The sequence below is a fragment of the Lagenorhynchus albirostris genome, chromosome 3 (genome assembly GCF_949774975.1).
Source record: "Lagenorhynchus albirostris chromosome 3, mLagAlb1.1, whole genome shotgun sequence".
NCBI lineage: Eukaryota > Metazoa > Chordata > Mammalia > Artiodactyla > Delphinidae > Lagenorhynchus > Lagenorhynchus albirostris.
The window spans coordinates 10618362-10690450 of NC_083097.1; the positions used below are offsets into that span (position 1 = coordinate 10618362).

At 34.2% G+C, this 72089-nt stretch overlaps 1 pseudogene; it reads left to right on the top strand.

The window, feature by feature from the left end:
• Positions 1 to 42029: 42029 nt before the first annotated feature.
• LOC132517938 (small ribosomal subunit protein eS26-like) lies at positions 42030 to 46252 on the top strand (annotated as a pseudogene).
• The last annotated feature ends 25837 nt before the right edge of the window (positions 46253 to 72089 follow it).

Consider the following 72089-nt stretch of genomic DNA (forward strand, 5'->3'; position numbering starts at 1 on the left):
GTGGGTTTTACCTTTTGCAAAACAGTTGCCATTGCAAATGAAACTGACATACCAGTTCTGTTTGTGATGAGATTTATTTCTTCATACTTAGCAATTATGAATAACCTTTGAAGGAAAAGGTAAACAGTTGTAGCTTGGCAAGTCATGTGTATCATTTCAGAAATTTCCTCTAAGTTCAAAGAACAAGTAAATATCACTTACACCTACAGATTTAAAATTCTTTGCCAAAAAATAAGTGATAAAAAGTTTTCTCTCATTTTCTTATCACAGATTGTTTTATAAGGTGCGTCTTTAGGAGAATGGGGTAATTTATGACCTCAAATTGTCTGAACTTTTTAGGTCCTTGAGAATTCTCTGCTTCAACCATCACTTTCATTTCCTGCTACTGTAGTTGTTCAAAGTTTTTAAATTGATCATATCACTGAATAAAAGCAAACCATCCTTTTTGGTGTGACTGAAGTCCATAGTGATACTTTAGATCACTGGGAAATTGAAAAATGCAATTCAGAAAGAGAATACAATGTCAAAAAGACTGTTCTAGCCTCTCTGGGGTATTAGACAGACGGACATTGATGGGAAACATATTCCATTGTTATTTTAAATATGCTCATTATTTTTATGATTCAGAATAGGTACATATAACAAAAGATTATTTTTTCAAGCTCAACAGAAAGAAGAAAATACACATTTAAGAGATAAGGTCAAGAAAAAATATCTGATATGTCAGAAACACAAATATTTTTAGAAAATTAACAGAGTACTAAAATAAAGACCTGTAACAGAAGTGTATCCAACAAATATAAAATAGAGAGAGAAATCCATTTCACAGACTTCAATTTTGTTCTTTATCAGGCTTATCCTCAGGCTTACTCTGGTACAATACAGTGTATCTTTCTCAGGAGCTCCTGTACTGCCCATAGTTAAGAATACAAAGAGGTAAATCAGAAGCTGTAAAAATGTACTGTATTGGTACAAAGGAAGAGATCTCATTTTTTTCAGCTCCAAACAGAGAGAACATAAGGTGCTTAAAATCTGATGGAAGACAGATATTTAGGTGACCAGCATTGTCAATTTCAAATCATTAGACCTGAAGTCAGTTTACTTATAAACTTTGTGCTTGTCACTACTGTTAGAATACCACACACAATGTAGCTTGTGGTCTGTCAGCCAGTACACTGTGATTTAGGAAATTCAAAGAGAGAAAAATGATCTATTAACAAAAGTATATTGCCGTATATGCAGGGAAATTTGCATAAGTACAATGCATCTACCATGCTTTTCTATATTTGCCTAAGCAACTGATTCTTGACTTCTCTGTTGCTCTGGGTATTTTCCCTCAAACATCTTAAATATTATATCACCAGAGAGTGACAGTTAAAATGGAACCTTTGTAAGTAACTTATTAAAATGGCAAAGACCATTTACAGTAGGTTGATCTGAGCATTTTAACCTACTTTAATAAAATATCATTTTGAATATATTGTTAAAGAATATGCTAATAGCATATACTGGCAAAATGCGATTTTGCACACCTTCATAATGTTTGCTATGTACATGCATGTGTGTGTGTGTGTGTGTGTCTGTGAAAGAGAGAGAGAGATGTGTACTAATATCTCCATGTGTTAATGGTTTAGAGCATAATATATTATATTCAGGGAATTGTAACAGACTAGTAAATCACTAAAGAAGTATTTGATACTACTTAAAACAATATTTTTAAAATAACAATTTCTTTAATCAGTGAATTGCTTCCATAAATCTTATCTATCTTTATGTATTTGTGCATATATTATATACATGTAAATAAGATAATACTGAACATGAGAAAATTGAAGGTGTATCAGACCAGGCTTATTCACCACTTACTTCCATGTATACGCACTCACTAATGTCATACTAATGTTAGGATAAAGAGCATGGGTTATGCAGCCAGACAACTGAGTTGAAATATGAGCTTTGCCACATACTAGCAATGTGGGGAGAATTATCAGATCTCTATGTGCCACAGTTTTCTCATCTGCAAAATGAGGTTAATAACAGTGTCTATTTCATTGGGTATTTCGGAGAATTAAATGAAAACTGCTTAGAAGATTGGTTCTGCTACCTGTAACAATGACCACACTAATAATAATTCATATAATATTGTATTCATTTTAGAGATTATCATTATTATTATTGATTTCAAGAGTTACACTGATTGAGTTTTAGTCATATTAAAAAGACATTGAAAAATTGAAAGATACTAGGAGGTGAATAAGCAGTGTGATTAAGAATGTGAAATCATGTTACGATATAAAATATACTAAAAGTAATTTTAAAAAGAACGTGAAATCATGTCACAGCAAAAGTTGAAGGCACTAAGGACATTAGCTTTGAGAATATAAGTCTGGACCAGGATTTTTCAAGTTCAGTACTATTAACATTTTGGATTAGATAATTCCTTGTTTGGGAAGAGGTAGCAATGGCTGTTCTGTGCACTATATGATGTTCAAGAGTGTCCCCGCCCTCTATCTTCTAAATGCCACTATCAACACTTTCCCTCTACCAATTGTGATAAATAAAATGCTGTAGACTTTGGTAAATTGCTCGTACTTCAGAATCAGTGGTATAGCCAAAATTTTAAATAGCTTTTTGATAAAAATATCTTTTTTTTTCCTTGCCAAGATTTCCTGTGTTCTAGAAGTAGATTTTCTTTCTTCTGAAAACTGTTCCTTGTCTTCCCTGTTGAATCTCCATATTCTACTCCAACTGGGAATTCCTGACTTGAAATGTTTAATATACCATGTCTTCTTCACATAAGATTGGTATACAGGACTGAACACCTGACACAAGATTAACTAATAATAATTCTTTTTTTAATATAAATTTATTTATTTATTTTTGTCTGTGTTGCTGTACACAGGCTTTCTCTAGTTGCAGTGAGCGGGAGCTATTCTTTGTAGTAGTGCATAGACTTCTCATCGCGGTGGCTTCTCTTGTTGTGGAGAATGGGCTCTAGGTGGGTGGGCTTCAGTAGTTGTGGCTCGTGGGCTCAGTAGTTGTGGCTTGTGGGCTCTAGAGTGCAGCCTCAGTAGCTGTGGCTCATGGGCTTAGTTGCTCCGCGGCATGTGGGATCTTCCCGGACCAGGGCTTGAACCCATGTCCCCTACATTGGTAGGCGGATTCTTAACCACTGTGCCACCAGGGAAGTTCCAAACTAATAATAATTCTTTATCTTTCTGGGTTCAGTTGACTTTTCCAAAGGTTAGCACTTAACCCTAGTTGGACTGAGAAGAAATCCATAGTCAAAGTTTTAAAACTGGACATAAAAAAATGGAAAAATATTCAAATTTTCTTAAGTGGTAAGAACACTATGATGTCCCTTGCCATAAACTTATATTCTAATTAACCTCTTATTTTCTCGATCTCCTGGTAAATAAGAATGGCTATTATTGTGTCATAAAATGCCTTTCTAAGATGTCAATGCAGTTATATGTTAAATAACTTAAGACACTATAATCTTATTTTATGAACAGGGTATTTAATTCTGAATCATCACTGTAAAAAGGGAAATTTAACTGGTTTTATAACTGAAAAGACAAGTTAATGTGATTTATAGAAATGGGGGCATCTGGACATGCCAACCCAATGCCAGCCAGAAATGTTCACCGACATCCTGAGTGTGGATACTGAGTTGTAGAGCCAACAAGATTAATAACAAATACAGGTACTGTTAGTATGTAGTGGTCCTGAAGGAAAAGTTCATCCAGCTAATTATAATATCATTGTTGAAATGAATGCTGCATTTCTTTGAAATGAGACTTCTGATGCCTGATGACTGTCAAAGTAAAAAAAAAAAATTGCACTGGATAAAGTTAAAGGAAGACTTTATTCAAGACCACTGCAATAGGAGAGAATGACTAAACTCAACTCTGCTGAAACAAAAGGCAGAAGGGTTTCTAAGCACTGGGGTAAGCTAGCAGAAACATACTGGAGGATCTTGGAGGGAAGGATGAAGAATGGGATGTGCTCAGGAGTGGAGTTGGTCCTGAGTTTGTAAATGGTTTTCTCTGCTATGATGTCACCTGTGTTGGTTAACTGGTGCCCATTAAAGTAAAGCTGTGACCCTCTCACACAGACTGGAAGATGGGAATGCTAGCTTCCTGGATGATTACATTTCAAAAGATGGCAACCAGGTCCTTGAGAAAAACATAAGTGGTTTATAAAACTGGCAAGAAGTTTTTAAGGAGATTTAAGTCTCCTTAAAGGGCAGGGAAAGAATTTGCAATTATAAGTCTTCTAATTTAAATAGTCTAAAAAAAGAGAAATCAGGAGCCAACAGTCAGGAAGAAATCTGTCCACGTTTAGTGATGCCAAAGGGAGCATCAAGGTCCTCCTGGTCATGATTTTGGGAAAGACAATAATCCTCTGTTCCACTTTGTTATGTCCTTTTCTAAATGTTTAAATGGTTATTTTCATCTTGAAATAGCATAATCTCATTTGATGTTCCGGGTATACAGTAGAAATCAATGATTATATTGGAAATTAATTTTTAAAAATAAAGATTGATCTATTTTGTGGATTATGGCTCTATTCTTGATTATCATCTCCAGATAGAACATAAAAAGTCTATACTAAAGATATGATTCTAGTGCTGGACAAGTCTTACATTTTCAAGAGTAGTTAACATTAGAGTTTATAATAAATGGATTACTAAAACATATATTTATATAATTAATCTTGAAAGCATTTTATTAAAAAGAGTTACATGGGTTAGTTGATTAATTTAATTGTTGTAGTAGTTCCTTTGGTATATTTTAAAAGCTTATAATGACCATAGTAACTGGCCCTGTCACATAGACATGCTTTCCTATAACCTTGTAAAACAAGAAAATGTTGAATGAAAACATTAAATCAACTTCAATTATTTGTTAAGATATTCTAAAAATAGTTTAAAATATATATGTTTAATTTCATGTTATTTGATTCTCATTTAACATTTTTCCTAGATAGATTTATATTTTCTTTCATACACTGCTCCTCATGCTAATTCCAGTGAAATTCAAAAACATGTTACTGACTTAAGTTTTTAGATATTTAGTTCAACAGCTTGATTCAAGACACAATGAGTTATATTTATTATGCATATTTGATATACCTGAATAATCCTTTATTACAGCGTAGGTAATATTAGCCACTAAAACACTACTCAAAAATTACCCTGGAGGGGCTTCCCTGGTGGCACAGTGGTTGAGAGTCCACCTGCCAATGCAGGGGACACGGGTTCGTGCCCCGGTCCGGGAAGATCCCACATGCCGCAGAGCAGCTGGGCCCGTGAGCCATGGCCACTGGGCCTGTGCGTCCAAAGCCTGTGCTCCGCAACGGGAGAGGCCGCAACAGTGAGAGGCCTGCGTCTGCAAAAAAAAAAAAAATAATAATAATAATAAAAAAATTACCCTGGAAATATTCATAAGGTAGTAAGCATTAGGTGTTTTACAACATTTTTACTGAAGCAAATATTCTATATTTTTCTTTATACATCAGTGGAAAAGAAATTATTTTAGATAATGTGTCCTAGGATACAACAGAATCACTAATATCTTGATTTGATGATGACCCTGAAATCCCAGGTTTAATAGTATTATGACTATCAAATGAACAGAAGATACCTTTATCTGAGAACAAGCCTCATAATATCATCAGGCACATTTGATAAATGGGCTGTATTTGCTGCAAACTGGCTTTTCAGATCTAGATGAAAGTGTTTCTACTTCATGTTTAATTACTTATGCAACCTCCAAAATGCAACAAAATGAATAAAGGAAATTTTCTTGGGGGAAACATCTCCAAAAGTTTTTTTAAAATAATATTATATATTCTTCTTCATGTGTAGATCAGTTTGATACTAAACATGCAGCAGGTACTCAATAGTTGCTGTATGAATCATATGAAATTAATTATGATTTCCCTTTATTTCTTCCTTTGCATACTTGCATGAGCTTTTCCAAATGGTCTAAAAATCATAGTAAGCAACTAATAAATCTATGACTGAAAATGATAAGCTTCAGCATGAAGAGAAATTTTTGATGTGAGATTTCCAGATTTTTCAATTTTCAGGGAGGATACTGAAACAAAATATACTGATCGTTCAGTTTAGTAAACTTTGCTCTTAGTAAACTATGTTTAAATTAGACTAAGACGGGAGGGAATATTTGATGGGGGATTAATTATTGGTCATCACTTCTAATTCCTGTTAAATAATATCAGACCTGATAGTGTGTGTGTGTCCCCTAGTTTTTGTTTTTCAATTAAAACAAAAGAAAGACCAAATTCCCACATACAGTAGCATAAAAAGAAATAATCCAATGAGATCTGTTCTTGAACAAGGCAATTCCATCATCTATATTATAGTTCAAACTTTATAGAAATGCACTTAGGGAAACAGGAATAATTTTGGAAACTAACATGATAACAAATATGGCACCCTGGTAATATGACCTCCACCAGGACGTCCAGTCAGCTCAACTTCCAAAACATATTTAATTCCATCCACCTCTTTCTATACCACTGAGAGAGAAACTGTTTTCTGTGGGGTTAAGGAAGGTCAGCCAGTTGTTTTATTTTGAGGTGTTCAGGGTGAGATGCCAACTGGATACAGAGGTGGAGATGTCAAATAGGGATTCTGACATATGTGTTTGGACTTCAGAAGAGAGATCAGAGGTGGAGATTGAGAACCGAGGTCCTTAAAGAGTACATGTATCAAAGTCCTGGCACTAGATGAAGGCACAGAGCTAACACATGGATACAGAGAAAGAAGATCAGGCTCAAGCCCTGGGAACTCCTCACATTTAGAACTGTGAAAAAAATAGAAGAGCCCACCAGAAGACTCAAAAAGGTGTCTAATGAAGGAAGAAGTAATCCAGACCTATGTGTTTCCTTAGAAGCTGAAGGAAAAAGGAGTTTCAGGAAGGAGAATTAGATTAATGGATTAAATTAGCTTTTGAATATTCAGGTAACAGAAAGATGTGGCCACTGGATTTGGCAAGAGAGAGGTCATTGTCTACCTTGAAAGAGCATATTCAGTGGATTACAGGAGACAGAAACATAACTAATGTGTACAGATGGTATAATGAGAGGGGAGAAAGTGGAAACAATGCATAAAGTGTACCTTCTTGATATAATAACATGGATGTGATTTTGACTCTGTCATGGGCTTTCCAAATATAATATAGCTTTACTCTGCTGTATGTATTGAATATGGTGAGATATTTTTATCATTAGATAATTCTGAATCACCTTTATGATAATAGACCACACTTCAAGGTGATCGTTAGTTAGAAGTAAGTTGTCAACTTTAAATACTTTTCTTCATTCATGAAATATACCATGTCTATGTATCCTTTTAATCAGTTAATTAAACCTCATTTATGAAGTGTGTATACAGACCTCAGGAGTAAATATTTCGAGAAATACCAAGCTAAGTAGAAAATGAAAACACGCATCAAGAAGCTAATTCTGGTAAATGTGGAGCAACTAAAACTGATACTTATACCACTATAATAAGATTAAATATAAATAACACAACAGAAATAACAATCTTTTTGAAATTAAATGTTATCTAAGGAGGTAGATTACATACCTGATGTAAATCAGGAAAGGTAATGTACGTACAGTTGAGTTCCAAAATATTTCTAAGATATAAAGAAAATTAGAGCCAAAAGAAAAACAAAACAAAACAGCAGTAAGAATCATTGATTATACCTGAGGAGATGAGTCTCATTTGTGAATATAAAGTGCATCACAGGAAATAGTTAGAAAAATTGTTCTCGAGATTAATTTGAGTGGACTGGGTAGAGTGTTAAGCTTTACTATTTTATGTCCCCCTCTTACTCTTTCTATGTTATGTTGAGAACAAATCTTTTTATTAACTTTTAAAATAATTACTTCTATAAAATTTTGTATTTTACCAGAAACAGTTCTCATTTTATCATATTCTGAGGATTCATCTTGGTTTTGTTGCAATATTATTTTTTGGAATCATACTTTCAAAAAGTGTCTTGCATGGGAAACATTCTCGTTCATAATATGCCCTCCTATGTAAATATTAATTTGACTTCAAATTAAATGGTAAGTTCAAAATTATCTTATTTTAGAAATTTGAAGATATTCCTCTATTGTTTTTTCTAAAAATAAGCTTTATTTAATGGGGGCTTTAGGTTTACAAAAGAATTGCAAAGATAGTGCAGAGTGTTTGACATACTTCACACTGAATAATATAGCCTTATGTATGTATAGTACATTTATTACAATTAATATGCCACTACTGGTACATTATTATTAATGAAACCACATTTTATTCAGATTTCCTCAGTTGCTTTTTAATGTCTATTTTCTGTTTCCAGGCACCCATTAGAATACCACATCACAACTGAGTCATCATGTTTCTTGATGCTCCTCTTGGTTTTGACAATTTCTCAAACTTTTCTTGTTTTGATGGGTATGGGTTAGAAATTTTGTAGAATGTCCCTCAACTGAGATACGTCTGATAATTTTCTCATAATTATATTAGTTTTATGTGTTCTGGGGGAGGAATAGCAAAGAGGTAAAGGGCCATTGTCATCAAACTATATCAAGGGTACATATTATCAACATGATTTATGGTTGTTGATGTTGACCTTGATTATCTGGCTGAAAAAGTGTTTGCCAGGTTTTTTCATTGTGAAGTTATTATTTTCCCTCTCTCCTTGCTGTGTTTTTTAGAAGAAAGTCCCTATGTGACTTTAAGGAGTAAGGTGTTATGCTCTACCATCTTGAAAGGGGAGTATTTACGTAAATTATTTGGATTTTCTTCAGCTTTATTGAGGTGTAACTGACAAATAAAACTATAAGATAGTTGTAGTGTACAGTGTGGATTTCCCCACTGAGTAATTTAAACATCTATCACCTCACATATTTACCTCTTTGGAGGGGTGGGAGATGAGAATATTTAAGTTCTACTTTCTAGCACATTTCAATTACGTAACACATTATTATCAGCTATAGTCACTATGTTATACATTAGATCCACAGACCTTATTATAACTGAAACTTTGTACTTTATTACTTTATTATACTCCACATTGTTCTCCTCCCCCACAGCCCATGCCAACCACCATTCTATTCTCTGTTTCTATGAGTTAAACTTTTGTTTAAAGTTTCACGTATACGTGATAACACGCAGTAATTGTCTTTCTCTTTCTAACTTATTTCACTTAGTTTAGTGCCCTCCAGTTTCATCCACATCGTCACAAACGACAGGATTTCTTCTTTTTTTCGGACCAAATAATACTTACTGTATATATAAGCCACTTTTTCTTTATTCATTCATACATTGACAGAAACTTATGTTGTCTCCATACCTTGGCTATTGTGAATAATGTTTCTGTGAACATAGAAGTACTGCTTTCTTTTTGAGATAGTGATTTTATTTCCTTTGGAAAAATACCCAGAAGTGGGATTGCAAGATCATATAGTTCTATTTTTAATTCCTTGAGGAAGCTTCATACTACTTACCAGAGTGGTAGTACAAGTTTACATTCCCATCAGTAGTGTACAAAGGTTCCCTTTTCTCTACATCCCAGCCAGCATTTGTTTTCTTTTGTGTTTTTGATAATAGATAGGTGTGAAGTGATATCTCATTGTAGTTATAATTTGTGTTTCCCTGTTGATTAGTAATGTTGAGCATTTTCCTTCCTTCCCTTCCTTCCTTTCTTTCTCTCTCTCTCTCTCTCTCTCTCTCTCTCTCTCTCTCTCCAATTCTTTAAAGGTTTTTATATACACCAATAACTATGTTAGCTGTATCAAGTGTGTAAGTATCCACCTGCTCAGTTAGATAAAATGAAGTATGAGAAATACTCAGACACATATCATAATAAAACTTCAAACAATAACACTGGCTACTAGTTTATAGAGCATACACTTCAATGAACTGAGAGGGGAATTGTGTAAAAAAAGTTCCTAGACTTCACCTATCCACTAATATGGGGGTGGGGGTGGAGTGGGGGTGGGGAAGTATTCCCAAATCCATATGGTTCATTCCCTGTAGAGAAAATTGATCTAAATATGGATCTCCCTTCTAGATCTTTTATCCACTCCATCTAAGTTTAAGTCTAATTTTTTTTATCTGATTGGAAAACTAAAAAGGAAAGAAAAACTAGACAGGCATAGTTGTTTTGCCCTTCTTCCTCTTAGGAGAAAACACCACATTTGGCAGGAGCAAACAATTCAGCTATCATGTCAACAGGCAGCCTCATGACAAGGAGAAATCTGGCATTTCTAAGAACGTGCATGGGATTCTGCCTAATTTTCCCATTTATATAGCATGTCTATTTGTTTTCCACACTAAGTTATATGCTTCAAATCAACTCATATTAAGAATAAACGTTATCCTTCTTCTACCATTCTTTATGTTATTTTATAATTTCTTTAGAACATGGGTAGGGAAGAGGGGTATTATTTATTGAGTCCCTCAGAATTTCCCCAAACAACCTCAGCATCCTCTTCATCATTATCAGTCAACTGAAAATCTGAAAATAAAATAATTTTAAAAATTTAACCAATAATTATATCATAATGATTGGGAGAAGGAAGTGGGGGGTACAGATAGAAGTAGCTGACTCAAATATAAATAATCACATAATACTAATTATGGGAAAAAACAGCTGAAAAAATTCTTTATTATCAAGGAAACAGTTACTGATAAGATGCTTCAAAAATTCACTTTATAAGAGAGTACACTTTATGGTACAAAGTTTTGAAGCATTACAGATACCAACAAAACATGAGCACCATGAACTAAAATGACATTTAGAATATGTTGAAGGCATACTTGTTAGAATAAAGAAAAGAAAGCAAGGAGATGACAATAAAATTGAGGTATTTAATATTCTTTATAAGGGAAAATGAAATCCTGAAAAGTGGATTCTTTAGATACAACAGACATAGAAGCAACAATGGAGACATAGGTTAGAATATCACAGAGGAGGGAGAGAAAGAAAACAGGTAAAAATGAGTTTCAAGAAGATTATTTTTCTGGATAGAGGCACTGCAGGTATAAAATGCACATAATTGGTGTATTTGAAAATATATATATAGACCAAGAAAATGATACAGAAAATATCCAGAATAAATATAAGAACATTTCCTATAATAAAAGAAAAACTGAATAGGTAGTTCAAAACACTCACTGTATGTCAGTGACTTAAAAAAATTAACAAAGATAAAAAAGACTGAGACATTTTTTGGAAAAGTCATTGATCTTCAAGTTTAAAGATGGAAACTTGCAAGTATCCAGGGAAAAGAAAAGGAAGTCACTTAAAAAGGAAAATCAGATGGTTTTCAATTTCTCAGCAATTTTACATGACAGATAACAGCAGAGAAACCTCTACGATGTATGAAAAAGAAGCAAATATAACCCCCAAAATTCTATGACCAGTTGGCATGTCATCCACTGTACAACACAAAATGAAGATGAGTTTGACAAACCCAAGGCTTCAGGAAGTAAAACATTCACCTACTCAAAGTTAAAAAATATACCTGTGAAAAATGTCCATTTCATTAGAATTGCAGGTAAAAAACCATGGAAAAGATAAATATAAGATAGAATGCAAAAACTATATTTTTAAAAATAAAGATATTTAATATGAATAATAATTTGACTCTAATACACTCATTCGAAATGTGTCTAGGTATTTTACCCAGTCTATTTAGACCAGAAAATGACTAAATAGTTATGAAGATATATTCATTCAAACATGTCTAGTATTTTAAAAATGTATTCATCGAATGATTACGATGTGTCAGGAACCTTTCTGGATAATGAGGCTACTTCAGAGAAGAAAAACAAGAATTCCGCCTTACAGAGCTTACATTCCAGAGGGGTAGACATAAATTCAAAAATGATTAGGTAGATACATAGGATGCTAAAAGATAATCAGTGCTGCTTTATAGAAAAAAGGAAAGAAGAGGCATAAGAATTGACTAAAATTGAGGTTATATTTTAAATGGGGCAGTCAATGGAGACCTAAATAAGGTATTATTTGAGCAGATAGCTGTATGAACTTCAGAACCCTGTGTGGTCAGGACAGCTAGATCCCATCATTCTTAAAATAGCTGAGATAGGGTGGAGAGAAAGGGGAGAGATCAGGAGCATGGAGGGAGAGAGTAGCTACATGCTAGGTAACAAAGCTTGGCATTAATTTTCAGTTCGGAATGGCTGCATACTGGGACAAAATTTTGTTGATTCTGGACAAATTCAAGTATCATAATGCAAAGAGTATCCACCTCATCCTCATACCACACACACTTTACCTCCCACCCTGGGGAATTGTTGTTGACCCTGAGGCAGGAGAAGCCACAGGACTGACAGATTTCCATGCACAATGTTGAATTTTGGGTGAATTAATGCCCCATAAGGCAAAATATAAATCAATATGAGATAAAACTGGTGAATACATTTTTCTTCCTTCCACCTCCCAACAGGCCAAACTGACAATCATTTGCATGGTTTCTTAGAAGAGGATCTTGCAAGACTGAGTAGTCAGTAGTGCTTGATACCAAGTGATGGCTACTTGCATGGCTTTCTATCCTTCCTTGTCTCACTCCATTTTTCCTTGTATTTTTTTGTCTGAGGTTGTACTCCCTAAAATACAGTAGGAGATAAATATATGCCACAGGATCTGCTTAACCAGGGTAAAATACTCTTGATAACTTTACAAATTATAACAAATATAAATTCATGGGTCACTAACTGTCACCTTTCAGTCTTTATGTTTATTGAACATAACTCTCTCATAATGGCATTGTAACTCTCTAGTGAGTCAAAATTGCCTCATGTTTTTCTGGGAGATTAAGTGTATACAGGTATATTGGAAAATGGGTTACCCCATAAAGAAATGTCCTGGAGATAAGGGTGTTAGGATCTTGGCAGAATTTGTAGGACAGTAATCAGCATTTCACAAAACTAGATGTTTTATGAGTGAGAGGCTGTCCCTCTTTGCACATTCCTTACACATTTCATGGAAAGCTCTTTATTCTCCCTCTCAAGGATTAAGGTAAATTTTTGTTACAAATGAATGCATAATAATATAATTGTTCTTTGGTAAGGGAGTGATGACACAGATGAGACCAATGCTATATGTCCCGTCTTCTCAGAACACCTCTGATTTCAGCCACTGCTGTAATGGACAATTTCATGTAAGATCAGCTTGTGCTGATGGCGTCCCATCTAATGCCTAGACTATAAGTCATACAACCTTCTACTCCAAAGCCTTTCTAAGGTCTTTTCCAATACATACAAGGAATATAGGAGAGCTGAGATACCCAGGATCATCCTTTAGGCATATAGATATATTCCCCAGCTTCCCTGTATTTCAGGAGGAAAATTCTCAAGAAAATTTTTTGTACATTGCTTGGGAGGTATCAACAGAATCAATCCCATTTTCTACAACTGTGGTCTGGACAAAGCACTCCCCTCATTGGCTTCTCCATCCGCTGTGTGACTGTCTCCTTGCAATCTCCCTCCTTCTTCCTGCAGTTATTTCCTCCTTCCTGCAGTTATGTCATGTCTTCAAGCTCTGCTCTGGGGAGGGAAGTTCTAAGGATATAAGAGATTTTATTGCATAGGAAAAGACCCACTTTTGCAAGAATTACATTTATGGTGCAGTAAAAGGGAAGGTCTGGTGGAAAGTAAGAAGCAACTATAAGAGAAAAAAAATGTTTTACAAGGGTAGGGGATACTGAGTAAACCACTAAGACAGACCTGTGTGTTTATACAGTTTTATGTAAGGACAATCTTACTCATAGGATCAAGGATTTTCATAGATATTTCAAATTGTTTTTCTAATTAAACTATAGTTTTCATGACATAGATGATCAAACTTTCTATAGGCTAAATAAAAGCTGCTCTGTGGGGGCAAATTTATACAATTTTTAGATAATGTGACATAAGCAGGCAGTTTAAGAGACCAACCCCCAAAATCCAAAAACTGGAAAAATAAAGTTTAATAAAATGTGCCTCTGAATGTTGAGAATTAGAGGTAATACAATTTTTTTTCAAAATTATTTTAAGATCTAATGACATCCAGAGGAGCAAGATTTTAATATCACCAGATTGAAGGCATTGCACACAAAGACAAGCAATTCTTTGGAGTTTGTGCAGTAAGGAAACATAGAGTAAGAATCCCAGGGGAAAGAAAACCAAGTCTCAATTATTATTTTAATCACATTGTGGGAATGCACATATTAGATTATTTTCTAACTCTTTTTATTTTGACTCCATGCTTGAAACATAGATATAGCTTTGGGATTTAAGAGTGAGAGAGAATTGAAAAAATAATAGATTGTTCTCATGAATTAGCAGACAAAAAATATTGGGTTACTATACTGAAATATGATGAAATTTTTAAATATCCATAAAATCAACAATATAAATTTGTCAGACATAGGTGACAGTTTCATTTACTCTGATCTGAAACAACATAGAATGTTTTATCCATTTAGATATCAATGTGAGATATTTAATATCAAAGAGCAACAATTGTAGGCTAAAAGAATTGCTTGGGTTTAAGAGAATCATAGTTTCTGAAGATTACAGATTTAAGAACCTGGTTTTCCTTTACTTTTTTTTTTTTGTTTTTGTTTTTCTTTACTTTTAATTTCAAGTTAAAAGTCAAGTAAGTTTCATATAAAGTCAATCACTTTATGGGGGCTTTGATTAATGTTTACATGTGTACATTTCTTATAAATAAATTAGTTCCACAATTAAAATTAATTCATTAATTTCCTTTAAGCATTTTACATTACATTTATTAATTTATTAAGCTTGATTTTATTTTAAACAATTGCTGTCTGATTGAACAAAGTTATTTAAACAACATATGTAAACCTAGTAAAGTAAAGCTCTAAATATAGTAAAAAGTAGTTTGCTAAAATATTCAAACACTCTGTGCATTAACTAAAAATATTTTATATCTTTCAAACTAAAATCATAAATCTGAAATCAATTTTATATTTTTAGATTGAGATCATAGGTCTGATCTACTGTGTTCTCTAATAAGTCAAAATCTTTCAAACATAACAAATCCTTTAAATGACAGATTATTCCTAACTTTAAAAAGTGGTTAGTGTGATATATTTGATCTATTTATTCACCTTTATATTTATCTCCCTTTAAAACAAACCTAGAAAATCCTGTATCCCCTAGGAAAGCAGCTTTTCCATATCAAGTAGTTGGAATTACCAGTTCAAATATTTAGGACCATGAGATGGTTAAGATCTCAAGTGGATGAAAGTTTCAATGAGGTCCTGGAGGCTGCCTTTCTTCAGGTGACTCATTTCCTGCTACACATGAACACTCTGGGAGATTTTTATCATTTTCATGATACAAGATATCTCCATTGATAAAGCTTCCACCACTACATCGCGATTGATTTCAAGCATTCATTTTCCAGTTCTAATTACTTCCATATATAATGTGTTCATCTGATTAGAATAGATTTAAATCCACACACACTTTTGCAGGTAACTAATTCTATAACTTATTTGAATTCTACATTACATTAAAGCTTAATATATTTTTCAACATTTAAAAATATTTTAATGGCCTTCTCTTGAATTCTAAATACCTCTAACAACCTTATCTGACAATCTTTTAATGATGTGGATGTCAGGCAAATGAAATAGAAAATAGAAATAGAATTAGAAAATCAGATTCTCCCTCTGGGTTCAGTAATGCTGTACTAAGCTATTCTCAATCATTTTAGACATGATATATCTATGCTCTGTAATCAAAATTAGAGTAATATTTCCATTCTTATGTAGCCTTCAGAAGGAAAAGAATAGCAGTATTATAATTGTCAAAAAGAAATTTAAAAAGTCATCCCACTTTATATACCTCAACCTATTGTGTCTTGTGCAGAATCTCTGAAGAGTTGAAGCAAGTGAATTATATGATCATACTTGCATATCCCATAGTTGCATATCCGAAAAAAAATCACTGAAACTATATAGAGGCAAATGGAAAGTATGACGGCCCTGGAAGAAGGGAGATTCCTTAGGAGGCTCCTGCAGAGAAGTAGGCATGAATAATTCACTTAAATGTGTTTGGAAGAATGGGACAGACTTGGTAGAGGTTTAGGAGATAGAATTGTTCGGAAATGTTGATTTAATAGAAAGGGTGGAAGATGGGTGTTTGTATAATAAAACTGTGGGTGTTTTGGCTTGATTTGATGAGGATGTTATCAAAGAGTCATCTTAATTTTGTGTTTTTTGTGACAATTTCCAGCTCTCCGAAGTGTCTAGTGACAGGAATTAGGAGAGACGAAAGGAAGGACGAAGGACAGAAGGAAGGAACGAAGGGAGAAAAGGAAGGAAAGAGAGTCAAGCTCTAGATAGATTGAATTGGACATTCTGTAACCTACCCAGGAGGCGCTATTGAAGAAACTGTAAACTATGTGTCTTTGGAGCTCAGAAATACGTCCTCAACAAAAGAGGATAATTTAGTAATCACAAGCTATGGATAAAGGTGCAAATTCCAGAAATAGTGCATAGATTGTTAAGAGAATACAGAAAATTGAAGACAAATATTTAAGGGGAGTGGATAAAAAGAGCACTTTAAAGAATCTAAACAAGAGCATAGATGGAGGAGGGGGAAATACCTACCATAAGTTAAGTGATTTGGTAGAAACAGAGAGAGGAACTCTCAATATCGCTACCAACTCTGTTGCACTAACAGACTTTCTTTCTCATTTTACAAGGAGACTCTTGAGACTACTGAATGAATGACTTCTTTCAAAATGCCCATAATCTATCTGTATGCATCACCCATTAATGCCTTTGCTGTGTCATATTTCACAAAGAAAATCAAGGAAACATATATATCTATTCCTCTCATCAACAAATCTCACATCACTTTGTATTTGTGCCTTTTTCTCTTTCCTGCCTCCTTTTGCAATGAAGGACCCAATGATCATCTACTTCACCCTTTAAGTTTATCAACCTCGTATTGTCCAAGTATTTGATCCTCTTGTAACCCTTTCTGTCCTAGATCATCATTCTCTCTCTTTCTGCTGGTTGGGTATATATCCCATCACATATTTTTTTCCTTTTAAATGCCACCTTATAACCTATCTTAATAGTTACAATTTTTTAGGTACCAAAAAAATGTCTAGACTTAGAGTAGTTTAAATAATGGTGTGTTTTTCTTACAAACCAAGAGTTCTGAAGATGAACTGTTGCTGCCATGGTTTTGTGGTTACACAATGCCTGGAACGTTGTTTCTGAAATTCTTTTGGGCATTCCTTAATTCTTGTATCTCTGCGATCACAAGGTACATCACACAGTTCAGAAATCATTTTTATATACTCTAAGGCGTGAAGAAAGGTAAAGATTGGATCCAGAATACTAACCTCTTTTGGAGTTGTTATGAAGATTCAATGCATAAAAATTTTAAAGCTCTTAGAACAGTGCCTGGTCTATAATAAATACCGCATAGGATAGTAAACAAATGAAACAAACCAACAAACATAAAAGTAGCAATCTGTACTCCACTCAGCTTTTAAAATTATTTCTATGACCCATTATTCCATTCCCTTTCACAGACTAACTTCAAAAATAATTGCATAATTTTCTCTGCATTTCCTCAACATCCCTTTTTTCTGTTCATCTCATTCTAATTGACCTTATGTTCTAATCAGTCAGTTAAAATTGACACTATCAAGGTTTCTGATGTACATGTTTCCCTCCTCATTTTTCTTAGTACCTCATTAGTAGTATTTTCTGGGGGTGACCATGTGCTCTTCTTAACGCACGTACTTCTTGACTTTCTTAAGACCACACAAGAAACTTCTTTCTGTCTCACAAGGCATTCTTCTTCAATGTCCTGTGCTTCTGTATTTGACCTCTAATTATAAATAGATATTTTTTGGACTTGGTCTTATGCCAATTCTCTTTTCTTTCTACAGTTTCATAATTACCTCCAGATAAACCTCAAATTTGTCCAATCCTCTATTTCCTTACTCAATTATACAAACTAATACTAATCAGAATTTGAACTTACTCCTCTTTATCCACTTATCTTATGCTACGTTTTACGTACAGTAGCCTCCTTTATGTTCTCTTAACATGGTTAAGTCCTTATAATTCAGGTTTTTTTTTCTCTTTGTAGTGAAACTTATTATTTGACCTTAACTTAAAAGTGCTTTATAAACCATCTGTCCTTCATTAATTTCTAGGTTAACATCCTATTTTTTTCCTTTGTAGTCTATGTCACAATTTTATTTATTTGTTTTTCCCTTGTTCCTAATTCTAGACAATAAATTCCATGAGATTATTATTGCCTAAATTCTAATTTGACCTTAGACAATAAGTTCAGATGTTATTTGCCTAGAATACTAGTTAGTAGAAGAGGACAACTAAGGGAAAGTTCCCTAATACTCAGTATACCCTTTTCTTTAGTCCTTCCTCTCTATCCATAGGTATTTTATATTTAAGGGGGTGGATGATGTAAAAGTTAATAATGGATTATTCTAACTCTTTCAAATTTGACATCTGAATATTTGGATTCCCACACATAAACCATTTGAAACTCCAATGTATTGGGGAAGAGGAAGCTGTAGGTGATGGCATTAGAGAAACACATAAATGCTTCTCATTTTTATCCACCATTTTCACTCTTTCCTGTATTGCATTTCATATTTTATCTTATTTGTATGTAACCTCTCTAAATAATCCTGATCATATTTTAAATATGATTTTGTGGACTGTAAGAAAATTACGCAATGTAAGAGCTGTGAGTTGAGTTTTATTCAGGGTCTGGCTGAGGACTATACCCTGGGCAAAAACTTCTCAGGTAGCTCTGATAGACTACTTTAAAGAAGTGTGGGAGGAGCCAGTATATGCATGAATTTTTTTGGCTAGGGAAAACATGTAGTCAAGCATACATCTTGGTAAAAGTTTACTGTTTATCTCAAAGACCAGATATTTCAAGTTAATACTTTTAATGCTTTTCTATATATGGGAAGATGCAAGAATCTGGGGTCACTGAAGTTCTTCCTGAGGTACACAACTAGACTACTTAGGGGCCCATTTATCCAAAGCACAGAATGCCTCATTTTGTTTTTTTCCATCCTGAATTCCTCTCAGGGTGCACTGTCAGTGGGTGACTGCAGTGGGCTGCGATTTAACTCTTTATAAGAGGACGTTACTGAAGCAAAGGTGGGTCTGCTTGCCTGATGCACAGCAAAGCCAATCTACCATAATTGGGTTGTAGTGATGGAAAGTATGGGAAATAAAGTAAGGGAGTGGGGGATAAGCCTCCAATCCACTCCAACTTGGTCTTTGAGTCAAGCTTTTTTTTTTTTTTTTTTTTTAGGGGAAGAACAAAGAAGGTAGGATTAATCGTCATCTTGTGACATTTGCTAATCATAGTTTTGGGAGTCAGGATGTCTCTGGTTTATGATTCTCTGGTCAGGTGGTCCATGGCTTAGGAATCTACTAGCTCATGTTACCTTGGAGGGACAACCTGAGTTTGTATGTTAGCAATGATATCTATAATAACAATTTTAGTACATTACCGATGTTATCTTATTAACAACAGCAATTTTAGTCATCTGACTCTGGTTGAGTAGTGTTCAGTTAACGCAGGATTGAGGGCAGAGGGGGCAAGAAAGGGAATAAAGTTTTGGATATAGAGATTAATCATAAACTCATAAACTCAGTAAGGAAAATTGCTTCTAGGGGGACTCAGTTTCAGGGATGGTGTGCTTTGTTCTTTTTTTTTTTTTTTTTTTTTTTTTTACAATTTCATCGTTCATTACAGCTTTTGGAAGCTCAAGTCTCTACAGAGACAATTTCGTAAACAATTTGTTAGGGGCAAGCAAAGCTCTCACCATACAAATTGTATATTCATAGATATTCTTTATGGTCTACAACAGTATTTATTTTGTATAAGAAAAAGAAAAGCTAAAAAAAAGAAAGAAAAAGAAAAGCTACTGTAAATATATAAAGGTAACAATATAGAGAAATATAAAAGCTACTACCTTATAAATTTATGTTTGTATTACTTTGTATGTTGACTTAGAAAAATGAAACAATTTTGTTTAGATATGTGAGTGTAATTTAGGTGATATTATGACCATTGAGGAAGTGAACTAAGGAATTATTTAAATATCTGTTTGTTTCAAGAAAATATATTTTCTTTTGCTGCTTTATTATTTTGGCTATGAAATTTCATTATGTGACTCAGAGGTATAATGTTAGATTTTATGTATTCCTTAGAGACTAGCATTGAATTTACAGATTATTTAATGAGCCATTTAAATTTAAATTTTCATATTAAACACTTCCAATATTGACAGAAAAAAAGTGATATGAAACTTTCTTTTAATAGAGATTTGTCCTGAGTTAATGACAGTGCTTATTTGGAACTAAACTCACCATATAGTCATGAAGCTTGATCCACATGGAAAACTGTTAATTCTGAGAATTAAAGACTTGACCTCCAACACAATGCTAACACTGCAATCCACCAGAAAAGGTAATAATTATTTATTATGAACTTCTATTTTGAATATATTCTATGCTCATTTCAAAGATATTAAGTCAAATTTGAACAAAATGAAACACTATTGTTTTCAGTACTAAACAGACAATGTAGTATTGGTATCATCATCATGATTTGAGCCTCTGTTTCTGATCTTTACCATGGATATTATGCATAAGTTGTTTTTTTGTTGTTATTTGTCTATGATTTAGTTTAGTTTGGTTATCTTTAGCATGTAAACAACAACAACAACACACAAAAATCATGTAGGACGTTTGCATCATGCTCAGCAGGAGGTTTTTTTCTGCATTGTGTATACGGGAAGATAAATGTATATACTGGGCAGCTAATATATAAAAAAGAGCACAAACTAAAGAAAGATTCCCAAAGGTGCTCCAGTATCTCAATCCAGCACTTAAGTGTCTATGATATGCCTTCTCAAAATTTCTAGATGAATCTTCTTTCATTCTTTAAACTAACTTATTACTACTTGTAAAAATTTCCTTTTTACTGAGTTAATGTTGAATTTCTGTTCTTGGCAATCAAATGACCCCTAACAAATTCAAATAGGTTGATAAATACTTTACTGGGTCTTTTTGCCTGTCTTAGCCTATCGATAATCAACGTTGTGACTGGATCGGCTCTTGTAGTTCTTGTTACAATTGCAGGATGCCCTCAGAAATAACCACTAGGAAACTTTGAAAGAGACGAAGCTTATTACTTACAGGTCCTGAAAATGACGTGGCACATCTGGGGTCATACTGTGTAGTCACGGGCAGAGAGGGTCGACTGAAAGAAAAACATACAACTTAAAAGTCATGAGTTAATTTTATTCCGGGGCCTTACGGAAGACTATAGCCCAGGAGCCAGCCTCTCAGATTGCTGTGAGAAACTGCTTCTAAGGTTGAAAAGGAGCAGGATACACATGAAATTTTGTTTTTGTTTTTGCTGGGAAAAACATGTAGCGAGCATAAAAAGATTACTGCTCATCACAAAGAAAAGACATTTCAAGTTAATGATTTTAATGCTTTTCATTGAATAGGAAGATGAAAGAATCTGGGTTCATTGAAATTTGTCCTTATATGAGCATCTTAACTATCTAGGGGCCAGTATATCCAAAGCATAGAATACTTGCTGTTTTTCTCCATCCTGAATTCCCTTCAGGCACCCTGTTCCTGGATGAGGGCAGTGGCTAATGGCTTGCTCCTTGTAGAACTGGACCAGAAGGCAACGATTTTTGCTTTACAATTGTTTGAGGGAGACTTAGAGAGTGGGCTTGAGGTTCCCTTCTGCTTTTATTGGGGTTGAGGGTGGGGCCCTAGGGTTTCACAACCCACCCTTTGTTGGTGAATTTAAAACGTAAGTATGACTGTGTATACACTGATGTGTATAAAGCTGATGACTAATAAGAACCTGCTGTATAAAAAAAAAGAAATATAATTAAAAAATTTAAAAAAAAAGTATGGGAATTTAAAATGTGGGAAGAGAAAACCAAAAACAGAAACAGAAGAACAAAAAACCAAGAGGCCCAAATTGTCAGTTACCCAAATCAGCCAAAATCCGTACAACAAAGGAACCCGGCAGGATGGTTATGTGGGTAGGGTGGGGCAGGGGTTCTGGTGGCTGAGGTGGCCTATTTTTTTAATCTATTCTATTGGCTGCAAATGTATTTTTTCTAGATAACCATCCTGCCTTCTTGAAGTGGATGCCTCCACAATCAAAGCTTAAATCGGCATTTGCATTACAAAAAAGGAAAACCAAGTATCAGGGCTTACACTACACCAGGGTATTTTTTAAAAGTTCATATCAATGAATTACATATAAATGAGTGGCCTTATAAAGAAACTGATAAAAGCAGCAATTAGGAAAATTGTGACTATAAAGTAAAACAATAAAACAGGGTGTGTAAAATGTATTCTTAATTTCATCATATCAGAAAAACTGGATAATAAAATATCTCTGAAGGTACTTATGATATAAGCTAATGACAATCTGTGATGATTCAAGTTGAAACATAGACCAAGGGGAAAAGACCAAGGTTTTTAGACCCTGTAGTATAAAAGTGGATTGTGATCTCAGAACATGAGACAAAATTTTGAAATAATACTGTTTTAGGCTCTACCTGTTAATATAATCTAGCTTGCTTACTTGACAAATAGTGGAATTAAAATTTTGCAATATATGACTATACTATTATTACAATTAGTTTAAACAAACCAGTATTTGGTGGCAAATATTGAACTTTAATAATATAAATTCTTTTAGAGAAAACCCAATTAGTCATTTTACTGATTCAATGACTACCAAATTCCACTCTCATAATAAATTCAGTATGTGGAGTAAACATACATATGTCAAAGGGATATCCAGCAAAGACATTTCCAGATGAGTGTTAAATTATTTAAAACTGATGGTCATATAATCCTTAAGTTTTGTCAAGTCATTCCAGCTATTAGTATTAAGAAAGAAATTATTGAAAAGAAGTTAATATGTAATAGCACACATCAGTAAATCTACAGGGTCACCTTTTAGATTGGAAATGAAAAATACACATAGATGCTAATTTCATTTCTTTGGTTTTGTTTTGTCATAATATATAAGAGAGACCACTTAAATATTAATGATAGTTTCTCCTCAGAACTATTTTGATATGATCTTGAGATACCATAATACTTTAACATTCATTTAGATAGTAGATAATATTTCAATTATTCATATACCTATTATATCCAGATGAATGTAAAGGGCACACTAACACTTTTAATAATGCCAACTAGAAGTATGTTTCTTGTAATTGAAGATTTATATAAAAATATTTAACAGGTAGCTGATACTTTTATGATATTTAAGTACACAATTTCGGTTTAAATTTCTGTGCTCTAGTCTATATTTGAATGTCATAGTTTAATTATGAATTTAAAGTAGATTGTTGAAATTTCTTAGAAGTCCAACAAACACCTGTGTCTTAGTCAACATATAAAGTAAAACTTCAATATGAAATAGTTTTATTTCAATTGAATATTAATTATTAAGATGTTATTTGAAAATCTCAAAGGCCATAGGATATTTCAATGCTGTATTAGATAATGCAATAGACAATTATCTCAATCAAGAGTCCTGGTTCTCAGTATTGCTAAGACTTTCAACACATTTCAGCCATTAAGATGTGGATTGTTGGATCATATGAGAAATTTAAGGAGGGCAGTTATGTCTTCCCTGATTTAAAGAGAACCTTCTAATTTGAAAGATTAAACTATGCATGTTTTCATTTAACAAGTTACAGTTTATCATTACATAAGGGCATTGATGACGGTTCTTTCTTTGGGGACAGCTTGGTACCCACTGGTGGCTATATCCAGATTGCTTTATTATTGTTGCTGTTCTTCTCTCTGATTTCAATTCCTGGCTCTGTCACTGAGGTACCAGGACATGGGTAAGTTACTTCAACCATTTTCCCTTCTCTGAATGGTGACCAGTATCTATCACAGTATTATATATTAATATATGAGCTAGTATGTATTGGTAACAGTAATATTTTCATTGCATAAAATGTATATGATGTTCCCTCTATTTTCATAGTCAGAGATGTGTATTTTCTCTTTCAATTTGATTTTATTGATATTATTTCCTCTCTATTTAGCTTTCTCTCTCTTTGGTTTTTTTTTTTTTTTTTTTTTTTTTTCAGTATGCGGGCCTTTCACTGCTGTGGCCTCTCCTGTTGCAAAGCACAGGCTCTGAACGCACAGGCTCATCGGCCATGGCTCAGGGGCCCAACCGCTACGTGGCATGTGGGATCTTCCCAGACTGGGGCACGAACCCGTGTCCCCTGCATTGGCAGGCGAACTCTCAACCACTGTGCCACTAGGGAAGCCTTAACTTACTCTTGATTCATCTGATATTTTGTTGAAGATAGCAACTCCTGCCTTTGAATTTCTCTTAAGCTATTTTAAAGTACAGCATGTATGAGTAGATCAGGACATATATAGGACACCATAATTTTTTCAATTTTACTTTTATTAAGAAATTGCCACATATGCCATGTTTGATTGTCCAGTAGCTTAAACTACACTTATATAAAAGATAATTACTTCATAGCCTCAAGTTCTGAAATCCATACCCTTATGAATCTGTTAACTCAGATGCAATGGTGATGATGATTATTGGGGGTGTAGTTTACATGCAAGAGAAAACCATACTTTCTTATTATTTGAAATTATAAATATAAGTTAATCTGCTTCTTTTTTATTTTATTTAATAGTGAAGTTATTGCTTACATATTTATACTTCAAACCAGTCTACTAAATTCAAACAAGTATTCCTTACAGACCAGGTTTTAATAATTATCTGTAGAATATTAAAATTTCCTAATGCTGCTTTTGAAGCTAGAATCATAAATATAAATTTCCTACTTAAATTACTACAAATCAACATTCATGAGTCATATAAACTTACTTTTAACAAGGAGTAATATTGAGTTGATAAAGTCCAATCATCAGAAATGATCTCTCAAATAATTTTATGGATAGCTCTGCAATTATTAGTTCTTAAAGAAATCCCATACCACCAGCAACAAATCTCTATACGCTTACAGTGTTCTAATCTTATAAGAATGTTATGTGTGTGTGCTTGTGACAATTAGGAATTATCTAAAAAATTCAATGTCTTTTGGTTTCCAAATATTGGATACTTTGATGTAAAATATTATAATAATTTTTAGTGGTCTCAAATGTTACATATTAAGTTAAAACATCTAAATTATAGAGATGTTTCTCCTGCTCGACTGCAAGTTATCCAAATGTTGTTACTGTGTTCTATTATTACTTTGCATAGTAGAAATAGTTCTTGCTAATATTCTTCTGAGAAGAAGATAGGGGACTGAACGATATTGGGCAAAGTAAATGGAAAGTTAAATGCTACTTCATATGGACATTGGATAATTAATTTTGTGAATTCATAGTTTTTAAAAAATTTACCATCCAAGGGCCTAGATTAACTTTGTGTTTATTGGTACACTCGGATACTTGGACAAAACTGGTGTGTGCGTGTGGATTTGTGTTTACAAACCACAGAACTTCACATGTCATCATTATTGTAGCTCGTCTAATGAAAATTGTTATTCTGGAAAACTTCAGTCCTTGATCTGTCACAAATTCTTATCATGGGGACCCAAAATGCAGCTGGATTTTTTCATCAGAGTTTACATGAGACCACATATTGAAGTCACATTCAACATGTGGAATTTTGGTTTTTTGACCCTCTGCTCATGAACATTTTATCCATTTTATCTTAGCCACTCCCTCCATGTCAGATTCAAAACGTTTTCTTTTCATTTTTTTTTTTCATTGCAAAGTATTACAGAGCCTTACTTTCTACACCTACCACTAGAAGTGTAAGATGTTGGAGGCTTTTCTCACTCTTGTTAGACTCTGGGTGCTTCACCAGCCTTTGCCTCTGTCTTTACTGGGATTACTCATCTTCAAATAGGTTGCTGTATTAAGCACTCTTGAATCATCTTGTTTGAGGACATTATTGTTTTATTCCATGACCTATTCTTGTGATTCTTCTTTTTATTTTGGTTTTTGGAGCAAGAATGAAGAAATGGCATATTATATTTAAAGCTGTGGGTTTCCTTTTGAAAGATATCAAAAAATACTGGTGGCTTTTGCAAATAATGTTTAGAGGAATATGTATACTTGCAGGGCTTTAAAAATAGATGCTGTTTTTCTTCTATTAACAGTAATGGAGGGTAAAATTATACGTTCCCGGTAGTGGGGTATTTTTTCATTGAAATCCTGTTCAATAATGTATCTCACTGAATCATGGAGCTGTTAAATACGATTCTTTAAACTTACGTACAGTCAAATCTTGATAATGACCCCTTTTTAAAAAATAACAGTTTTATTGAGATATTGCTCACATACCACACAATTCACCCATTTGAAGTGTATAATTCAATGTTTGTTTGGTTTTTTTTTTGTGGTACATGGGCCTCTCACTGCTGTGGCCTCTCCCATTGCAGAGCAACAGGCTCCAGACATGCAGGCTCAGTGGCCATGGCTCACGGGTGCAGCTGCTCCGTGACATGTGGGATCTTCCCAGACCAGGTCATGAACCCGTGTCCCCTGCATCGGCAGGCAGACTCTCAACCACTGTGCCACCAGGGAAGCCCTTTTCCTTCATTTCTTTTTCATTTATTTCTGATCTGATCTTTATGATTTCTTTCCTTTTGCTAATTTTGGGTTTTTATTTTTTAATTCTTCTTTCTCTAATTGCTTTAGATTTAAGGTTAGGTTGTTTATTTGAGGTTTTTCTTGTTTCTTGAAGTAGGACTGTATTGCTATAAACTTCCCTCTTAGAACTGCTTTGGCTGCATCCCATAGGTTTTGGGTCATCATGTTTTCATTGTCATTTGTTTCTAGGTAATTTTTGATTTCTTCAGTGATCTCTTGCTTATTTTGTAGCATATTTTTTAGCCTCCATGTGTTTGTATTATTTACAGGTTTTTTTTTTCTGCGATTGATATCTAACTTCATAGTGTTGTGGTCAGAAAAGATATTTGATATGATTTCTGTTTTCTTAAATTTACTGAGGCTTGATTTGTGACCTAAGATATGATCTATCCTGGGGAATTTCCATGAGTACTGAGAAGAATGTGTGTTCTGTTGTTTTGGGTGGAATGTTCTATAAATATCAATTAAGTCCATCTGGTCTAATGTGTCATTTAAAGCTTGTGTTTCCTTGTTTATTTTCATTTTGGATGATATGTCCATTGGTGAAAGTGGGGTGTTAAAGTCCCCTACTATTACCGTGTTACTGTCACTTTCCCCTTTTATGGCTGTTAGCATTTGCCTTATGTATTGAGGTGCTCCTATGTTGGGTGCATAACTTTACAATTGTTATATGTTTTTCTTGGATTCATCCCTTGATCATTATGTAGTGTCCTTCCTTGTCTCTTGTAACAGTCTTTATTTTAAAGTCTATTTTGTCTGATATGAGTGTTGTTACTCCAACTTTCTTTTGATTTCCACTTGCATGGATAGGTTTTTTCCATCCCCTTACTTTCAGTCTGTATGTGTCCCTAGGTCTGAAGTGGGTCTCCTGTAGACAGCATATATATGGGTCTTGCTTTTGTATCCATTCAGCCAGTCTGTGTCTTTTGGTTGGGACATTTAATCCATTTACATTCTGGGTTATTATCGATATGTATATTTCTATTGTCATTTTCTTAATTGTTTTGGGTTTGTTATTATAGGTCTTTTCCTTCTCTTGTGTTTCCTGCCTAGAGAAGTTCCTTCAGCAATTGTTGTAGAGTTGGTTTGTTGGTGTTGAATTCTGTTAGTTTTTGCTTGACTGTTAAGGTTTTAATTTCTCAGTCAAATCTGAATGAGATCCTTGCTGGGTAGAGTAATCTTGGTTGTAGGGTTTTCCTTTTCATCACTTTAAATATGTCCTGCCACTCCCTTCTGGCTTGCAGAGTTTCTGCTAAAAGATCAGCTCTTAACCTTATGGGGATTCCCTTGTATGTGATTTGTTCCTTTTCCCTTGCTGCATTTTTCTTTGTATTTAATTTTTAATAGTTTGATTAATAAGTGTCTTGGCATGTTTCTCCTTGGATTTATCCTGAATGGGACTCTCTGTTCTTCCTGGACTTTATTGACTCTTCCCTTTTCCATATTAAGGAAGTTTTCAACTATAATCTCTTCAAATATTTTCTCAGACCCTTTCTTTTTCTCTTTTTTTCTGCAACCCCTATAATTCGAATGTTGGCGCATTTAATGTTGTCCTTCAAGTCTCTGAGATTGTCCTCAATTCTTTTCATTCTTTTTTCTTTATTATGCTCTATGGCAGTTACTTCCACTATTTTATCTTCCAGGTCACTTATCCATTCTTCTGCCTCAGTTACTCTGCTATTGATCCCATCTAGAGTATTTTAAATTTCATTTATTGTATTTTTCATCATTGTTTGTTTGCTCTTTAGTTCTTCTAAGTCCTTGTTAAACATTTCTTGTATTTTCTCCATTCTATTTCTGAGATCTTGGATCATCTTTACTATCATTACTCTGAATTATTTTTCAGGTAGACTGCTTAGTTCCTCTTCATTTGTTTGGTCTGGTGGGTTTTTACCTTGCTCCTTCATCTGCTGCATATCTCTTTGTCTTCTCATTTGTTTAACTTACTGTGTTTGGGGTCTCCTTTTTTGCAGACTGCACTTTCATAATTCCCATTATTTTTGGTGTCTGGCCCCATGAGTGAGGTTGGTTCAGTGACTTGTGTAAGCTTCCTGATGGAGAGGACTGGTTCCTATGTTCTGGTGGATGTGGTTGGATCTTGTCCTTCTGGTAGGCAGGGCTGTGTCTGTTGGTGTGTTTTGGAGTGTCTGTGAGCTTATTATTATTTTAGGCAGCCTCTCTGCTAATGGGGGAGGTTGTGTTCCTGTCTTGCTAGTTGTTTGACATGGGGCATCCAGCACTGGAGCTTGCTGGTCGTTGGGCAGACCTAGGTCTTAGCTTTGAGACATAGATCTCTGGGAGACCTCTCACTGATTTATATTACGTGGGGCTGAGAAGCCTATGGTGGTCCAATGTCCTGGATTTGGATCTCCCACCTTGGAGGCTCAGGCCTGACACCCGGCAGGAGCATCAAGACCCTGCCAGCCACATGGCTCAGACTTAAAGGAAGGAGAAGAAGAAAAAGGACAGATAGACCCCCAAACCAAATGGTAAAAGCAAAACTAAACACACAAAATAACAAAAAGAAACTTTCACACACTCACTCATAAAAAACAAACAAACAAACAACAACAACCAAATGAACAGACAGAACCTGAGGACAAATGGTAAAAGTAAATCTAAACAGATAAAATCACACAAAGAAACATACATGTACACACTCACAAAAAGAGAAAAAAGGAAAAAGAAAAGTAAAAAGTTTAAAAAATATTTAAATATCTAGAAAATAAATAAATAATTAAAAACAAATAAATAAAAAGGAATAACACAACCAAACCCATAAACAAATCCACCAATAATAACAAGCACTAAAAACTAAACTAAGATACACAAGAAACAAAAACAAATCAGATGCATAAAGCAAAACCCATGTCTACAGTTGCTCCCAAAGTCCACCGCCTCCCTTTTGGGATCGTTCATTGTCTATTCAAGTATTCCACAGATTCAGGGTACATCAAGTAGATTGTGGAGATTTAATCCACTGCTCCTGAGGCTGCTGGGAGAAATTTCCCTTCTCTTCTTTGTTCGCACAGCTCCTGGGGTTCAGCTTTGGTTTTGGCCCTGCCTCTGTGTGTAGGCTGTCTTCAGGCATCTGTTCTCACCCAGACAGGAGTGGGTTAAAGTAGCTGATGATTAGGGCTTTCTTGCTCACTCAGGCCAGGGAGAGGGAATTGTATGGTAGTCATAATTGGAATGTGGCATGAACTTGTGGTGGCAGTGGCCAGTGTGACATTGCAACAGCCTTAGGCATGTCATGTGTTCTCCTGGGGAAGATGTCACTGGATCGTAGGACCCTGGCAGTGGCACGCTGCACAGACTTCTGGAAGGGGAGGTGTGGATAGTGACGTGAGCTTGCACACAGGATTCTTGGTGGCAGCAGTGGCAGCATTAGCGGTTCATGCCCATCTATGTGGTCTGAGCTGATAGCTGTGGCTTGCACATGTCTCTGGAACTCACTTAGCCAGTGCTCTGCCTTCTGCGGGCACGTGGAGGGAGAATTCTCCTTTCCTTGTGCACCCCGAAACAATGGTCTCTTGCCTGTCTGTCAGGTTCTGACTTTTTCCTGGACCCCCTCCTGGCTAGCTGTGGCACACTAGTGCTCTTCAGGCTGTGTTCACGCAGCCAACCCCAGTCCTCTCCCTGGGATCTGACCTCTGAAGCCCAAGCCTCAGCTCCCAGGCCCTTCCAATCTTGGTGGGTGAACAGACAATCCTCTTGGGCTGATGAGTGCTGGTCGGTACTGATCCTCTGTGCAGAAATCTCTCTACATTGTACTCTGCACCTCTCTTGCTGTGCTCTCCTCATGACTCTGAAGCTTCCCTCCTGCCCAACCCCTGTCCCCAGCAGTGAAGGGGCTTCCTAGTGTGTGGAAATTTTTCCTCCTTCACAGCTCCCTCCCAGAGGTGCTGGTTCCATCCTTATTCTTTTGTCTTTGTTTTTTCATTTTTCTTTTTCCCTACCCAGGTACATGGAGATTTTCTTGCCTTTTGGGAAGTCTGAGGTCTTCTGCCAGGGTTCAGTAGGTGTTCTGTAGGAGTTGTTCCACATGTAGATGTATTTTTGATGTATTTGTGGGTAGGAAGGTGATATCCATGTCTTACTCCTTTGCCATCTTGAAGGTCTCTCTGAATACTGTTTCTTTTGGGCATTGTTTCTTTTAGTCAAGAGCCTCAGGTGGAGAAAGAGGAATAGTACGATTTATCATAATAGCAACAAAAAGTGAACAAACAAATAAAAACAACAAATTAAAAAAGTTATTAACAGCCACCAAACAGTAAATATTTAAATTTTTTTTGTGTGTTTAGGAAGCTATAGGATTTGATTGAATGTGCTTCAGATTTCATCTGCATTCATCAAAAAAGCCAGATCATCTCGAATTCTGCATTTTTACATTATGTTAACATAATTTGATTTGCACATATTTTGCTCCATAATAAAATGAATTATGTACCAAGTAGAGCAATGATTTCCATTTTATTTATGACCAATATTTCATTCTTTCAAAATTTTATGAGTGTTTTATCACTTACAAAACTTTACATGTGAGTAGTTTCATCAAAATGAATTTGGGGATCAGTTTTTAAAAAAGTATGGCACACTTGTGAAAAAAATCAAACACATAAGACAGATTCAGTTTTGCTGTTTGAGAACTTTTTTACACTGTCACTTTCTACAGAGTCAAAGAGAATCATAAGGGGAGGTGAAAGTCTTAGAAATTTTATCTGAAATATTTGAACGAGGAAAAGAAGTCTGAATAAATATTGTATTTCTCATTAAAGCAGTCTATGCATTGGATTATTCTAATTAGATTTTTGTTTCCATTTGAGTATATACAATGTTAGTCTCAATAATGTGCATAATCTCTGGAGATAGAGGAAAAATAAAAGATAATGATTCACTATTGTCAGGTGAATCACTGCAGTGTGGCAACAAGATTACTTGTGTGAAAGGCACATTTCCTCATGAGAAATGATGAATTCCTCATAGCAATAATCTTTTTTCTTTCCCTTTCTTCTGTACCCAATTTATTCTCACCTTCCCAAATGCAATTTTAATTTTGAATGCTCAACCTGGTAAGAAAAGTACTTTAAATGACATTCTTATTCCTAAACTTTCATGTTAATTTAATCAGTTAATCAGTTAATCAGTTTCTGTCATGTATACCTCCCACAATAATGTAGAATGATTTTGAGTATTAAAATCTATTTTTTTTAAATTTGTCTTCCCATTTAAGTTCAATTGTCACAGTTTAGGTGTCACTGATGAACTGCCACGTCACCAGGCTTAACTAATTTATCTTTAATATGCTAATTGAAGACCATGTACATTCTACCATACTAAGATTTATTAAACTGAATTGAAATTCTCTGTATCATCCATTAGAATGAAAATTGTTTGGGTGGTAAAAATCATGTGTGATTAATTATCAACCTTATTAAATGGCACTGTTTTGACATTGGATAGGTATTCAACAACAGTTCATTAAATGTCACTGAATAGGACTACGCCAAAAGGTTATTTCCTGTTTCTTCATGAATCTTAATTTTTATTATTTCTCCTAAAGGAAATTTGGTGTAGTAAAAAACTGAATAAAAGCAAGAGTTAACTATAAAATAATCGTTAACATGTTTTCTAATTTATCCACCTTTCTCAGTTTCTCCAAAACCAAACTGGTGATATAAATTGAGCACTGGTATAAGTAAGTAATCAAGGAGATAAATTGAGCACTGGGTGCTGGTTATAATTAAGTGCAGTCTGGATGAAAGAGAAGTGGTCGTAGACCTGTCTGACCTATTTTTTAAAGGGAGAAGAGCTTACACAATGTCCCACTATTCTTACTGTGGCATCATAGATATGTTTTGCTTGGTTTTGAATTTTATATTAATGGAATCATAGACATTCTTTTGTCTCATGTTTTCTAATTAATATGTTTGTAAAATGTACCTATGTTGTTGCATAAATACATTCGTTCTTGCATAAATGTTATATAATGTTGCATCATATGAATATGCTGCATTATATTTATTTATTCCAATAATGATCAGAATTTACATGTTCCCAGGTTTAGGGTATTATGAATACAGCTTTATCTTCCTTTGGCATAGTAGACAGGAAGTCACCCCATGTAGTTCTCTCTTCAAGGAAGGGCTTTATGTCATTCTTCAGGGAGTGCAGTCAATGGACTTCCTCCTGCTGTCAGTTCCTTCAGGGCCAGCCACAGAGGTAAAGCCACCTTTCCCAAGGTTATAAAAAGCTTGGCCAATTTGGTCTGATGTGAAACAAAGATGAAGAGCAATTTTAATCCAGAGTATCCTTCGTGGTTGGCAGAGGCTTTCCAGGTCCTGCATTGTAATGTGTTGCTTCATTCTATTTCCCTTTATTCATGTTGATTAAAAACAAACATTGTATATATGTACCACAACTTCTTCATCCATTCATCTGTCAATGGACTTTAGGTTGTTTCCATGTTTTGGCTATTGTAAATAGAGCTACTATGAGCATAAGGTTGCATATATCTTTTTGAATTATAGTTTTGTCCAGGTATATGACCAGGAGTGGGATTGCTGGATCATATGGTAATACTACTCAGTCATAAAAAAGAACAGAATAAGGCCATTTGAAACAACATGGATGCAACTAGAGATTATCACACTAAGTGAAGTAAGTCAGAAAGAGAAAGATAAATAACATATGATATCACGTATATGTGGAATCTAAAATATGGCACAAATGAACCTATCTATAAAACAGAAACAGACTCACAGACATAGAGAAGAGACTTGTGGTTGCCAAGGGGAGGGGAGGAGGGATGGACTGGGAGTTTGAGGTTGGTAGATGCAAACTATTACATTTAGAATGGATAAACAACAAGGCCATACTGTATAGCACAGGGAACTATATCCAATCTCCTGCAATAAACCATAATGGAAAAGAAAGAAAAAGAATGTATATATGTTAAAAAAAAAAGAAAACTAAAAAACAAACTCACACTCCAAGCTCTAACACACTGACTTCCACAGACAAATCATTTGTTTAAGAGGAGGGTTTTGTTTCTCAAAAGGGAAACTAATCTATTGAAGAAATAAACCTCTGGCATTTATTTTATCCATAAGAGAATTAGAAGATGATTGATGATTTCCTCATGGCTAACACCCTGTGACTGAAATGAAGAAACACCTCTTAAATTCTTATAGTTTACCTTCAAACAATTGAAGTGCTGTTGACAACTGACTGATACACAACTTCCCTTTCCCATTCTTGATTCTGTTGATTGGTATATGAAACTAGAGCCAAACTCTGCCTTTGTCTTGCTTAGAAACCCTCAGTATAATCCTTGACAATTCAGAAAATAATGCTAAGACTTGGAAGAATTAATCAGTGATTCATGTCTTTTAATTTCCACTTCATAGTATAGTCTAGGCTCCAAGTACTTTGATAACTTGGATGATCATTTAAGCTACATACTGGTAATAATTTTATTTTAAATGAAACTGGTAAATTCTATTTGATTTTCTATTTAGAAAATGACCTGTGGTTAAGTCTTCTCTAATTCAGAAGGCTTCCTATTTACTGCCCCAAACAGATAGGATTAGAACTATGGTAATCTGCCTGTCTGTAATTAATAAATGGACATTGCAGTGATAATTTTTCCTCTTTTATTAACTGAGAATACATGGAACCAATAGAGAACTCCATTCTTGACCTTAACGAAGTCTTGTGATGCTTTGAATATATACACAGTGCATGTGTATATGTAGGATTTGCTGGTCCAAAGCGTTTCTGAACCTCAAAATGCAAAGAATCTTATTAATACTGGATGCAATTTGAAAACACAAAAGCAAAACCTTGTTACCAAAATTTCAGGTTAAGCATCCCAAAAGAGTAGAATCAGATGAGATCTCACACGACAGTCTAGAGCTCATATCCTAGAGGCAGAAAACCATCACCCACCCACCCACACCCCCCCCACACACACACACCCCATGACAATCATATTCCGGATTCTGGTGTTATGTTGATGGGAGGGATTTGAGTCATACATAACCCTAAGTGCATAAGTTTTGTGCACTTAGGGTTAATATAATCTTTTAATCTTCTCTTTTTCAAATGTCCATAGTTCTGAAATGAGAGTCCTGTTACCAATTAGGTAAACGTGGTGATTACTGTTTTGCACAATTGGTATGTGTGGAAAATGTGAATATCCAAATAAAAGTGTCAGCACAAAGTCTGCAATGCCAAAAACAATCAGAAAAAAATAGGACATGACTATTTCCCATGTCTTTAAGAGAAGAATGTTTTCATTTGCCAGTAAAATTTGATGTACAATTGTGAGGTGAAATTTATGATTTGAGAACAAGCAAACATTAAAAATGACAAATCAACCTTTTGATATATATGCATGCCTTTACAAATAATAAATATATTTATTTCCATGTAGTAGCAGTTAGTGTTTATAATGCCCTCAGTCTGTGTTCTGTGACCAACTTTTCTATACCTTGCAAGGTAGCAGTGGGGAGGGAATCATGTGCTGTCTATGAAGCTTGAAAAGTTTAGAATATTCATCAAGTAATGAAAGAATACAGTGACATTCAAAGTAACAGTTCAAATCAAAAGACCACGTCATGACAACCACCACCACCAACATGTAGTATATACTTGTTGTGCCACTTCATTAAATTGACAACTGGAAATAGGGATAATTCCTGCAGTGATTAATGTGTTCAAACAGAACATGAGAGGGAAACCACAATGTTCTCAATTGTTGATGTTATCCATACTTAACAAATCCAATGTTGATATGACTTTGGAAAAGTACCCAAGGCTCCGAGTAATATGCATGGCCTAGAACAGGTGATTTATTCATAAGTCTGGCACAGCTCCTATAAATTGACTTTCTTCCCTGCAAAAGAAGTTAACCACTCTGTGTGAAAATTATATGATCCCTGAGATTTCCTTTAATCAAGATAGACTTGATAATGAGTAAGATGACACACAGTACTTGCAGGATTAGTAATTCATTGGATATTGCTGGAGCAAAAGCTCTAGGATGTCTTTTCATAACAAGGAGATCCACATGGACAGACCACATATTCTTGCAGGACACTCTTTTACTCCTAAATGCAAATGAAATATTTTAAGAGCCTGGTATTTTGTTTCTTTCTCCTGTCACCATGTCCAATGACATGAGCCACTGATCATGTTTCTGTTGTTTACCATCTTTCTCTGAATTCCTTTGTCCAAAACCAAATGTGATTTATTTGTCTAGTTTGAAATTTTCAATCTGAATCTATTTGTTTTTATATCCCACTCATTCTAATTCAGTTAGTAGTGAAGAAGAAGCATTTTGAATTTAGAACATATCTGTAACATTATTCTTTGGAAAACAAATCATCCTGACACAGAGGGTATGTAAATCCCATGAATACCAGTTCATCTTGAATTGCTATTTTTCAATGTATATAGTGACTATATATACTATGTGTATATAGTCAGTCATCATTTGCTGTGATTATAAATTTCAGATTCGTTTATGCTAATTTTTATTATTTGCAAATATTCATGAAAAAATCTCTTAAAATTCTACCCAATAACTTCTGCAGTTAACTGTTCTCATTAGCAATTCCCAATCTGTAAGAACGAAAAAAGTTATCTGTGATCTATTATGTAATTTGTAAGTTTCTTCTCATTGATAATGATGTACCTTAGAGGAAAATAAAGTGATGCATTTTGTTTTATTTCTTGTCAGAATTAATTAGTATCAACAACTGTCCCAAAATAATCATGGGAGGAATTGTTACTGCCAATTCCAGTTTATTTGTAGTATTTATTTATGAATATTAACTGATGACTCAAGGATTAACTCAAATCTTACTTTATTCACAATAGATCTTTAATGTGAGGAACACCTACTTATTTGTCTTGCATCCTTCTAAGACCTAATAGGGTGCTGTGTTCCATATACAAAAACCGATGAACACATTAATTGATACAGATGTAATTACAGAATTTTCCTTCTGTAACCATAGTCATGAATGATAGGCTCTCATTTTATTATAATGCTTTATGATTTTAATGTTAAAAACAACTGAAAAATATGTTGTTCTTATCAGTATCTACTGCACAAAGACAAAAGAAGATATTTTTAAAAAGAATTACATTCTACATGGTTACCTACAGTATATCATGGGGATACATTTGCATTGAAAATGTTTTTGTTTTTATATTTGGAAAATCAAACCAATCTAATATCATTAAGCATTTTAAATGAGAATAAATGTATTAGAATTGCATGCAAATTTACATAGCAAAACCATTTATTGTTTACATAATGTAACTATGTTAATGGAACCATGAGTTTCTACACTTAAACATAGAAATAAGTTTTCTATACCTCTAAATCAATTTCACTTCAGATATATACTCACCCCTAACCTCTGTGGGACTTAGGAAAGGAGAACAAATGGAAGTGTTTGTACCTCATGTCACAATTTCAAAGTTGTAAATCAAGCTAAGAAACTATTAAATAAGATGTGTTTTCTCTTCCTATCTTGACAGATTAATCTTTATAACATTAAAGTTGAAAAATGTATGTCAAGTGATCTGTGCATCTGACTGCTAGTTAACCACTATCGAAGACATTTGAATTTAAATATTGTTGCCCCTGTCAGGCCTTCTACTGATTAGCCAATATCATGGTGGAGGACATAATTAATAAATCATTTTATATTTATTATAAGAATCATTTTTATTGCATGTCTTTTAGCATAAATGCTAATTAGGTGGTTAAATCAAATTTATTTTCATATAAGTTGTATTCTATTTATGGTATTAATATGTTATCAAAATATAACTGTGTTAAAAGTGTACACAATTTATCTTCCTCAAAAATATCAGAACTAGATTTTATAGAATAAGGAATCGTTCTAGAGAAAGTAGAAATTTCAGGTCAAATTTTATGTATGTATGTACAATTTAATACCTATCATCTCAATAGGTAGTAGTCTTGATTTAATATTTATCCTGATTTTTTCTAATTCTTTATTTTTCTTCACAAGAAATTGAAATTGGCTTTCTCTTTGCTTCTATTACCTCAAGACTTCTGCTTAGTACTCTCTATTCCTTGTCTTCACTTCAGTCTTCTTGTTTGACTCCTGGTGTGTTTCATGTTGGATTGATGGAGGTACTGTTCAACACATTGGGGAGAGTGGCCATAATAGGTTATATTTAGAAGTAGGGCTGACTTGGAGATTTGCCTATGGCTCATTACTGTTCCATAGTCTATCAGCTCTTCCCAGAAAAAAAAAAAGTCACCATAGATAAAGAATGGGAAGAAATGTGCAAAGAAACATTTCAACCTGGTTGGAGCAGTGACAAGACAAGCTCTAAAAGCATCAGAGTCATCTCCACTCTGTGTACAAAATATACTAAAACATCCCAGGACTGAAATTTTCTGTTCTTAGAAATGTTTCCACTGACCTGTTTGCAAACATCTTTACAGCTATTGAAGTATCATTTCTCAAAACATGTTCTTCTGTCTTTGGGGGAAATTGATAACTTTGCACACTTTGCAACACATTTTGTATTGTATATGACTTTGTTTAGAAGACTCAGTTACATATATTGCATGTATGGTATTTACTGTGTATTTCTGGCTAGTTAGCTTTTCTCAAACTTTAACTTGGAATTGAATTATACAAGTTTTCACTTCTTGAGCTTTTCTCCTAATGAGCTTATTTCTAGTTGTCAACTTTGTAGTTTACAAAAAAGTTTAGGTTGTGATATCTTCTGAATTGCTGGAAACGTATTCATTAGTGACATTTTTTCTTTATTCTGCCCTTTTAAATTAATGAGTAGAATAGTCATGACTCTGATTTTAGATCTTAGATGCAAAGTCTACAGGCCCCCTAGAGTAGTAACAACTAAAAATGCATGTGTTCTTTTACATGTGGCTGAACACATGTATTTTTAGTTGTTACTACTTGAGTGGACCTGTAGATTTTGCATTTAAGATCTAAAATCAGAGTCAGAAATTAGAACACTCCCTAACACCATACACAAAAATAAACTCAAAATGTAATAAAAACCTAAATATAAGAGCAGACATTATAAAACTCTTTGAAGAAAATATAGGCAGAACACTCTTTGACATAAATCACAGCAAGATCCTTTTTGACCCACCTCCTAGAGGAGTGGAAATAAAAACAAAAATAAACAAATGGGACCTAATGAAACTTAAAAGCTTTTGCACAGCAAAGGAAACCATAAACAAGATGAAAAGACAACTCTCAGAATGGGAGAAAATATTTGCAAACAAAGCAACTGACAAACGATTAATCTCCAAAATATACAAGCTGCTCAATATCAAAAAAAACAAACAACCCAATCCAAAAATGGGCAGAAGATCTAAATAGACACTTCTCCAAAGAAGATATACAGATGGCCAACAAACGTATGAAAGGATGCTCAACATCACTAATCATTAGAGAAATGCAAATCAAAACTATGATGAGGTATCACCTCACACCAATCAGAATGGCTATCATCAAAAAGTCTACAAACAATTAATCCTGGAGAGGGTGTGGAGAAAAGGGAACCCTCTTGCACTGTTGGTGGGAATGTAAATTGATACAGCTACTATGGAGAACAGTATGGATATTCCTTAGAAAACTAAAAATAGAACTACCATATGACCCAGCAATCCCACTACTGGATATATACTCTGAGAAAACCATAATCCAAAAAGAATAATGTACCACAATGTTCATTGCAGCACTATTTACAATAGCCAGGACATGGAAGCAACCTAAGTGTCCATTGACAGATGAATGGGTAAAGAAGATGTGGCACATATATACAATGGAATATTACTCAGCCATAAAAAGGAATGAAATTGACTTATTTGTAGTGAGTTGGGTGGACCTAGAGTCTGTCACACAGAGTAAAATAAGTCAGAAAGAGAAAAACAAATACTGTAAGCTAACACATATATATTGACTCTAAAAAAAGAGAAAAAGTGCTTCTGAAGAACCTAGGGGCAGGGCAGGAATAAAGACACAGATGTAGAGAATGCACTTGAGGACATGGGGAGGGGGAAAGGTAAGCTGGAATGAAGTGAGAGAGTGGCATTTACATATATACGCTACTAAATAAAATAGATAGCTAGTGGGAATCAGCCACATAACACAGGGAGATCAGCTTGGTGCTTTGTGACCACCTAGAGGGGTGGGATAGGGAGGGTGGGAGAGAGATTCAAGAGGGAGGGGATATGAGGATATATATGTGTGTGTGTGTGTGTGTGTGTGTGTGTGTATATATATATATATAGCTGATTCACTTTGTTATATAGCAGCAACTAACACAACAATGTAAAACAATTATACTCCAATCAAGATGTTAAAAAAAATGCATGTGTTCTGTTGACCAAGATGTCATTAGTTGTAAGCTCCTCTATGCCTGTTTAAACTTAGAATTAAAAAGACTTGGAAGAAGATTCTCTTTTCTTCTCATTGATGATTCTCCACTGTCTCTTCTCTGGAAACATGTCTTTTCACATGGGTGGATCATTACTGAATGTGTAAGTCACATATGCATGATTTAATATCCAATTTTCTCATGAAATCATGACTTAGCAATGTTTGGGGCAGAGGTAATCAAGTATATACAAAGGTTTAAGAAGTAAAGATTTTTAGTAAAGTGTGTTGTGAAATTTACACAAGAAGACAAGTGATGAAAAGTGATAACAACCCAGTGGGTAACATGCATCAGGTGGAGCTAGCTATCAGCATAGCTGAAAGAATTTTGCTTTTATCTTCTACATGATCAAATTTATGAGAATATTTTGAACACATTGTTCTAAGATTGTTGTCAGTTACTGCACTCTTTTTTTCCTGAAAGTAACTCCTTTGTTACCTTCTCATGTAATTCATGGGAATTAAAATGAAGAAATAATATGTTTAAAATCCATCATATTTTAAAAAATTTTAAATCAAATATAGTTTTATATTCCACTCCCCTCTGAAATAGAGCTAGATAATTTTGGTATTGGTTGCTTGTTATGCTTTTAGTTTTCTGATATTTTTCTGATATATTGGAGAAATACTAGAATATACTAGAAATCTAATTTTTTATAATTAATGAATCCTGTCTTACTATAATTTGGAAATATCAAAAGCCAGATCAGATGTTGAATACTACAATTATGAACAATATAATAATTTAATATAATGATTTCAGCTAACTGAGGGCATAAGTCATGCCCTATCTGTTTTTGCAGCTTAAAAATATAATATGATGCCTGCCAACCCTTAAGAGACCTGTAAATAGAGAATAAGTTAAAAAACAAACCAATAACCAAAAAGAATTAATGCATTATCTTAGCTTTGCGATCATTTTTTTACATTTTATAAATTTCATAGAGCATCTCAAACACCAATTTATCAAGATATTGAAATATAGGACTTCTTAAGAGAAAATTAAAATGGTACTGCACCTATTTTATTTCAGCATCTAAGACCTACTGTAAAGAAATTAGTTCTTCTAGCAAATTTTCTTTTACAGGGAATATTAATATTGCGGAGTTATAAAGTGTTTTCTCTTATAGAAGCACCAACTATAGCTAAGCTTTCAAAGTTTATTTTATTTAGTATTTAATTAAAATCCAAATTAAAGGCTATATTAAAATTAAAAGCTATACTAAATACACTGTGTTAAATACAAGAGTAACAATAGTAATAGTAGAGCAATAGTAACACAATACACTATGAAACATTTGCTCTTAATATTCAATAGGCATATAAATTATTTTTCTTGTTTTAAATAAATATGTAGACAGTTTTAGTCATTAGGGAAAATTTTCCTATGAGCCAATATAGATGAGATATAAATGACATTACATTTAAAATAATAATTGATCATAGATACCTTTTAGGCCCATAGTTATCAGAGAAAGATATGAATGAATACAAAGAGACAAGTTGGAAAGCCACTGTAGGAATCCAAAGCACACATGTTTTTCACTTGGTACTTATGGTTCAGATGAAAAATAAATGAGATGATATGAAGGTTTTTCCAGAGAAAGATATAGCGAGATCTACTGATTGGCTATGAGAAGAATACTTCCAAGTTTTTGGCTTAAACAATTAGATGATTAATGGTATCATATACTGGAAAATATGGTGTGCAGGTTAAAACCTGAATGCTTACAGCATGGGGTAGCACAATTTTAGTTTTTAAGAAACTTGCTCTCTCACCTTCTCGCTTTCAAGATGACCAAGAAAAGAAGGAATAATGGTCATGCCAGAAAGGGCCGCGGCCACATGCAGCCTATTCACAGCACCAACTGCGCCCGAAGTGTGCCCAAGGATAAGGCCATTAAGAAGTTCGTTGTTCGGCACATTGTAGAGGCTGCAGCTGTCAGGGCATTTCTGAAACAAGTGTTTTCAATGCCTATGTGCTTCCCAAGCTGTATGTGAATCTGCATTACTGCGTGAGTTGTGCCATTCACAGCAAGGTAGTCAGGAATCGTTCTCGGGAAGCGCGGAAGAACCAAAGACCTCCACCTCAATTTAGACCTGCTGGTGCTGTCCCACGACCTCCACCAAAGCCCATGCAAGGAGCTAAGTCCTTAAATACTAAAGAAATACTGTCCCTTGGGGAGACAGTAAAAAAAAATTATACTTTAAAAAAAAACTTTAAAAATGATTTAACATTGTAACAGATCTTGATGAATGAGTAGAATAGTTTTTACTAAAATAAATTTTCAATGGATGTAGAATTCTGGATTGACATTTGCTTTCAACACTTAATGTTGTTATTTATTTTTTTGCATAGATTCTGAAGGAAAAAAGCAGGATATAATTCTTACCTTTGTTCATTTTTATATAATGTAATATTTTCCTCTAGATACCTCTGAGATTGTCTCTTTGTGTTTTGTTTACAGGAGTTTGAATATGATATGCTTGAGTGTTTTGTTTTTATTTTGTTTTGGAACTTATCCTGCTTTCTGTTGTCAGATTTTAGAATCATTGTTTTGCTCCCTGGTGTCTCTGGTATTAATTATGGAAACTTCTTATTTCATATTTACGAAAATATTTTTGATGCCCTGTACTTTTCTCTCTTCTTTTAAATTCAAGTTATTTATGTGTTAGAGTGCTTAATATTGTCACTGAACTTTTTGATATTCTGTTGCACTTTTTCTCTCAATAGTAAATCTCTCTGCTTTATGTTACATTTGGATAATTTTTAGACTTATCTCCGAGTTCATATATTCATGGCAGTTGTGCCATGTCTGCTAAGCAATGGAAGGTATTATTCATTTCTCTTACTTTGTTTTATGTTTCTAGCAGTACCATTAGCTTTTATAATTTTTATCTCTCTGTACTTTATTATTTCTCTGATCTTAATTGTTGTCCACTTTTTATGATAGAACATTTAACATATTAATCAGTTATTTTAAATTCTCTCTCAGATTGTTCTGAAATCTGTGTCCTGTTTCAGTCTAGTTCTAGTGATTGTTTTGCCCTTTGTGAGTGTGTTGTCTTTTTTGTTTTGCTTTTTCTTGTGTGCTTTGAGTTTTTTGTTGAGCATAAGACATCTTGTCTAGGACTGTAGAAACTGAGGTAAATAAATGTTATTCCAGGAACCTATACTTTGTAGTATTTTGTTCTCTAGTTTATTTTTATTCCTTGTGAAGTGTTATAGTTCATGTGTTGGATCTTCTTGCCTATAGTTGATATTTGTCACTTTCTCTTAAATAATTTTATCTCATTCATTTTTTTAAATTTTATTTTTTACTTAACATTTCTCTTAAAGCATTGCATTATCTTTTTTCTAGTAACTCATTTGTTTTGCTTTATTACTTTATTATTCATTTCTAAAATAATTTTTAATTTTATAATTCTAAATCTAATCCTTGATATCTGTCACCTTATTTATGTTTTTCTAAAATTTGATTTCCTTTTTTCTTTCATTTTGTAGGGAAGGGGACTGTTTGCTTGTTATCTAGTTAATCAAATTTTTTTGTTTGCTCAACTTCATTTTTTTCCCTCATCTTCTGGATGATTAAAAACTATGCCATCAACATCTTTCCACATTTAATTCATGTACTGATATTTTGTGCTCAGAGATCAGAAGAATTAATATTGTTAAAATGTTCATACTTCCTAAACTGATCTGTAGATTCAATGGGATCCATATAAATTTCTGGCATTTTTCACAGAAATAGGAAAAACAATCCTAAAATTTGTGTGGAACCACAAATGAATCTCAATATAGCCAGAGCAATCCTGAGAAAGAACAAAGCTAGAGCTAGCACATGTCCTGATCTCAAACTATATTACAAAGCTATAATGATCATACTAGTGTCATACTGACATAAAAATAGACACATAAACCAATGGAACAGAATTGAGAGCCTAAATAAACCATCGCTTACATGGTCAACTAATATTTGACAAAGGAGTCAAGAACACTCAGTGGGGAAATTATGGTTTCTTCAATAAATGGCATTGTGAATAACTACAGGCAGCAAAATGAAACAGGACCCCTATCTTACACTGCACATGAAAATTAACTCTAAATAGATTAAATATGTAATGTAAAATCTGAAATTGTACAACTCCTAGAATAAAACACAGAGAAAAAGCTTTTTGGCATTGGCCTTGGCAACACATTTCTGACTATGACATCAAAGCATAAGCAACAAAAGCAAAAATCAGCAAGTGGGACTATATCAAACTAAAAACTTCTGCATAGCAAAAGAAACAATCATCAACAAAATTCCTACCTATGGAATGGGGAAAATTATTTGAGAAAACATCTATCTAATGAGGTGTTAATAACCAGAATATGGAAGAAACCCATACAACTCAGTTACAAAGAACAAACAGAAAAACACTCTGATTTAAAAATGAACAGAGGAGCTAACTAGATATTTTCCCAAAGAAAACATACAATGGCCAAGAGATACATGAAAATAACACTAATCATCAGGGAAATGCAAACCAAAACTACAATGAAATATCACCTCACACTTATTAGAATGGCTATTATAAAAAAGAGAAGAGACAAAAAGTGTTAGTGAGACTATGGAGAAAAGGAAACCCCTGTACACTGTTGGGGAAATGTAAGTAGGTACAGCCACTGTGGAAAACAGTATGGAAAAAAATAAAAATAGAACTAACATATGATTTAGAAATCCCACTGCTGGGCATATATAGAAAGGAAATAAAATCATTATCTTGATGAGAGACTTGCACTCCCACATTCATGGCAGCATTGTTTATCAGAGCCAAGATATAAAAACAACTGTGTCCATTGGCAGGTGAATGAATAAAGGAAATGTGGGATATACTTATATATATTCATATCTATATCTATATTTACCACATTGTGTATACATACACATTTATACAATGAAATTTAGAGTGGAATATTATTCAGTCATGATAAAGCAGGAAATACTGCCATTTGTGACATTTGCAACAACATGAATGGACCCTGAGGGCATTATGCAAAGTGAAATAAGTCAGCCAGAGAAAGAGAAATATTGCATGATCTCAATTACATGTAGACTCTAAAAAACAAACAAAAAACAACCAAAGCTGAACTCAGAGAAACAGAGGATAGAATGGTGGTTGCCAGGGGCTAAGGGAGAGGGAGAACTGAGATGTTGGTCAAAGGTTGCAAACTTCCAGTTATAAGATCCATAAGTTCTAGGAATTTAATGTATAGTATAATGACAATAGACAATAGTTAATGACACTCTATTATATACTTGAAAGTTATTAAGAGTAGATCTTAAAAGTTTTAAGCACACACAAAATTTAGGAAATTATGTATGGTAATGAAAGTGTTAACTAACTCTATTGTAATCATTTCGCAACATAAGAATGTATCAAAGCATCACATTGTACACCTTAAAGGTACACAATGTTATGTGTCAATTATATCACAATAAAGCTGGGGAGAGGGTAAAGTTTACATTTCTCTTCCACATTTTCATCATGGAATATATCCATCTCTCTTAAATAAACCACATTCTATACATAATTATAACTCTTTTTTACTTGTTCTCCATTTTTCATTTATCAAGGCTAAAGGAAATCAGACTTTAATTTTCAAGGAAACATTGTATTTAAAGAAAAATAAGCCTTTATTCATCATGTGTTGTAATTTATCTCTGTCATTGCAAAAAATTATACCTTTCAATACCTTACAAAAAAGTTATGGAGAAATTAGAAATTGCAAAAGGAAGCTAACAAATTGCAGATGAAATTAAAAATTGCAATATTTTTATGTGACTACAAAAAATCTAATTTTGTTGCATTTTCTTCTATTTTTCTAAGAAATTAAGTTAATTTAATTAGGAAAAATGTGTAATTAAATACTCATATTGCCTCATAAACAGGACTTGATAGGATTATTTCCCCAGCAGCAAGAATGTGATAACATTAATACAATTCAATAGTTGATTATTGCTATCTCCACTTTAATTTTAATGGTACAGATCTTTGCTTTAAATTTAATTTGTATCAATTTTTCCATTTTTTACTCATTAAGAGTGTGTTTCTGCTCTTGGGTTCTGTTTTTCTAAGTTTACTTTCTTAAAAATAGTCCATTTAACAAACACAGTAAGTTTATGAAATCTTTGAACATAAACAATAATGAAAATATTAAAATTGCTGAAAAGACTGTGTTCAGTTTAGAATCAAGTAAGACTTCCATACTTTGAACAAAATACCTCTTTGGAATAACTACACTATTATTATAAATGTCTTCACCTTGTAACATTTTGTTTTTATATCTAGGTATTAAATAGCCCACTAGTGTCTCTGTTGCATGAATATGTAAGAACAGCATAAACACTCCCATAAAACAACAACAACGGCTGGGTTTCCAGTTTGTTTCAAATAAACTTTGAAAACAGATAGTCATATATCTATGCTTAGTGACTTTTATTTTGAAACCATTCTATTGATCAGTTTTTTGTACATTTTAACTTGGAAAAGATTCTTTTCAGTAGTTTGGAGTCACTCAGTAAAAAATAATCAACCTTGATTAACTGAATGATAATGGCAGTCTTGGAGACATCCTGCTTTGTGACTACAAGGTGAATTTGTAATTAATGAGGACAAATTTTAATAGTCATCACCAAGATAAGCAGTGCATACTGAAGTGCAGAGGCCCAGACACCAATTGTAGATTTCCCTAAGCTTCTCTACTCTGATCTCACTACTTCTCTCCTTTGAGGTTCCCTATCAAGGTCTTGTCAGTCTCCCATTCTGTTCATCACTCTAAGTTTTCTAAAAGTTTATTTAAGTTCTCTATTGTTGGTACCAAATTGAGATGTCTTCAAGACTGGATTTGAGTCCCTATTAATCTCTATTTATCTTCATTTGCATTAGGCAAAGAAACTTACCTTCAAAATATTGACTGAAAACATAATTTAAATAATTGAGAAATGTTTGATTGGATATATGATATTTGCCATACATTTGCTTCTGAAATTTAATAGATTTAAAAACAAGGGTAAGAATACAGTATTCAACTGAAAGATAATAGTGATAAATCAACATTTACTTACCATCTGTTACTATGCTTGTCGCTATAAGTGATTCAAAATATAACATTTAATCCTTCCTCAAAATACTAATTTTCTAGGCAGGAAGATAATATATACCCATACAAGGTCAGCTGATATAATAATGTTACTAGTTTATACATAATAAATATCTAACTGACATGTGACTTTAAGTGTTACAGAGTTTTGAGTAAAGAAGAGTCTACTAGACTTTTAAAAATTTTAAGTCATTGTTATTAAGACATATTTTTCGATTGTCAACATAACCATTTACAGAGGAATAGAAAGAACTTCTAAATTCTCAGCTTTCAAAGTTTGTTTTGTATTTTATTTTCTACAAAATGCCTAAGAAAATGTCTTTCAATAGTATTGAAAACTTCTAGAAATGTAAGTGATGAATAATCAAAACAAAGCTTTTAAAACAAGAATAAAGATAGACAACATAGAAGTTGCCATTTCTAATTGTTCTTCCACTCCAAGTTTGGTGCTAGAAAAAAATATGCTTGCAAGGACTATTTTTATTAGTGTCAATGTTATTATTTAAATAAGATGTTAGGGAATAATAAATCAATCTGTTATGTTTCCTTATTTTCATATATCAGAAATAACTTCATAATGGTGTAGTGATTTAGAGCACTAATTATGCAGCTAGACTGCTGAGTTCAAAATTGAGCTTTACTATGTACTACCTGTGTCACTTTGGGTGAATCATTTAACCTCTCTGCGTCATGGTTTCCTCATCTTTAATAATAGTGTCTATCTCTAGGGTTGTTGAGAAATTTAATGAGTTAATATATGAAAGTGCTTGGAAGATTGTGTGACTGACAATAAATGTTTTTTAGTTTGGGTTAAAAAGTTAAACTGATTACTGATTTTTTTCCTACTAATATAGCTGAAACATTTTTAGTGCTAAATATATAGCAATTATATAGAAAAGTATTTCTTTAGAAAATGCCATATTAATTCACACTTATTTGGCATTTACTAGTCTTACTAGGAATTATATCATGAAGTTATTTTAATTTCACTGAAGTATGTAGTAAACATACTATGTCTAGTATTTATTCCCGACTGTTGGTCATTTAAGGTATTTCAAATTTTACAATATTATAAGTAGTGTTTCAATAAAGAAGCATTTATATTTAAACATTTCTAAATAGTCCCTAGTATTTCCTTTTCCAAAATTCATAGAGAATTGCTGAGAGAGGACCATTTTATAATTCATATAGGTTTTCGAATCTTTTACAGACCATGTATCATATCTTTTCTTTCTTCCTTCCTTTCCTTCTCCTTCTTCTCCACACCCTCCCCATCCTCCTCCTACTTCTTTTCCTCCTTCCTCTCTCTCTCTCTCTTTATGTTTTCCTCTCTCTTTCAAGAGGATGAATTACTTGTATAAAAATTGAACGCATGCCAGATTCTTACTAACTGGAGTATATTTAATCTAAATAGAATTCAGTTTTGTTCTTATGGTCAGCTTTTCTAGAGAGCAACTTTTATATGAAACTAAAATCATCATTAGATTAGACAGCTATTATATGGCTACTGGTCTGAAAAGTAAAACAACTAGAATAGAAAAGTCTTCATTATTTAGCGAAGAGGAGAAACTATTTCTCACAATAATATTTCAGAGGTAATGAAAAGTAAACCAAGAACTCTTGAATGCTAAAGAGATGCCAAAAATCAAAAGTGATTCCTCTGGGCAATATATCACACATAGTAGATTGTCTCACAAAAGTCACAAAAGAAAAAAATGAATGTAAATTCCATATGGGATTCAGAAAATTATCTCAAGATTTGTATATACATTATCATACACCAATTAAAGAATCACCAGAACCCGACATGTTTTTCAAAATATCATAATAAAATTATGATTGAACATGCTGTTCAGATGCTTAAAATATTTTTAAAGGACAGAGTTTACCTTTAATACATATAACAAAGGTAGTATGTATAACAAGTGTAGTGTAACAAAGTGGACAATAATAAGGTCATATATCAAATTAAAAATAATAGGTAGACTATTTTACCCAGAGTGAAATACTCAAATGCATAGAAAATGATTCTCCGTTTGACAATTTCAGTGACAAAATGACACTAGGATATAATTTTCCAGGAATTAAATAGAAAGTGAAGTGAAGTCTCATTATCTATAAAACCATACAGGTTATGACAGGCAGTGTAACAATTCAATAGTTGAGACTGTCTGTTAAAAAATATTTGAGAACCTGAAAGGGGAAAAATTCAAGAGATAATATCTGAACCCTAATGTGTCCATTTTCTTCACTTGGAAATTGAACAAAATGCCTAGAATGATATGCTCACAATTTGAATTATATTTATTTTGAGGAATTGTAGGTACCATATAATGTATCTTAAGTAGACTATGATTTTAAAAAATAGCAAAATGAATAAAAGTCTGAGTTAAGAAAATGAGCTATAAAAAGTGATGATTAAATAGGACAATTTACCAGCATCATAAATATGAGTGAAAAAATATACAAAAATAAGATCCATCAATAAATTTCTCCCCCAAGGAAAACTAACTTTTAATTAATGAACAGGAGAGTGTATCTTTGTTTAAATCATTTTCAATCTCACAACCTCAGGGATATGCTGGGAGAATGTTTCTGTATAGATTTGGGAGAATGTTTTTGCATGGAATTTTCCAGCTTCTTTACCCTATTTCTGAACTAGAGAGTAATAGTGGGTGTATATACATGTGTATATGTGTATTTTAATCTAGATTCCTCTAGGAAAAGAATGGTACTAAGTCTGAAATGAAAGTTCTGTCAAGCAGAGCAAAATTATTAACAAAAAATAATACACAAAGAAAAAAATAGGAAAATCATTTATAAAAATTTCAAAACAGCTTTATTTGGAAATATAAACAGACTCAGAGTTGCAAGAATTATAGAATATTTTCAGAGCCCTATTAAAGGCATAAGACCATGTACTTACTACAGTAAATGTCAGCTTACTTTTCAAATTAAACTAATATTTAAGAGTGGTAGCTGAAAGCAGGCCATGGAGACTTAAATTATATGGCCTTATGGTAAATAATAAATTCAATACATCTGATTATTTGTAAAGCTTTCTGAGATTTATAGGTTTTATGAAACAGCTAGTTACATCAAATTGACAGAAGAATCTGTTCATGTAAAAATACTTAAATACATTTAGTTTTCAATGTTATATAATTTTTTACTTGGAAAAAGAAGTCTCTGCATTAGAATTTTAAGTATTTGAATTAAATCACCATTAACAATTGAGTTTTTCCCCCTAAGTTGTTCAAAAATGCACTGGGGGGAAAATACCATATAATATACGTGGGTGAGAGATAAAAGATTTTGTATTAGTTTCCAACTTAAGAAACATTGCCTCATTAGCAAACTTTAGCAGCATAGAAATTCACAAATATAAAGCTGAATAATCAGCTTGAATGTCTGGTGGTTGCATTCAGGACTCTCCTTTATTATCCAAATAAAGGAAGATGAAAACACTGTTGGGGGGAAGATGAAATGAGTTCACTTCTGTAAAGTTGAAGTATTCCCAACATGTAGTAAACACCAATAAGTGTTTGCTTTTATAATTAATGTTTTATGTATTATAATACTACAGAGATTTCAGAAAAAATGTTTAGAGCATGGATTCCTAGAGTTAACAATAGTGTTCTCTAATAAGTCTAGTAATTGGTAAGTTAATCAAATTAAACTGATCTCTTTACTCCAAACTTCCATAGAATATATGGGAAAAATTTTAATTCAGGTACACATTTATTATTTTACATCTGAAAATCTGTTGACATATAACACAGCCTACATTCCATGTTGCACAGAGTAAATCCTTGACTATCCAAGAGCTGGTTATTAATCTCTGCAATATTAATCAAAATCTTTGAAACACATGTTTACCTAGGGACTCTATGTTCGTTAGCATTGCAAAGGAAAGAATGTAAGTTATAACTCTGCTATAAACACTTTTATTCTCAACCATGTAAACTAGTGACTATATATAATTTGTTATTTTTAATTTAAAAGGAAATGAATGATAAAAGCTCCTTTTTTTCAATTTGTGGAGCCTCAATTTACTTAAAGTCTAAACCAAACTTGAACCAACATAGCAACTCTTTTTCATGAATAATGGGAGATTTCAAAGGAATGACTCAGTTATAGATAAGGACAGTCTTTAAGTAAACTAGAGAATGAGCCAGACCTCGTTCTTGTCCTCAGGCAGGTGCATGGTAAATGATTCTGGTCAGAAGTTATCTCACTACAGCTTTCAGCTTTACAGTAAGTCATTCAAAGGATACACTCAGACCATCAAAATGATGTAATTAATTCAAAAATCCACTTTAATTTTCTAACTTGATTTCTTTGTCTATAGTCACTTTAATCAGAACAGGATTTTAAATCAATTTCAGAAAAATAGTAAGGAGGCCACTATCTCATTCTAAAATGTAAATCACTTCTATATAAAATCTACTGTATCCTATAATGTGAATATTCAATCGTGCTGTGTACAACAGGGGTGTACACAGCTCATTTGTTGCATCTTTACTTTTTTAACAGTCTCTTATCTTTACAATGAAGTATAATGTTAAATACAATTGGATCTTTTTCTAAGCAAGGAATAAGCCGATAAACTAGACTATTTTGAAAAAAATATTTAATTCAAAGTCTGGCTCACTCTCATCAATACCTGTCTGCAATTCAAAATTGTTTTAAAAGCAACATACGATTTTGTTGTCTGTATCAATAACTGAGCATTCATTTGGGATGTTGATAATCTCTTGTTTTTAAATTGCCAATATCTAATTAGGAAGATGCAAACGATTTTTGCTTTGTGTTGTGTTTGTTAATTTTTGTGGTATTACAAATACTAAATAGAATGTGGGAAACTCTTTCAATATTTGCTCTATTTTATTTCCTATTCATTCTTTGTGATTCTATTTTCAATAGTAGTCTTGCAAACATTTCTAAGTCTATAATCTCAAGTTTTAGAGGGAGAAATACAGTGACTATATCAAACTATAGGAGGAAAATTTGTATTAGTTTCATTCTCCATTTAAATACATTTAGTAATTAATTACCCAGAACATGGTAGGTATTAAACTCTGAGTCAATATGTGAAAGAATGATCAATGAAACAGAATTTTTTAATGTATTTGAACCACCTAGTGCTGTATTCTTTATTCACTTACATTTCCCATTATTCTCAGTTTATGTGTAAATTTTAAGTATATATTAAATCATCGATCTTCTTTTTTAACATTAGTCAGCATATGGGTTGTGCTGAGCCTAAAAGGTAAGTGTTCAATAGACTAAAAATAAAATTGTGTTGCATCATGATTTTCCTCATGGGAGTGTGGGCACATCAACAACTATACATCCAGATGCATCACTGTGTCAGCCAAATCACTTATTTTAAAAAAGAAATTCTTTGTCCTCACAAAAAATTAAAGGCTTTTTAAAGGCAATAGAAAGATGTAGATTTTTAACATTTTTTTTGTATTTTAACAGATGTTTTGGATTAGCAGATAAAGTAATTAAATTTGTGGGACACCTCTGTGCATTTCTCTTTTACAACTACCCTCTGAGGTAAATAAAAGCAACTTCAGTGCATGTTTCATGGCTCTGAGAAGGAGCATCTTATGTTCTTTAACTAAATAACTTAGATTCCATGATTACCATTACAACTAAGAGCTTGACAACGTGTTAAAGACTCTCTCCTTAATGTCCTTATACGTGATCTGAGAAAATATCAGCTCTCGTTTAACACACTCCTGTAGGCCTTTTCCATGTTTGAGAATTGCTGTCTCCCTATAGACTCATGGTGAGGACCACAGTTGGAACCTGCACACTGCTGAATGGTCTTGTTATATCTCCTTTGCCAGAGTTCTAGCCACCCGACATTTTCACTTTAAAAATTCCACTAAGTTTTCTGCAACCTCTAAATAACACAGTCTCTTTCCACTCAGACCACATAGAAAGAAACAACACATACAAATGTGCCGTGCTTTTTCCTAGTCTCGGTTGTGACACCAGATGGGTTTTCATGGTGGCCACAAAACTCCGTGTAGCCAGGAGAATTCTAAGGTTGAGCTTGGAAGTGAGGGCAGAGGGAAGTGCTGTCCTCTGAATCCATGATTTTGTCCTCCAGCCCATCTGTGGTCTCCAGGCCAGCTTGACCACTGAGATCTGTACATTATGAGGCATGAGGCCTCTCTTAATATTGGGCTGGCCAAAAAGTTCGTTCAGGCTTTTCCCTACGATGTAATCCGAGATTCCCATTGCATCTGCTGCTTCTTTCATCTATATTGGGAATTGCAGGAGAGGACAGGCGGTTGTTACCAACATAGTTACCAAATCATTATCAAATCCCTTTAAAAAATGCTCTAAAGGCCAAAAGTTAAGAGCTTCTGGTTACATAAACATGAGCATTTCAAAAAGGAAAATCTTGAATTGCCTTTATTACCTTCAAATACCTAAATCTATTCTTGATTACATGCAATGGAATGAAATCGACCCTAGAAGTTCATCACTGTTTAGAGCTTCTTCCTTTTGGTTTTTATTTTTACTTTTTCTATATTATTTTCTTGCTCATAGTTGGATGTGGAAAACATTTTACATGTGAGACTACTTGTAAGTAGCTTGACATGCTACTACTGACAAAATGTTATGCAGTCATTGTGTGACCAAGTCTTAGAAAGTCCTCTTGTGAGTAAATGTGTATGATAATGCGACCAAGAAATCCTAGAGATTCCCTGTTGGCAAAAATATAAATGATATGAGTTTCTTAAATAATAGACCTGATAAATGTGGATCTCTTTACCGCTTTCGCATGAATCTCAGAAAACAGATAACTCATCTGGAACTGTTTATTTCTAATTTAAAGAAGAAAACAAAAGCAAAGCCATTTTATTTCCCATTTTTAATGGCTCATTAGTGTCTAATTTGGAAGTCCCCTTCTACACCATATCAAAGAGAATGTACACTTGTTGCTCACTAAATTTTAGAGCCAGTATAATTTTCTTTCAAACAATTGCATAGAATTTTGGAAAGTTCTTTCTTTGTCCCTAAAGTATCATGGCAAAGGTGCTTAAAGTAAAAGTATAAAACATACTGGGGTCAAAACCATGGAGTCCCCAGGAAAGTGGGGACAGTGTGAGGAGCTGTACTTTCACCTTCTTGGGGATTCCATTTGAGGTCCAAAATGGCACTTGAATGTCTCAATAAGGCAAACGATTGTGAGGTTCTGCATATAAGAAAAGCTCTTTCATGACAACTACTGTTTCCACATCAAATACATCACTGCTCTGTTAGAAGGACCCTGTCTCAAATGCAGCACACAAAGTAGATCTCTGCTGTCAGTGTCAGGAAATTAGAAGCCTATCTGAGCACTGGTGGTTGTACATTTTAATCTTGGATCTGTCCACAATACATCTGAAACAAATTCGTCCAGGACATTTATGCTACTTCCATTACATATATTAGTGATTTTTAGTGTATTTCTTACTCATTTTGGAATATACTCTTTTGAAATACCATTTGATTATAAGTCCTAGAGCATAAGTGAATTTATCTATGTCAAGTCTAAAATTAGAGTATTTGCATATAATTTATATTTTATGATTTATTTCTAAATTATTAAGAATTGTGTTTTAAATTCATATATGTACACATATATGAATTTAAAATACAATTATATAAAATATATTATAGACAATATAATATATACTATATAATATTATAATATGTATTATAATATAATATATAATATATACATATATATCAGTAAACTGCTAGGGATATTTTGCCTCTGTGCACCTATTTTACTACTTACACTTTCCCTAAAGAGTTTATTAGACGATAACGGCATAACACAAAATTTAAAATATACATTTAAAAATACATGCACGATAAAACATGATAGACTTAATTCTTATTTAGTCAAAACTTTCAATGATCCCTTTTTAAACTACTAGTATTTCTTGCTCTTCATTTTACTCTCTTTGTTCTCTTCTTATTCTTTTTTTTTTTTTAACCATTTCTTCCTGCTTCAATTTTCTCTTTCCAACATAAAATATATTACAGAAAAATTTACTTTTGAAACCAGGTCTACTCTTTGTACCCTTTTATTCAAAAAATTTCATTCATTTTGATGGCTCTTGGTTTTTTGCTTCAAATGGATGCCCTTCTATCAACTTGAATCCATCTTTCCTCCAAAACATGCTATTTCTCTGGACTTTTAAATTTTCATTTTTGAAGTGATTATTTTCCCATCTTTCAACTTTAAATTTTTGTGACCATCCTGGACTCCTCGCTAGTTCTCATTTTTACCCTCATATTTCTACTTGCTAAGTTCTTTTCAATTCCCTGTGAAACTAGTCCAATGTAGGATCCTCATATCCTTGTACGTGGAGATCTTCAATATTCTTTTTTTTTTTTTTTGGTGGTACGCGGGCCTCTCACTGCCGCGACCTCTCCCGCGGCGGAGCACAGGCTCCGGACGCGCAGGCCCAGCGGTCATGGCTCACGGGCCCAGCCGCTCCGCAGCACGCGGGACCAGGACCGGGGCACGAGCCCACGCCCCCTGCACTGGCCGGCGGACTCTCAACCACTGCGCCACCAGGGAAGCCCTTCAATATTCTTCTAAATGCTTTCCTGCCCCTTTATTCAACCCTGCAGAGAAATTTCAGGAACATAGTATTGGAAGATGGCTTTGCACAGTTTCCTCAGCCCCCATACCAAAGCCTTCAAGAACAATTCAGCCAGTGCCTGGTACCCACTGTGCTTTGTGCTGGTTTGTTCAGTACTTGTATTCTCAGACCTCTGCACATTTTCCAAGTTCCTCAGGAATCCCTGTGACTTTTCAGTTCATCTGAAAGTTGATAATAGTTTTCTATAAGAGGTTAATTAAATGCCCATTTTTACATTTTTTTCTTCCTGTGTGCTCATGTTAACTTTCAAAATTTGCCAGACTTTAAATAAATATACATTTAAAATTGTATTATGTTTTAGCATGCCATTAAATACTGTCAACATTTTATTAAGACTTCCCTGACATTTAATACATGTTCCTATAAGCCGTTTTCCTAATATTTTCTACTTTTCTTTAACTAGCAATTTAATCCCGATCTGTACACGCTGACAGTGTCAGTGGGATCATATAATTTTTGCAATCTCTACGTTTAGCTATAGGCATACCCCATTTTACTGTACTTCACTTCATTGCACTTTGCAGATATTATGTTTTTTGCAAAATTGAAGGTTTGTGGCAACTTTGTCTCCAACAAGTCTGTTGGCCCTATTTTTTCAAGTGAGCATTTGCTCACTTCATGTCTCTGTGTCACATTTTGGTAATTCCTGCAATACTTCAAATTTTTTCATTATTATTGTATTTGTTATGGTAATCTGTGATCCGTGATCCTTGATGTTACTATATTGTAAACATTGTAATTGTTTTGGGGCACCACAAACTGTGCCCTTACAAGACAGAAAACTTACTCCTTAAATGTCGTGTGTGTTCTGACTGCTATCCCCCATCCCACCTCTCTCCCTCTCCTCTGGCCTCCCTATCCTCTGAGACACAATAATATTGAAATTAGGCCAATGAATAACGCCACAGTGGCCTCTTAAGTGTTCAAGTGGAAGGAAGAGCCTCATATCGCTCTTTTTAAATCAAAAGCTAGAAATGATTAAGCTTAGTGAGGAAAACACGCTGAAATCCAGGACAGGCTAAAAGCTGGGCCCCTTGTACCAAAGTTAGCCAAGTTGTAAATGCAAAGAAAAAGTTCTTGATGAAAATTAAAAGTACTGCTCCAGTGAATACATGAATGACAAGAAAATGAAACAGCTTTACTGCTGATATGGAGAAAGTTTTAGTGGTTTGGATAGAAGATCAAACCAGCAGAGCAAGACTCTAACTCTCTTCAATTCTATGAAGGCTGAGAAAGGTGAGGAAACCGCAGAAGAAGAATTTGAAGCTATCAGGTGTTGGTTCATGAAATTTAAGCAAAGAAGCCATGTCTGTAGCATAAAAGTGCAAGGTGAAGCAGCAAATGCGTAGAAACTGTATCAAGTTATCCAGAAGATCTAGCCGAGATAATTCATGTAGATGGCTGCACTAAACCAACAGTTATTCAATGTAGAAGAAACAACCTTATATTGGAAGAAGATGTCATCTAAAACTTTCATAGCTAGAGAGGGAAAGTCAATGCCTGGCTTCAAATCTTCAAAGGACAAGCTGAAAATAGGTAAATATGTGAATACTTCAATTTAGAAATTACTGAAAGTGTGTGAATGTTGCTGGCATTGTAGAATTTTAATAGAGAACTGTGGAATGTCTGCTTCTCTCTCCCAAAACACAATTTAAAAGCTTGATAAAATTGAAGAAAAAATATATTGTTTGGAGGCATTGGCAAGCAAAGATCAATAAAAGATCAACATTTCAAAGCGAAGCAAACAGTGGTTGTACCCACATTAGCCTTCTTTCCCCCACCTTGAGGCATTTGTCTATTCAATGCAGGGATAATTTAGGATGAGCAGAAAGTGGGTACTTTGAGTTGTTAACAATTGTATGGGTCTGAGGAGACAAATGTTGGAGTTTGAAGGTGCCAAGCTACTGGGAAGGGCTGAAGTATCTAGGGAAAGACAAGACAACAGGGAAGTGAGCCTCAAATTCCATGTAATTTACTCTTGATTCACTCTGTGGATGCAAAATATGAGACGACTAGAAAGCATACAAAAATAGCGGAAAGGAGTCTAAAGAGTTGAGAGGAGATTTGAGCAGTTACATAGCGCTAGGGAGGCAAAGACTTGAGTTCATTATAAATGCCAATGAAGTGACACTCTATGAAACACCCTAAGGCTTCAACTGAGAATACAGCAATTCCAAACTCTTGGAGTAACAGCACAGATAAACTAGACCAGCCTTAACGATGCGCGTATAATTTTTTTAATGCACAGTGTCTGGTATTCAACTAAACTTTTGTTTGTAAAAAAGAGGAAAGAAACACAGTATTAGAAGAAAACTGAATCACAAAGAGACATATGGAACACAGTTAAGAGTTCTAACATATATGTCCTTTAGGTTGAAAAAAGGATAAGAAAGAAGGTAATAGGAAGCAATATTTTTAAAAGTATTGGCTGATCACTTTCTAAAACTAATAGTAAGTTCAAGCAGAAAGCAAGATTAAAAACAGCCCACCACCACCACCAGAACAATAACAACAGCAAAAACAGTGTCCACTAAAGAAAAAATGCACAACCTAAAAGTTGTGAGTTATATTTTATATGGGGGACTTACCGAGAACCCCAGGAGACAGCTTCTCAGATAGCTTCCAGGAACTGTTCTGAAGAAGCAAGGGAGGAGCAAGGATATATAGGAGTTTTTGTTGGAAAAAAGAACATGTAGTGGAACATCAAAAGATTACTGCTCATCACACAAAACAGACAAGTTAAAGATTTCATCGCTTTTCTATGCATGGGAAGATGCAAGAATCTGGGCTCATTAAAATCATTACTTAGACATGCATCTTAACTATCTAGGGCTAGTATCCTGTTTTTCTCCGTCTTGAATTCCCCTCAGGGTGCTCCCCCAGGGGCTGCTGCAGTGGCTGCTGGCTTCACTTGGGCAACATACATTCATCATTTACTGGAATGGCAGGCAACATTCTTTGTTTATTGAAAAGGCAAGTGACATTTTTTTGTCTACAACATAAGCCTTAGAAAATGAGAGTTGAGTTTTGACAAAAAATGTGATATGAAAATATTTTGAAAAAGAGAAAAATTCAGATTGCTTATAGAGGATCATTGATCAGACAGAGTTTAGCTCTCAATAGGGATGATGGAATCTTTTTGATGACAGACAGTGGAGTAACTTTTTTTTTTTTTTTTTTGGCGGTACGCGGGCCTCTCACTGTTGTGGCCTCCCCTGTTGCGGAGCACAGGCTCCGGACGCGCAGGCTCAGCGGCCATGGCTCACGGGCCTAGCCGCTCCGCGGCATGTGGGATCTTCCCGGACCGGGGCACGAACTCGTGTCCCCTGCATCGGCAGGCGGACTCTCAACCACTGCGCCACCAGGGAAGCCCTGGAATAACATTTTTTAAGCACTGAATGATAATAACTGCTAGCCTATAATTTTATATCCAGTGAACATATGTTTTTCAAAATATTAATTCAAAATTAACATGTATTCATAGATTTAAATATGAGATTCAGTGGTCTACAGAGCCATAATAAGGAAATACTACAGATAGTTAAGTTGAAAATACATTATCATGGATGGAATCATGAAAACAAGAAAATATAAAATATTACAATGGTAAATATGTGGATAAATGTAAATTAATATTAACTAGTAATGTAGTTGGAGACCAAATATATGTAGAATTATAATACATTAAAATAATGGCATAAATGCAAATCAAACCACAATGAGATGCCCCTTCACTGTCATTAGGATGTCTATTATCAAAAAAAGAAAGAAAGAAAGAAAAGCAAAAACAAAAATAGCAAGTATTGGTGAGTATATGGAGAAATTGGAACACTTGTGCATCACTGGTGATAATGCAGAATGGTTCAACTGCTATGAAAAACAGTACTTCAATTAAAAAAATTAAACATAGAAGTACCATGGGATCCAGCAATTCCACTTGTGGGTATATACCCAAAAGAATCAAAAGCAGGGACTTGAATAGACATTTGTTCATCAACATTCATGGCAGCATTATTCACAATAGCTAAAAGATGGAAAGAACCAAAGTGTCCATTGACAGGTGAATGGATAAACAAATGTGGTCTATACATACAATGGAATATTATTCAGCCTTAAAAAGTGAAATTCTGATACATGCTACAACATGGATGAACCTTGAAGACATTATGCTAAGTGAAATAAGCCAGTCAAAGCAGGAAAATATTGTATGGTTCCACATATAGGAAGTGCCTAGAGTAGTCAAATTCATAGAGATAGAAAGTAGGTTACAGGCTACCAGGGACTGTGGAATTCAGAGAATGCGGAGTTATTGTTTAATGGATACAGAGTTTCTGTTTGGGATGGTTAACAAGTTCTGGATATAGATGGTGGTGATGATTGCACATTAATGTGACTTAATACTAATGAACTGTACACTTAAAATGGTTAAAATGGTAAATTTTATATTATGTATAGTTTACCACAATTAAAAAATAAAACACAGCACAAAAGAAAGGACCTGTGCAATTGGGGTTAAACTGCTCTAAGTTCCCCTCTTCAACTAATAAATGTTAAAATGTTACGCTAAGAAAGGTACTAAAAAGTCAAAGATGTGTTTAAGTTCAGGATAAACACAAAAATAATAATAAAAATATTTACCCATCAAGATAGTAGAAGTTGAATTTGACTATTAAAAAGGAAATAAGTGTGTGAACAAAATAAGCCATTAATGAAAAAAAGAATAAGAAAGGAAAATCAAACAAATGAAACAACTAGAAAGTAGAATGGTGGTTTATTAAACTCAGATATAATATTTAGATTATACATAAATGGAATAATGTAATATTCTAAGTAAAAGACAAAATTATCAGACTGAATATATGAATAAAAGAAAAACAGATCATATACACATACTGATATCAAAGAGATAAAAAAAGATATAGTTTTGCAAACACTAACAAGAGGATAAAGGTGTAATTTTCTAACATCAGAAAACATAGAGGCTAAGATAAGATATATTAAGAGATCTAGACCGGGATATTTTACAGTAATAACAAATCTAAGTGTAGGGATATAGGAGGACCCTGTTCATGCTGCCCTTTCTGTGGAAACCAGGAGGCCTACTGATAAAACCTCAGGGTTCAAACCATGGAAGCGATCATATCTGGACCGTGCTGAACCCCGTTGCCCAACAGGACCAGACATCACACGGTGCCCAACAGCAATGAACCAAGGCCTCCATGGGAAACAGGTGTGTGGACCACTGCAAGGTAGCCTGGCAGTCTGGTGCACCAGACCTTAATATTGGAGGAGAGAAACGACAGAACAACTTACCACATCTAGCCCATGACCTTATGGGACAACTTATTGGACATTTACGGAAGGCCTGTTCATATAATATAGAAAAAAGTCCTGTCAAATTCCCTCCACTCTCCAACCTTTTAAAAGGAAACTTGTTACAGCTACACCTTCTGACATATGACAAGGTAGAGTTACAAATCACAGGTACGGCCTGGTACAGAAATGTCTTTTTTTTTTTTCCACACCACACAGTTAGCGGGATGGGATCTTAGTTCCCCGACCTGGCATTGAACCCCGGGCCCCATGCAGTGGAAGCACAGATTCCTAACCACTGGACCACCAGAGAATTCCCAAGAAATATCTTCTTTTGGAAATGGAGTTGTTGGGCCATCTCTAGAACTGAATCTGGAACTACACATCCACAGGGGTTCATAGATTATAGGAGATGGGGCAGAAGGTACTAGGAGGGAGAGAGCTCTATGCCAGACTGGTAATATTTAGAAGACACTTCATGTTTAACCCTTGTTTGTGTGTGCATCTTTTTTTCTTTTTTTGCGGTACGCTGGCCTCTCACTGTTGTGGCCTCTCCCATTGAGGAGCACAGGGTCCGGACGCTCAGGCTCAGTGGACACGGCTTACGGGCCCAGCCGCTCCGTAGCATGTGGGATCTTCCCGGACCGGGGCACGAACCCATGTCCCCTGCATCGGCAGGCAGACTCTCAACGACTGAGCCACCAGGGAAGCCCTGTGTGTGCATTTTAATCCTTGTTTCTGTGTATATTGACAATGCAATGTCCTAATGTCCAAAGCATTTTAGAAAGACAGATAATAAAACAACCTCTTTATAAATGTTATTTTGTTAGTTTGTTAGGAAGAATTGCCTTCAGAGAGCGACCTTTGTTAATTCTCCTCTTGGAGCTGGACTTGTTTGTGTACTAGTCATTGGAACGGTAAAGGAAGAAGAGGTGAAAGGGTGGAGGACAGGATGTCCCATGTGCACTTTTTGGTAAAGTGCATGTATTTATTGTGGACAGAGTTAATCCTTCGTTTTGTAACATCTAAGCTTTTAAAATATCTTGAGTTTACAATGTATGATAAAATGTAGAGCTAGTAAATAAACAAACCTGAAATATCCCTTTTGTTATAGTTCATAGAAAAAAAAATCTTGGATAAGGAATATTTGGACCACCTTTGAGCAGTATACATTAGGAATTGTTCACTGGGTTGGCAGCAGTGTGACAGAAAGAAGCACAAGGGAAGTGAGACACTCAGACGTATTCATACTTACTTTCTGATTTTAATCATTGTTGTACGTGTGTATTTCTTGGCTGAATTATATAAATATATTACTAAATAATTCAATTGAAACCTACTTTTGCTACTATTTTAATAATATATTTGATAATTCTCTCGGAGGCATTATACTTACTATATTCTAGTTCTTTATGTGTCATTTGAAATTGAGCACTAAAGGAATGCAGTAATTTGTTGTAACTCAACCAATATCTTTGTCCAGATGTCTAATACCATACCATGAATTTTTTGCCCCAATAAAAGGCAGGATTATATTTTTGCCCTGAGTAAATTTGTATAGTATATTCTTAGTTATCAAAATACTCATTGCTTTCAGAGCTTAAATAAATATTTTTGATGTGTGGTAAAGCATAATATACTGTACCATCTCAACCACATAAAAATGTATGCTCAATTGTGTGTTTATACACACAAGGGCTAAGCCAGATGCTTCAGTTCTTAAACTACAAATAGCTTATGATTACAAATTATTTTTCTTTTTTTTTTTTTAAAACGCCCATATTGACTTTTTAAAGCTTGGGGTAATGTTATAGAAAAGAAAAAGTTCATCAAGAGTCTATAACATTTCTGAACTTATACATATCCAGTAATATAATGTCAACATGCATAGAGTGGAAATATGGAAAATAAATAGACAAATCCCTAAAAATATTGGAAGGTTGAGGATCTCTTTCTGAGTAAATGAGAGATAGTAGACAAAAACAGCCAATAGAAAATGGATGGATAGACTGAGTAAAGATCACTTTTCTCAGTGTGCGTGAGCATCATCTGCTGAGGTGCTGAACAGAACAAAATGGCAGAGGAAGGGCAAATTTTCTCTCTCTACTTGAGCTGAGACATCCATCTCCTACCCTCAGACATTGGCACTTCTGGGTCCTGGGCCTTTTGTCTTTTCTGTGTAGTCCCATGTTTAGACCTTTGTGGTTTGTAAAGGATTCTGCTAAGTCAGGTAGGCTCTGACCTATAAAGTCACCTGTTACTATTCAAACCTTATATAAAGGGTCTTCAGCCTTAGGTTATACCACATTTAGACACTGGCCAGAGGACAGCTGCCTGTGGCAGTTTGATCATAGCAAGAGGCTTTCGGTAAATGCAGTGCTCCAGGCATTAGTTATTAGGAGCCGAATACATCAATTTCGAAGCTACCTGCCATCTCCAACCTCGTCTTTTATATTTAGAACACTTCCCCTCCACTGGCAGACAATGTAGGAATGTAATGAGGGCAGTAGATGCTTTGATATCTGGGAAAGAAAGGTAACATGGAAATAACCGGTTTGAGGTTGGAGGTCAAGAAGAAGAGAATGATGAAATAGAGAGATGAGTGGAAAAGTAAAGGATAAAAAAATAAGATACCTAATATTAAAAATCTTATGAGTATCATCTAATATCCTTTCTTTAAGGCAGCCATGCTAACCTCCAAATGACTTCAGAGGAAAATGTGAGCCAAATAATTTATTGACAAACATAGTTTGAAATAAGGACACAAGCAGAACAATAGCACCTCTATGCATTTGGTAAACACGGGCTTTATATTTTTCAAATGTACTTTTCTTGGAAACAAACTGCATCAAGGTCTTCATGTTGATTTTAATGACGACTTTTCATTTCCCATAAACCTGTCTGGATCACTCTATAGTGTAATATTTTGTGCCATTCTTAACATGTCACTGGTGATGATTACCTTCTTAATCTTCATTTCTCCTCTCAAAACTAATTAGACTTATAGTTAAAAGTAGTGAGAGGGCAGTAACTTTTATAAAATATCTGGTATTATTTTTGTAGTAATGAGTGTTAGTTTGACCCAGTGGGAAAACTTTGAGGCAGGTGTACCTTGCAGCCAATGTTTCAAATTCTGAACGTTTATTTTACTCCTTGGGTGTTTATTGAAATAAAAACCTATATATTTGGTTGGTACCTTTGAATCCTTAAATTATGATATTTTAAAACATATGATTCGATCATAATGTTGAGAATCATCTTTCTGTCCTTTATAAGAATTACCATTTGATTGGAATTGCACTCAGGATTGAAACGTACATTGTGACACAATTTAAACCAATAGACAAAAAAATGGAGGTTTTTCAATTTTACTTTGATTTCATGATTATCTGTTTGTATCTTATGACAATGCACTGTAGGTTGTACAGTGGAGAACTGATGTGAAAAGTCAAACTGATAGCATTGCTTCTGTGAGAATGAAACTCATATAGATGTATTGCAGTCCTTGCAGTTACAACCAATTTAAGAAAGGTGTTTGAGAAGAGTCTTTTAGGGAAAAAAAAAACATCAGTACCATCTTTACTGGGAGCCTGAGCACCACTAGTAAGTGACTAAGTCACAGCATTGAGAAGTCTTAGAGCAATTAACCTTACCAAATATTACGTATGTGACCACTATTTGTCGTTGTTGCTACTGTCTCAATAAGAGCACATCTTAAATCTCTGGGGTAATTATGGTAATAATAATAACTTTTAAATAACATTTAATATCTTCCAGTCACTACTATAAGTGGTTAACATTCTTTAACTGATTTAAACTTTAAAAATTCCTATCCTGTAAACAAAACTGTTGAGATGTAAAGAAGTTCAGAAATTTATCCAAAGTCACGTTGCCTATGACATTTTGTATCCTGGTTTTGAGACCAGATAGTGTTGGTCTAATTTCTCATTTACCTCTAAATGTGGGTCCACAGTCAGAATGGATTGTCACTTTTTTTCTACATAAAACATTTTTAACATTTGTTCTTGTTTACTGGGTTTCTCATATTTTTGTCAGTTTTAACTTTATCTGGTCCATATATTTCAAGCCATCAGCTGAGAAATTATGAGCCAATATTTTAAATTTGTAAATATATGATTATTTTAGCATGAAGATACAGGAGAAAAATCTTAATGGTGTCCAGCAGATATCATCATACCCAAGTTTAGCAGACTCAGAAAAAGTGCAGAGGAAATTCTAGATATGTGGTGACTGTTTGCAGTGAATCCCACTTATTATATTCTTAGTGTTGGCAAAGAATTTGTAAAAGCCTTGATTTTGTACCACACGGAAGGTACACAGGGATATTAGATGCCACCATTTGGGTGGAGTTGAAGCATAAATAAAAATTAATATTAGAGAGAAGCCTTGGATGGACCTAGAGATTATCATACTAAGTGAAGTAAGCCAAAGACAAATATTATGTGATATCACTTATATATGGAATCTAAAAAAATGATACAAATGAAATTATTTACAAAACCAATATAGACTCACAGACATAGAGAACAAACTTACAGTTTCCAAAGGGGAAAGTGGGGGAAGGGATAAATTGGGAGTTTGGGATTAACAGATACACACTACTATATATAAAAGAGATAACCAATAAGGATCTACTGTATAGCGCAGGGAACTCTACTCAATATTCTTGTAATAACTTATAAAGTAGAGAACGTAAAAAAAGAATATATATATTAATGTATAGATGTATAGTGAATCATTTTGCTGTATCTTTTTTTAATTTTTAATTTAATTTTTAAAAATTTATTTATATATATATATTTATTTATTTTTGGTTGCATTGCGTCTTTGCTGCTGTGTGCAGCCTTTCCCTAGTTGCTTCAAGTGGTGGCTACTCTTCGTTGCAGGGCACTGGCTTCTCATTGTTGTGGCTTCTCTTGATGCTGGGCAAGGGCTCTAGGTGCACCAGCTTCAGTACTTGTGACTCGCGGGCTCTAGAGTGCAGGCTCAGTAGTTGTGCCGCACGGGCTTAGTTGCTCCTTGGCATGTGGGATCTTCCCAGATCAGGGCTCAAACCCGTGTCCCCTGCATTGGCAGGCGGATTCTTAACCACTGCACAACCAGGGAAGTCCCCACTTTGCTGTATCTTGAAACTAACACAACTTTGCTGTATCTGACACTAACACAACATTGTAAATCAACTATATTCAATAAAAATTAAAACAAAACAAAACAAACAGAAAATCCTTTGTATGCATTATAAATTCAGCAGGTGTATGAAAACCTGATCCTCACAAATGAAGGAAAAACTGTTTCATTAAGCAGATACCAAATGTGTTCTTTCAAAAAGCATAATTTGGACTTTGTATCCTGTTCTGCCCAGTAAGGAAAAACGAGAGATACATTATCCTGAACCACATAGAACTGTTAGGCTCTCAGCTATTTGCCTCAGTCACCGATGGGTTTGGAGTGAATTAAATACCTTCTAGAATGTGGATCTCTCCTACCTGGGCTTTTTCCAACTTTTTATGATTAATAAGGCTCAGGAACCATGATAATGGAATGGACAGGACAGTTAATGTAACATCAACAAGCTAGATAGGAAGCTAGGACCCAGATAACACCACCATGCTGACACTGCATGTTAATTTATTGCTAAAAATATCTTCTTTTTTTGACACATCCAGGATATTATGAGATATCATCTGTCCTATACAGATGGCCTCTAGGCATACTGAGAAGAAAAATGTGTACATATGTATATACGAGAGATCTTTTTACCTAGGAATTTGGTAAAAGTTTTCAAGAATGACAGTATAGTGAAGAACTGATTTAATTTTTGTTCAGATAATAATGATAACATATGTTAAACAGCAGAAAAGTATAGGGAATAATATTTTTAAAAATATCTCTATGATCACAGACTAAATATTATAGATTTTAACATGTTTCATGTTTGAATTAATGTTTTTAATGAAAAGTTTAGATTCAATAGACCATTGTTATCTTCCATTCTCTTTCCCTCCCAAGACGTAATCACAACCTTTAAATATATACTTATACTCTCAATCTCTCTTCTTATAATGCAATATATTTATTGATATCAATAATTTTTTCATTTAGTGGTAATTATTAAAAATATGAAAAGTGTAGTACATCTACAATGACACATCTAAATATAGTTTATTTATTGATTTACAATTGTTCTCTGTATTCCCATCTACTTTATTTGTTGTTGTATTTCTTTTCCTATTGTCATATATGTTTTAATATCCCTCCCTTTGAAGATTATGTATGTGGGTTCTTTATTTTTCTCTATTAAAACAGATCTGCAGATCTGTTTTACATTGTAAATGTAAACATTCAACAGTTATTTTTTCTAGTGATATGGCTCTGGAACTGAAATTGTTGGTCTTGGAAGACACACATCTTCTGTTGTACTGGATGGTGTGATAGTAATATTCAAAGTGGTTGTAATTGATGACATGTTTAACAGTGAGTCAATATCATTTCCTTTTTCATAGTCAGACAAAGCAAATGAAAATAAAAACAACTAATTTAAATTTTAAAACTTGAGTCAACGGAAGTTGCGAAAATATGTTCTATATTTTCTTTTGTTCTCTTACAAGTGAGAGTGAACATTTTTTCCTATGTTTATTGTAGTATTAAGGTTCCCTTTCCTTTGAATTAACTGCCCATTTCTCTTTTCTTTTATTGAGTTGCCTAAATTTACTTATGGGTTTAAAGTTGTTTATATATCTTGGATACCAATCCTTGTTCCTTAAAAGCTTTCAAATATATTTTTACACACAATCACTTACCTTTTAACCCTGAATAGTGTTGTTTTGTAATATACAATTTTGTTTTTTGTTTTTCTAATTTTCATTGGAGTATAGTAGCTTTACAGTGTTGTGTTAGTTTCTACTGTACAGCAAAGTGGATCGGCTATACGTATACATATATACCCTCTTTTTTGGATTTCCTTCCCATTTAGGTCACCACAGAGCATTGAGTAGAGTTCCTTGTGCTATACAGTAGATTGTCATTAGTTATCTATTTTATACATAGTATCAATAGTGTATATATGTTGATCTCAATCTCCCAATTCATCCCATGCCCCCCTTTCCCCTTGGTATCCATACATTTTTTCTCTAAGTCTGTGCCTCTATTTGTAAATAAGATCTAAAAAAATTGGTATAGATGATCTTTAGATGATCTTAAATACACAATTTTAAAAAGCATTTGTTTGATACAAATCTATTATGGTTTTTTTTTTTGCGGTACGCGGGCATTTCACTGTTGTAGCCTCTCCCGTTGTGGAGCACAGGCTCCAGACGCGTAGGCTCAGCGGCCATGGCTCACGGGCCCAGCTGCTCCGTGGCATGTGGGATCTTCCCAGACCGGGGCACGAACCCGTGTCCCTTGCATCGGCAGGTAGACTTTCAACCACTGCGCCACCAGGGAAGCCCTCTTGTGATTTTTAATTTTAGTGATTTGGGTTGTTTGTGTTATTATTCTACTGCAATACAATAACTAGATTATCCTTTATTCATTCTAAAAAAAATGTTCTTTATATTTGTCTTTTTATCCATCTGGAATACATTTTTTTGTACATGGTGTGTAATAGAAATATAACTATATTATATGTGACTATATAACTACACACGCATTTCCAATATGGAGAGACTTTGGCTAGAACCATATATTAACTAGAGCATTATTTTCTCCACTGATTTTCGATACTTCTTCTGTCACATAGCAATGTTCATATAATCACATGCCTATAGCTTGGATCACCAGTTTATTCCAAGTTTCCTATGTCATCCTTGGGCTCAAGAAAAATTAAATGGGAAACAACAACAAACTTTAGTATATTAAATTATCCTTATAACAAAGTACAGTTCCATAAGTGAATCTTAAGGAATAGATTTTTCAAATAAATATGATAGACTAGGTTCCGTTGCTGAAAAAGTTGAAGAAACACTTCTAATTGATTAAATCAAGTCAAAAAAGCCAATTTAAATTATTGAAAAAGTATTAACATGAAACTGAAAATGAATCACTTTTTAGAAAAATGCTCTAACCCACTAATCAGCAAATTGTAGATTTATCTAAACAGTATAATTTCTGTGGATGAATTATGAAAATTCACGCATCTTAACTGGAGTACAATTTCGTATAGCCATGTTGAAGAGAAACTGGGTACTTGCAGTAAAATGGAAATCGGCATGTTTTACACCCTAGCATGTCCTCTTCTCGATAAATACCGAAGTGAAGGAGGTGCACGCAAATCCAAGTGGCGTGTGCAAGCATGCATATCCAACATTGCTCTCCTAGTGGAAAATTCAAAACATCTTAATTGCTTATCTATATCATATAATATTTTGTAACAATGTTATATAAAATGCCTTCCTCTCTGTTTTTTCCTCAAAAAGTTTTGCACAAAACTCCCAGTTTCCTCCCTGCCCCCCCCCAACCTGCTTCTTTCCCTGGGAAAAAGACCTCAGAGGCGGTGACTCCACGTTTATCAGAAATGACTTTCCTTCAATTTCTTTGTGCTTCCCCTCCAACTATGTCAGTGAATTTGCCTGCATTCTTACATACAGTATATAGAAAACATTTCTGAGAGTTTGTTTCAAAGATATGAATCACTACAAGAGAAAGCCAACGTGTATATTTATCAGAGATCCAATCCATGTTCTCTGATTTTGCCAGATAATTGTTTACTGTGGTCTTTATTTTTCAAGCTTGTTAGTCTTAAAATACACTAATGTTTTACATGCCCTTTACCAGTTTCCTGTCTTTATACACAATTAATATCATGGGGATATATTCCAAATGTACATCTCTAAATTCAGTTATATTTATCTATCCATTTTCAAGGACACTATTGAAGGTGGTTGTCATTATATCACCTAGGTGTCAACTGCAAATAGCAATCGTCCATGGTTTTCCCCAGCCAAAGGCAGTTGCTCTCCTCAATATGCCTTTATTTATTCTGTTTAGCAATATTCCTGTGTTCCTGTTTTTCTAGCATCGTTATCATTCCACGAGATCTTTCTTCCTCTTTACTGTCAGGATTGGGAGTGTAGCACAGAAGGTAAAATATAGTGAGAGATTTTGACAGTATTCTGGTACCCCCAACCCTTTCCAGTTAAATGGCATGAGTATACTTTCTGGCTCTCTTAGTGGTTGGGTTTGTCTGTGTATCCTGTTGTGTCTGATGAGCTGGGAGTGAAAACAAAATGTGTCACTTCTGGGCTGGTGGGTTTCATGCTGATTTAAGACATCTAGAGGGCTCTTTACCTCTGTCTCTGCTTTATAAGGATGTTTCAGTTTATTGGCTGATCCATCAGCATGCGTGTTGGAGGGAGATCAAGAACAAGATGGGAGGGCTTCCCTGGTGGCGCAGTGGTTGAGAGTCCACCTGCCAATGCAGGGGACACGGGTTCGTGCTCAGGTCTGCGAAGATCCCACGTGCTGCGGAGCGGCTGGGCCCGTGAGCCATGGCCGCTGAGCCTGCGCGTCTGGAGCCTGTGCTCCGCAACGGGAAAGACCACAGCAGTGAGAGAGCCGAGTACCGCAAAAAAAAAAAAAAAAAAAAAGAAAGAACAAGATGGAAGGTGAGCAAGCTCCCAAATTATCTTTGAAGGTTATGGTGTGAACAAGAAATAAACTTCTCTTGTTTTAAGCTACTTTATTTTTGAGGTTTTTTGTTACTGCAGCATAATTTAGCTTATCTATACTGACTGATACACAATGACTGTGCTTTTAGTTCACTATCTCTTGTTTTTAAGTTAGAATATACCTTATCAAAATCAACCAATGCCGTTGGATGTCTACAAAAATCAACTTCCAAACTTTCTATATCTTGAGGCAATTTTTGGTCAGGTTTTCTCTGATATCTTTCAAGCCTTGGACTTTAGTTTCATAACACTTTGGGACTTTGAGACAGATTGGAGTCTGTATGACCTATATGACCTAAATTCCCTCTCTGCAAGAGGAACATGTAAAAAGTTATAATTATCAATACATTACCACAAACACCAGGTTGGGCATGAAAATAAATATGGGAAATGAAATAAGAAGGAACATCTTGATATGGCTTTCAATGTCAAGTTTCCATCTTTAAGTGTTGCATATGTTTCTTTCTTCTTTTTTTTTTTTGGTGTTTCAATCTTCAAACCTATCTGGGTGAAATATTTTTATCAAACTATATCAAATTATAATTAGCTATTTATCCATAACTTCTCTGAATGATAGCTAAACCAGGAGTGCATTAATTCTTCAAAGGACTGAGTGTGGAGAACTGAGGAGCTCTGACAAAAGATAGGCAGGAAATGCCCATAAAAGAAAAACTTGAGAAAAACTCCCATCAGTACAGTATATTTAGAAGAGCAGGGTGCTATGTTTCAAAATTAAAGAAACAAAGTTATAGATTCATTAAATCTCTCTCTCTCTGGTCAGTGCACTCATTGCCTTAGACCCTCAGATTCAATCTGTTGATCCATTGTTAACTAAGCAGACCCCAAGACAATAGGACCAAATTGTTTCACTTCTTTATTATCAGAACCAATGTAGTCAATATACTTCTAGGGTCTTGATCACCACGGTAACTGAAATAATGATCTTAATCTTGGTACAGATCTATGACAGCAGTGTGAGAATATGGAGAGAGGGGTTAGA